The following is a 72,089-nucleotide window of genomic DNA, read 5'->3' on the forward strand; positions in this document are numbered from 1 at the left end:
CTGAAATGATGCTTTCGAAACTATGCTTTTGAAATGATGATTTATTAAATGTTTTACTATATTCTATTCTCCCTGTTTATTAAATAAAATGAATTGAAATGATGTTACGATGCTAGGGTAACTCGTTACTGAGGCTTCAGCTCACCGTTTTGTTTTGTTTTAGGTACTGCCGGGGACCACGGAAACGAGTAGTGGCGAGGATTTCACTATTACAACGTTCACCTAAGTTCATGTTAAGTTGTAAAGTTTAAGTAAAGATTCTTGATTAAGTTACGTACTTTTATTAAGGAATTAAAAAGGATTATTATATTAATTTTGGAGTTTAATAGCTTATGATCGATGGTTGCCTTGTAATTCCCAAGAGGGAGTTACGGCAGTAATGTCCCGACCGAATTAGGATGTTTCCGCTGCTAAGTATGCTCTAATACTTAAATTAGAGGTCGGGGCGTTACAACATTGTTGATGGATTTCTGAAGGTTCTTCACATTAAGTCATTCATGCATCTAGCTGACTTAATGACAAAATGCTTAAGTGAACAGCAGCACAATTTGCTCTCGTTCAAGTTAGGATTGTTCAACACAAGACCAACTTGAGGGGGGTGTATTGAAATATTGGTAGTACTCTGATTGTGCTGCAGCTGCTCCTCTCCTAAGGAGAGTCACATGTGATTCTTACCACCTACTTTCTGTTAGGTTATGATACATATGATATTACATAAATCATGCGGAAACAACCATTAACCCAGGATTACATATTATTTACACATAATCATATAGCATAATTTAGATGCATACTCTTTGTTGCGTGCCCTCCCTAGCTGCGCCCGAACCGAACCAGAACAAGTCTTTAGGACTCCAAGTGTCGTCCCTCCGTAGATAGTCCACAGCACGTCCGGATCCGCCTTAAGATTGACCAACTAGAATCGCCCTTAAGGTACTAGAATTTTCGGCACTTTTGAGCAAGATGTGTGGCTGAATTTTTTTCTCAAAAACTCACTTTGAATACTTTGAAACTCGTTATAAATTGTGAACCCAGGCCACATATTTATAGGGGTATGGAAAGGGAATTAGAATCCTATTCAGATACAAATTGATTAAACCTAGAATCCTACAAGAACTCTAATTTAATTAATTTATCAAATAGAATTAGGAATTTAATCATTAACCGAACTCTGCACGTTTTAGGAAACGTGCACGAACACAAACACTTACACACGCACACACGGCAGCCACGATGGGCCGCCCATGCGTGCGCACGAGCAGCAGCCCACGCAGCGAGGCCTGCGCGAGCTGCAAGCCCACGCAGCTCCCGCGCGCGCTGCGCGCGCTGCCACGGCCTGCTGGGCCTGGCCTTGCGCTGGGCCTGGCGTGGCTGTTTGTGCGGCGCGCTTGGCTTGCTGGGCGATGGCCTGGCTTCGTGTTGGGCCCTCGTCCGGCAGGCCTCGTCCGATGCTTATTCGTACGATACGCTTCCGATTAAATTTCCGATTCCGGAATTCATTTCCGATACGAACAATATTTAACATTTCCGATTCCGGAATTAATTTCCGTTTCGAACAAATATTTAATATTTCCATTTCCGGAATTATTTTCCGATTCCGGTAATATTTCCGATTCTGACAATATTTCCGTTTCCGGCAATATTTCCGATTCTGGTAATATTTCCATTTCCGATAATATTTTCCGATACGTACCATGTTTCCGTTTCCGGCAACATCTACGACTTGGATAATATTTATATTTCCGATACGATCCATATTTCCGTTTCCGGTAATATCATCGTTTCCGGAGTATTCATTTCTTGCCTGTGACGATCTCAGCTCCCACTGAAACCAAGATCCGTCGGTTCCGAATATCCATAGATAGAGTATTTAATGCCATTAAATACTTGATCCGTTTACGTACTATTTGTGTGACCCTACGGGCTCAGTCAAGAGTAAGCTGTGGATTAATATCATTAATTCCACTTGAACTGAAGCGGCCTCTAGCTAGGCATTCAGCTCACTTGATCTCACTGAATTATTAACTTGTTAATTAATACTGAACCGCATTTATTAGACTTAACATAGAATGCATACTTGGACCAAGGGCATTATTTCCTTCAGTCTCCCACTTGTCCTTAGGGACAAGTGTGCATTTCCTAATTCCTTTGTCGCTCGATGCTTGCTCTTGAACATAAGGTAAGAGTTGTCATCCTTATTATGTCCAGAGGTGTTCCTCGGTTTCAGAGTTCAACTGATCAAATAAACAGATAATCATAGCCTATGATTCATCCGAGCACGGCCATGCATTTCACAGTTTCTAGCTCTCCGAGTGGCCTTGTACAACTTTTAAGCATCTCATCCCGATTTATGGGAGGACAATCCCAATCTTGCGATCTTGAGATTAGACTTCGTTTGATAGGTGATTACCTGAGCGTTGCCTTTATAGCCTCCTTTTACGGTGCGACGGTTGGTCAACGTCAAAGCAACCAGTTCTCAAACAAGTAATCTCAAATCACTCAGGTATTGAGGATTTAGTGTCTAATAATTTAATGAAATTTACTTATGACAGACTTTCATCTCTTACAGTAAAGTTTCATAGGTCTTGTCCGATACTAGTCTTCCCAAAGTAAGTATCTATGCAAATGATTATGACATTGCCATGTCCACATAGTTCAAGAAACAGAACTACTAGTCATCTTGCATTCTAATCGTCTAACGTTTTCTATGCGTCCAATTTTATAGAAAACTCCGATTAGGGACCATTTTCAACCTTTGACATTCAAGTTCACTTGATAGACATTTCTTAGTCACAGGACTGGTCCTGACAGTCTATCTTGAATATATCGTCAAATTGAAGGGACTCATCATTTAATAAACCACAAATTAAATGGAAAAATGAATTCTTTTCATTTATTGTGAATGATTAACCAATAATGTTTTACAAAGATTTAAACTCTAAAACTTTAAAACATTAAACAGAGACATCAAAGCCATTCTCCAATATGCTTGATTCCCATAGCTGCAGTGTGCGAGTTGTGCTTCGCTTGCGGCAGAGGTTTAGTTAATGGATCTGATATGTTGTCATCAGTTCCAATTTTGCTTATCTCGACTTCTTTTCTTTCAACGAACTCTCGTAGAAGGTGAAATCTACGAAGTACATGCTTGACTCTCTGGTGGTGTCTAGGCTCTTTTGCCTGTGCAATAGCTCCGTTATTATCACAATACAGGGCTATTGGTCCTTTAATGGAGGGGACTACACCAAGTTCACCTATGAACTTCCTTAGCCATATAGCTTCCTTTGCTGCTTCATGTGCAGCAATGTACTCCGCTTCAGTTGTAGAATCCGCAATGGTGCTTTGCTTAGCACTTTTCCAGCTTACTGCTCCTCCGTTGAGGCAGAAGACAAACCCAGACTGTGATCTAAAATCATCTTTGTCGGTTTGGAAACTTGCGTCCGTATAGCCTTTAACAATTAATTCATCATCTCCACCATAGACCAGGAAGTCATCTTTGTGCCTTTTCAGGTACTTCAGAATGTTCTTGGCAGCAGTCCAATGCGCCTCTCCTGGGTCTGACTGGTATCTGCTCGTAGCACTGAGTGCGTACGCAACATCCGGGCGTGTACATATCATAGCATACATTATTGAACCAATCAATGATGCATATGGAATCCCATTTATTCGTCTACGCTCATCAAGTGTTTTTGGGCACTGAGTCTTTCTTAGAGTTATTCCATGAGACATGGGTAGGTAGCCTCGCTTGGAGTCCGCCATCTTGAACCTATCAAGCACCTTATTGATATAAGTGCTTTGACTAAGTTCAATCATCTTTTTAGATCTATCTCTGTAAATCTTGATGCCCAGTATGTACTGTGCTTCTCCTAGATCCTTCATCGAAAAACATTTCCCAAGCCAAATCTTGACAGAGTTCAACATAGGAATGTCATTTCCGATAAGCAATATGTCGTCGACATATAATACTAGGAAAGCAATTTTGCTCCCACTGACCTTCTTGTATACACAAGATTCGTCTGTGTTCTTGATGAAACCAAAGTCACTGACTGCTTCATCAAAACGTATAATCCAGCTCCTGGATGCCTGCTTCAATCCGTAGATTGACTTCTTTAGCTTGCATACCTTTTTAGCATTCTTTGGATCCTCAAAACCTTCAGGTTGTGTCATAAACACAGTTTCTGTTAAAACGCCGTTTAAGAAAGCAGTTTTGACATCCATCTGCCATATTTCGTAATCGTAATATGCAGCGATTGCTAACATTATCCGAATAGACTTTAACATTGCAACTGGCGAAAAGGTTTCATCGTAATCCACACCGTGGACTTGCCTGTAACCTTTTGCAACCAATCTAGCTTTGAAAACTTCAAGTTTCCCATCCTTGTCCTTTTTCAGTTTGAAAACCCATTTGCTTCCAATGGCTTGGTAGCCATCTGGCAAATCGACCAAATCCCATACTTGGTTTTCAGACATGGAGTCTAATTCAGATTGCATGGCTTCTTGCCATTGCTTGGAGCTAGGGCTCGTCATAGCTTGTTTGTAAGTCGCAGGTTCATCACTTTCAAGTAATAGAACGTCATAGCTCTCGTTCGTCAAAATACCTAAGTACCTTTCCGGTTGAGATCTATATCTTTGCGATCTACGCGGGGTAACATTTCTAGATTGACCATGATTCTCACCAGATTCTTCTAAAGATCTCTGAGTTTCATCCTGAATGTCATCTTGAGCATTCTCTAGAGTTTGTTGTTCGACTCGAATTTCTTCGAGGTCTACTTTTCTCCCACTTGTCATTTTGTAAATGTGATCCTTCTCCAAAAAGACACCATCTCGAGCAACAAACACTTTGTTCTCAGATGTATTGTAGAAGTAATACCCCTTTGTTTCCTTTGGATAGCCCACAAGGATACATTTGTCAGATTTTGGATGAAGTTTGTCTGAAATTAATCGTTTGACGTATACTTCACATCCCCAAATCTTAAGAAAAGACACATTTGGAGGCTTTCCAAACCATAATTCGTATGGAGTCTTTTCGACAGCTTTAGACGGAGCTCTATTTATAGTGAGTGCAGCTGTATTTAGTGCATGTCCCCAAAATTCTAATGGAAGTTCGGCCTGACCCATCATTGACCTGACCATGTCTAGCAAGGTTCTGTTCCTCCGTTCCGACACACCGTTCCATTCTGGTGTTCCAGGAGGAGTCAATTCTGATAGAATTCCACATTCTTTCAGATGGTCATCAAATTCATAGCTCAGATATTCACCGCCTCTATCAGACCGCAGTGCTTTAATCTTCTTGCCTAATTGATTCTCTACTTCACTCTGAAATTCCTTGAATTTGTCAAAGGATTCAGACTTATGCTTCATTAGGTAGACATAACCATACCTACTGAAGTCATCAGTGAAAGTGATAAAGTAGCTGAAACCACCTCTAGCATTTGTACTCATTGGTCCACATACATCTGTATGGATTAAACCCAATAGTTCATTTGCTCTTTCTCCAACTTTAGAGAAAGGTTGCTTTGTCATTTTGCCAAGTAAACATGATTCGCATTTACCATAATCCTCTAAGTCAAATGGTTCTAGAATTCCTTCCTTTTGAAGTCTTTCTAAGCGTTTCAAGTTTATATGGCCTAATCGACAATGCCACAGATAGGTGAGATCTGAATCATTCTTTTTGGCCTTTTTGGTATTTATGTTATATACTTGTTTGTCGTGATCTAATAAATAAAGTCCATTGACTAATCTAGCAGATCCATAAAACATCTCTTTAAAATAAAACGAACAACTATTGTCTTTTATTAAAAAAGAAAATCCCTTAGCATCTAAGCAAGAAACTGAAATGATGTTTTTAGTAAGACTTGGAACATGGAAACATTCTTCCAGTTCCAAAACTAGCCCGGAGGGCAACGACAAATAGTAAGTTCCTACAGCTAATGCAGCAATCCGTGCTCCATTTCCCACTCGTAGGTCGACTTCACCCTTGCTTAACTTTCTACTTCTTCTTAGTCCCTGTGGATTGGAACATAAGTGTGAGCCACAACCAGTATCTAATACCCAAGAAGTTGAATTAGCAAGTATACAGTCTATAACGAAAATACCTGAAGATGGAACGACTGTTCCGTTCTTCTGATCTTCCTTTAGCTTCAAGCAATCTCTTTTCCAATGCCCCTTCTTCTTGCAGTAGAAGCATTCGGATTCAGAAGTGGGTTGACTGACCTTCCTCTTTGCAGATTTGGCGCCAGTTTGCTTAGTTGGGCTGGCCTTGTTGCCACCTTTCTTAGCATTCCTCTTCTTTCCAGATTTCTTGAACTTGCCCCCACGCACCATAAGCACATCCTGCTTATCACTTTTGAGCGTCTTTTCAGCGGTCTTCAGCATACCGTGAAGCTCAGTGAGCGTTTTGTCCAGACTATTCATACTGTAGTTCAGTTTGAACTGATCATACCCGCTATGAAGAGAATGGAGGATGGTGTCTATAGCCATTTCCTGAGAAAATTGCTGATCCAGCCGACTCATATTCTCAATGAGTCCAATCATTTTGAGAACATGTGGACTTACGGGCTCGCCTTTCTTAAGTTTGGTCTCAAGAATTTGCCTATGAGTCTCGAATCTTTCGACTCGAGCCAGATCTTGGAACATGTTCTTCAACTCACTGATGATTGTGAAAGCATCTGAGTTGATGAACGTTTTCTGCAGATCCGCACTCATGGTGGCGAGCATTAGACATTTCACATCCTTGTTGGCATCAATCCAACGATTGAGGGCTGCTTGAGTGACCCCGTCGCCTGCAGCTTCGGGCATCGCCTCATCTAGGACATACTCCTTTTCTTCCTGCATAAGAACTATTTGCAAGTTCCTTTGCCAGTCAAGGAAGTTTTTCCCGTTCAACTTCTCCTTTTCGAGAATTGATCGAATGTTGAATGAATTGTTGTTTGCCATATTAAAAACTACAATTGAAAAGAATAAACAAATAAATAACCATTCACAGTTTCTCTTAATAAACTTAAATTCTAGCATACATGCATAATTCAATGTTTATTAAGCATTTTATTCAAATTATGTGTTCCGGCAGGTGTGAATAAAATGATTCCAAGATCCTAAAATCATTGAAGAACTAAGCACAGTTTGTCGACTTAATCCTAGAACATCTTAGGTAAGCAAAAGCCTTTTGCTAATAGTCTAGAAACTATTCTTGGTTGATAGGTACGTCTAGGAACTTATTAGGTAAACCTATCGATTTTGCCACGACATAAAAGGACTCCTTACTTATATCGTTGAGTTTCACCAAAACTAACATGTACTCACAATTATTTGTGTACCTTGCCCCTTTAGGACCAATAAGTAACACCTCGCTGAGCGAAAACTATTACTAGATTGATGTAAAGGATATCCAAGCAAGTGTATATTTTGGCATGGCACCTTTTAACTCAATTTTTAAGTTTGGAACTTAAAGCTCTTACTATGTTGGTTAGATTTTAAGTGAACTAAAATCCTTAATCATGCAACATAATCAAGCTTTTGATCTCATGCATTTTAAGACATATTTAAAAGCAATAAATAACTTAAAACATGCATAAGATATTTGTGATCTAGTATGGCCCGACTTCATCTTGAAGCTTTAACTTCAAAGTCCGTCTTGAAAATCTCCGTGGGAGGCACCATTTTCTTCAAATAGGATAAGCTATAACTAATTACAACTATTTGATGGTACGCAGACCATATTTGAATTGAAAAATAACTTTGGTACTTCAGACCAATTACATTCAAATTAATGGTACGCAGACCATATTTTCTATCCTATTTGGGCCATACTAGTCACTTCATAACCTGCAAAACAGTACATATACAATATATACCATTCACCCATTCATTATCATGAATGGCCCACATAGCTGGTTAGTAAAACACATTATGCATCACGTAAACATTTGCAGCAATTAATCAAGGGCACCAATAATCTACCAATTATTCAGTCCTTATTAATTCTAATCAAGTTGTTTTAACCTTAAGGATTTGTAGACCTAATCAAGAGTTTATGACTAAAAAGCGCTCCCACTTAAACCAATAAATTCATATGCTTTACTAATTTTAAACATAAAAATGTATTTCTAGTCTAACCGGAAACATACAAATTTAATTAAAATTTAAAGCTCATATAAATTTATAATTGAATCCAAAAAGTTTAATTTAATTTCAGTCGTATTTAAATTAATTCATGATTTTAATTTTAGTAAAATAATTAGAATAAATAACATTTATCATAATTACAATATTCAAAATTAAAATCCAAGAAAATAATTTAAATTATTAATTTTAAAATTAATTAAAATTACGTGAACTGAAATTTTCAAATTAAACATTCAAAACGATCTAATCGTAACGCAAACACCCTACGCATTGCACGCCCATGCCCATTCGTCCATAGCTCGTGGCCCACGACACAAGGCAGGGCTGCTGCCTTGTGCTCGTGCACCATGCCCTTGCTCATTGCATTCGTGCCGCACGGGCGACGAGCTCCCTTGCTCGTCGTCGCATGCCCGCACTATACAACACCCCTTAAGGGTAACACGAAGCGTCCATTGCTTTGTGTGTGCAAGTTATATGAACGAATCGCATAAAAAATTTAAAATTTATAAAATTAATGACAAATTAATAAATATTATTAATTTCATAATTTTAGGGCGAAAAATCGAAAATTTATTATTCAATTGATTTCCGATTTACATGGATTCAAGTCTAGGTCATAAAAATTTAAAATTTATCATAAATTTACAATTTTTATGGTGGTTTTTAATCATAGGTTTCTAATTAAATTATAATTAATTATGAAAATCAAATTAATTCTAAATTATTCTAATTTTCAACAAATTAATCATAATTACAAATTAGATTGCATAATTAACAAGGCTAGGCATTCAAACTTGTTAAACATATACAGTAGGTCAATCAAAAATTCAAGATTTATCAACAAGAATCGCAAATATTTAATTTAACATCTTAAATTTACGAAATTTTGCATTCGAAAAACTAAAACCTTCGAAAAGTCATAGTTATGCTTCGAATTTGAGAATTCTGGGTTCGGCAGAAAAATACTATTTTTGTCAAAATTTTAGAATGCCTTTTACATGCGAAATTGACACAAAAATCACTCGATTTAGATGAGTAACGAAGAAACTGCCGAAAAACTGCGTACGTATAATTAAATAAACGCAATTTGCAATTAATTAACAATTACGAAAATTAATCACCCCTTTTAATTCTTGCAAATTTGTAATATTTAACCATGTTCATGCAATTTAGATTATGAAAATAATAAGGGGCTCGTGATACCACTGTTAGGTTATGATACATATGATATTACATAAATCATGCGGAAACAACCATTAACCCAGGATTACATATTATTTACACATAATCATATAGCATAATTTAGATGCATACTCTTTGTTGCGTGCCCTCCCTAGCTGCGCCCGAACCGAACCAGAACAAGTCTTTAGGACTCCAAGTGTCGTCCCTCCGTAGATAGTCCACAGCACGTCCGGATCCGCCTTAAGATTGACCAACTAGAATCGCCCTTAAGGTACTAGAATTTTCGGCACTTTTGAGCAAGATGTGTGGCTGAATTTTTTTCTCAAAAACTCACTTTGAATACTTTGAAACTCGTTATAAATTGTGAACCCAGGCCACATATTTATAGGGGTATGGAAAGGGAATTGGAATCCTATTCAGATACAAATTGATTAAACCTAGAATCCTACAAGAACTCTAATTTAATTAATTTATCAAATAGAATTAGGAATTTAATCATTAACCGAACTCTGCATGTTTTAGGAAACGTGCACGAACACAAACACTTACACACGCACACACGGCAGCCACGATGGGCCGCCCATGCGTGCGCACGAGCAGCAGCCCACGCAGCGAGGCCTGCGCGAGCTGCAAGCCCACGCAGCTCCCGCGCGCGCTGCGCGCGCTGCCACGGCCTGCTGGGCCTGGCCTTGCGCTGGGCCTGGCGTGGCTGTTTGTGCGGCGCGCTTGGCTTGCTGGGCGATGACCTGGCTTCGTGCTGGGCCCTCGTCCGGCAGGCCTCGTCCGATGCTTATTCGTACGATACGCTTCCGATTAAATTTCCGATTCCGGAATTCATTTCCGATACGAACAATATTTAACATTTCCGATTCCGGAATTAATTTCCGTTTCGAACAAATATTTAATATTTCCGTTTCCGGAATTATTTTCCGATTCCGGTAATATTTCCGACTCTGACAATATTTCCGTTTCCGGCAATATTTCCGATTCTGGTAATATTTCCATTTCCGATAATATTTTCCGATACGTACCATGTTTCCGTTTCCGGCAACATCTACGACTTGGATAATATTTATATTTCCGATACGATCCATATTTCCGTTTCCGGTAATATCATCGTTTCCGGAGTATTCATTTCTTGCCTGTGACGATCTCAGCTCCCACTGAAACCAAGATCCGTCGGTTCCGAATATCCATAGATAGAGTATTTAATGCCATTAAATACTTGATCCGTTTACGTACTATTTGTGTGACCCTACGGGCTCAGTCAAGAGTAAGCTGTGGATTAATATCATTAATTCCACTTGAACTGAAGCGGCCTCTAGCTAGGCATTCAGCTCACTTGATCTCACTGAATTATTAACTTGTTAATTAATACTGAACCGCATTTATTAGACTTAACATAGAATGCATACTTGGACCAAGGGCATTATTTCCTTCACTTTCTGTCCTTTTGTTTTACTGATTTGGTGCATGATCCTAGGTGGATATAGTTTGTCTCTTTGTACAGCTTAGCACCTTGTAATGTAGGTTTAGAAGAAGGATGCTTGTATATATAGGGCATCCATGTGTTGGTAGCCGCAACACACAGAAATACACACACAGAATTCTATTTCATTGAAATAAGAACACAAAACTCTGGAATCGTTTTTCCAGAAGAAACCAAAGCTTGAGTCTTTGTTTCTCTTTAAAATCCCATTCTCCTATTTTATTTGTAAATAATCCTAAGAGACCATGTTTTGCGATTTTTTGTAAAAGATCAACATAATAATAAATAAAAAATTGTGAATTTTAAAACTATTTATGAAGTGTCAAACGAGTTGCTTTGAAATATCGTTCTCTATAACTCCTTACAGAAAAATTTGAAGAATGAGTTTTGTATTATTTCAAACGATAAAGAAACGAAAGTTATATCTTGATTTTAAAATGAGAAAAGTGTAAAGGCGGTGATTAAAAAACAAAAGCATGCTTGAAGGTAGTAAATTATTAAAAAAAAAGGTTTTATAAGTTACTCCCTCCGTATTTTAAAAAGATATACACTTTGATCGTCACGTAATTTTAGGAGAGTGAATTGAATTTATTAAAATAAGATGAAAGTGTAGTAGTGAATGAATTATTTATTACAGTAAAAAGATGATGTAAGTAAGTGTGAAGACCACAAGAAAGAGATAAATATTAATATAATTAGAAGTGGAGAACAAAACATGTCGAAAAAGGAAAGTATATCTCTTTTTAAAATACGATCGTTTAAGGAAAATGTATCGATTTTTAAAATACGGAATGAGTAGTTAATACTCCCTCCATCCTGGAATACTCGCTACGGTTTGAATGGACGCGTTTGCCAATGCACAATTTCGACCGCCAATATCTTCAATTATATATTATAAAAACTTATAAAATATTAATATTTTGAAAATATATATTAAGATGAAGCCAACTATATGTACTCCTTCCGTATTTTAAAAAGAGATACACTTTGACCGTGACATAGTTTTAGGAGAGTGAGTTGAATTTATTAAAATAAGATGAAAGTATGGTAGTGTGTGATTTATTTATTATAGTGAAAAGATGATGTGAGTAAGTGTGGGGACAACAAGAAAAAGAGAAATATTAATATAATGGAAGTGGAAACCAAAACATGTCACAAAAGGAGTGTATCTCTTTTAAAAATACAGCCGTTTAAAGAAAGTGTATCTCTTTTTAAAATACGGAGGGAGTATATGCTAACACTTATTTTCATATATTATAAATAAAATAGAGTCAAAATAAATTATGTAAATAGTGCAAAAAGTCAAACAATTACGAGCATTCCAAGACAAAAGGATTACAAAAGTAATATACTTTAAGGTAATAAACAACCAATTTTCCTTATTTTATTATACGTAGTAATAAATTAACTCTCGAGGAGTTTAATTTCCACTTAAAATACCCAACATACTTTTTAAGTAGTTGTGAATTTGTGATACATGTTTTTTGAACTTTATATTACCTACTCCCTTCGGCTCTTTTTGTTTTTTACGTTTGATATTTTTCACGCGTTTTAACGATTAATTAATTTGCATCGAGATTCCTCAATTTTTTTATTTAAACAAGATAATTACGTTTATTTATAATGTTTTCACTTTTATCAAAATTCTGATATTGGAAAATGAGAAAAATTTAATGTCCCAATGAAAAAGTGTGAAAGATTAAATGACCCAATAAATTTAATTGGTTAAAATAATAATTGGACATAAAATTTGATAAAATATTAAGTCATTTATGAGATAATATAAAAGGAAATGTAAAGAACATTTTGAAATACCCAAAAAGGAAAACGTAAAGAACAAAAAGAGACGGACGGAGTAGTAAGCTAGCATACATAATGTGCATTTAGATATAGTTAATATAGATAGAAATAGCGGACAATTTCATGGTCTATTTCGGACATAATTAACCTTTGCTTGATTCTAGCAAGGTGGAGTACAATTTATGTAAGATTTTTTGTCTCATGTACCTAAGGGTGGCAAATGGCAATGGATCGGGTGATACTTAACCCGCATTCATCTATGACATTTTATCCGTCATCTAATCCACCCATTACATGTGAAGTACTCCATCCACCATATACGGATGATTCGAGTGGACTGGGTGTGAACCAGGTGAAATATATTTAAACGCATATAAAAACAATTCAAAATGACACATTAGAGTATTGCAATTTGGAATCATAGTCCACATATAGTACACATGAATATATTTCTTTTTGTAAAAACAATTGCATGACTTTTACGAAGCTTGATAATTATACGGAGTATGTATTATGCTTATGTCTAGTATAATTTTATTTACAATAGCAAATATGTTAAGAAGGTAAATGATGATAATTAAATCTCACAACTAATATAATAGGTCGATGGATCGGTAGTGGCCTGGTAGGGTGCAATTTCATCCGTATCAGACCCACCCGTCATCTGATCCATCCATGCATAATCCGTCAAGCATGAACTTATTTATGGGATTTTATCCATATATCCAGATGCGATGGATGGATATCCATCGAGTTCGGTTGAAATTGCCCAACCTTCTAAGTTTTTTGCAACTTCAATCAATAATCACGTGATGATGATTTTGCCCTTAGACTGTTCCTTATTGAAAATGCGCACTCTTTGGGTAGCCCATGTATCTTCAACCTAGGTCACCTTGCCAAATAACGACTTGTAAAAAGACCCATTGACATCAAATGGGCAACAAGGTGAAGCCCATCCAAAACTGGATCCATGAATTGGTAACATGTTTTTTATTATAATCAAATTAATTCATTGCTAAAAGGTCATACCACATCTAAATAAAAATTTGAATCTAACAAATACATAACAATCGAATCAAATAAAAATTCCTTTTCACATTTGAATCTAACAAATACATAACAATCGAATCAAATAAAAATTCCTTTTCACTATAGCTACGATCGTAGTATATCAAACATTCTGTATACCCTCTTTTATATCGTTGTGATTTACAGCCTTTTTCGACGAGGGTGCTTATAGATCTGTTATAGCCGTGACAATATGATTTCCGTCTGATTTTTCTGATTGTAGTGGAAAGATTGTCTATCTCTTCGATCCCGCACAAATCTTTAACAAATAAACAACCTAGAACAAAACTAAACGCACAAAACTTAACTAGAATCAAACCCACCATATAGGTACTTACTACACTAAAAAAAAATTGTAGTTTTATTTAGATATAACGCAAAAAATAAAAAACATAATTGAATAGAAAGTGGCGGAAATAACCAAATTTCTAAAGAAATTTGGCTATTTTCACCCTAGAAAACCCTGATTTTTATAAACCCTAAAAAAAGAGAAGAAAAGAGGGAGAAACAGGGGAAGCGGCTAGGTTGGTAACATATCTTTACTACTAATGACTACTAGTTTTGAAGCCCGTGCGATGCACGAGCTTTGTTTTATCTTTTATGTCATTAATTATTATTTTACTTTTGTTATTGGTTGACACTTTTTTTGATATATCGTGTCGTAGAAATTAGACATTTATGCATTAAAAAAAATGATCGGAGTTGATGCACGGGTGTCATTTTGTTTTTTATGTAATTAAATATATTTCAACTTTTGCTTGTGGGTGACGCTTGTTTTGTTATATTGGGTTTTAAAAATTAAATATTTATACAATAAAAAAAAATTGGACTAATAATTTATCTATTTATGACTAATGATTATGTATGATTTATGAGTTTAGCGATACCTTCAATTATATGTCTTAAAGTATCTTACATTTGAATATCATTAGAACTTTAAGCTATGGACAAGTTATTTTTATAAACATGGTGTAACACATATAGCCAAGTACTCCGTATTAGCCAAGTAGGATACTATCTTATGATAATTTTACACCCCTACGGTTAGGAAGAATAGGATTATACCAAATCGGCGTATAGCACGGTACATTCACGAATTGGATGTGATTGGGCGCAAAAAGATCAACAATACGGGGTATAGAGCACGGCACACACACACACGGGTGCTTGTGTATGTGCGTTGGGCGACGCAAGAAGGTAGCAGGGGCAGCAAGGCACGCGGGCTATGCGAGCACAAGGCAGCCGCAGCGCTCGACAAGGGCACGAGGCTGTGCGAGTGATGTGCAAGTGTTGTGCGGGCACGAAGGAGAGGAGAGGAGCGATCAAGGCTCGCGAGTGGGCGCTGGAGTTCGCGAGGGACAAAGGCACAGGGGTGTGCGATGCTCGACAGCACAAGGCAGCAAGGGCGAGGGAGAGAGTGCACGAGTGTGCGGATGAAGCACGAGCAGAGTGCTTGGCTGGGGGCTGGGCGACGAGGCACGGCCGAAGGCAGCACCGAGCAAGGCTCGGCTGTGCTGTGCGTGGGCGAGGGCAAGGAGGGACGAGCAAGGGAGAGAGAGGGAGCCGGGTATGAGAGAGAGAGAGAGAGAGAGAGAGAGAGAGAGAGAGAGAGAGAGAGAGAGAGAGAGAGAGTTAATTAGATATTTGGCTTGCTTTGATGGTTGGGTTTGAATTAAGGATTTAAATTAGAAATCTTAGTTGGGCTCAACTATTAAAACAAGTTGGGCTTAGAATTAAGTCAAACCATTTAAAATCGAAACCCAATTAATTCCCAACTTCGAATAATAAATTCATTTTGTAATTAATTAAAATAATAAATATTCTAATTAATTAAAAATACATTTAAATAATAGGAAAATTTGGTAATATTAATCCAACCTTTGACCGATTTTCTTTTATTAAGCCCACCTACGACATATTTTTTAATAATCCCACCTTTATTACCCAACAACTTTTATTGGGCCCAACAGGTCATAAAACTGTTGTAAGCGGCATTATTTCTCTACATGGCAGTACTCTCTCTCGATATATTCAGTCATCATCATCAATTCATCACCATCTCGTTGACTTTTTCACCGATTACCGGCCACTTAAGCCCAATAAAAGTCGTCGGGTAGTAAAGGTGGGATTATTAAAAAATATGTCGTAGGTGGGATTAATAAAAGAAAATCGGCCAAAGGTTGGATTAATATTACCAAATTTTCCTAAATAATATTTAAATGCGATTTAAATTCTAAAAATCATAAAAATGCTTTATAAATATAATAAAATATATTTATAAATATGGAAAAATACGAGGTATTACATCTCCCCCCAGGGAAAGTGAAAAGTGTTGATGGTATCCCACCATCATTCCAGAATCAAGCGAAAGAACCGCCTAGAAGCGTTAGGGCGCACCACCTCCCAAAAAACGCACACAATTTGGAACAAGGGGGATTCCTCAACTACCTTAAGATGTCCGCTCGTCCAGTTTCGCCAAGCGCTCCATAGACACGGACCCCCCATAAGGCCGACAAGCGGTGTCTGGCCCAGCTTTGCCGGCCCGAAACCGGGACACCACGTGATGCCCCGGATAGTTGTGCAGATCAACCCCGTCGAACTCAATAGGGCCCAGCCAAGCCGCCTCCTCCTCAGAGTCAGGATCCCCTCCTCCTGTAGGCTCCAGCGGAGGAGTCAAAGAGCCACCCCTCGTCCTCCGAGAGGCCTGAGTAGTCCGACGAGTAGGCTCGCGCCTCATCGAACGAAAAGGGACTACCCGTGGTTGTACCACGTAGTCTGAAGTATCCCCCTCTTTCGACGAAAAATCACCTGACATGCTATAATTCGCAAAGAATACAAAAAACCATAAGGCATCATACCATAAGCCATCAATGTGAACAATTACATTCCAAAATAATTCTGAACCCAACAAGCATGGCCATCAAACAATTTTGTTCCCTAGGTATGAACATGTTACTAAGTTCGAAATTAGTAATAAAATTCATACATACAAAATTGACCATAAATCACACCGAATATCAAATTCTTGCATTTGCTATCATCAATGGACTATGTAAACCCCAAGCAATGCACCAAGAACACCTACATTGTGCCCCAATACCAATTCGTAGACACACTTGGGGGATACTTTTGAACAAGTTCAAAATTGCCCAAAAACAACATACTTGCAAAAACTAAAATGCTTAGGCACTTATACATACTGTAAGCATCACATGCAAGCAAACAATTGCAAGAAATTTAGGCAAAATCAAGAAACCCCAATTCAATTTGAGCATTAAATTTCACACCGATTTCTACTCGCAATTAAACCAAAACTCAAGTTAAACTCGAAATTACTTACATATGTGTGATCTAGAATGACTTGGGAATAATTTTGGTGAAGAAAACAAGCAAATCCGAGCAAAATTGATGAAGAACGTTGAGAAAAACTCGAAGAAAAACGAACAGCAACAACGAAAATGTCGTTGTTGCTCGTATTAAAAGAAGATATGCGCTGAAAAATTCCAGCGCTCGAAAGCAAGCGCTGGAAATTTTCCAGCGCAACCATGCACGCGCTGGAATTTTCCAGCGCACCAATATTTTTTTCAGACAAAATGACAGGCCACTTCGCCCCATTTCTCGCTAAATAACCGCTTAACTGTTTCCATTTTTCTTCCCGCAGGAAAATAAAGGTATTTCAAAAAAAAATTATTATTATTAATAGTAAACTATTCCGTTAGCCAGCCAACAGGCAGCGATATTCCTGGAAATCACCGTAACCCATTCAGGTAACGGTTTCGTTTCTTATAAGTGATTACTGAATTTTTTCCCAAAAAAAATAAATCTATAAGTTTCCAGTTTTGTGTTCATTCATTCTTCGTCAGTAAAAAGTTTCATCATTATGTTCCCCGTTGCGAGGTTTATTCATTTCTCGTTAATAAAATGTCATTATTCCGTATTCTGTTTCGGGGTTTATTCATTCCTCATTAATAAAAATGTCTTTATTTTGTATTCCGTTTCGAGGTTTATTCATTCCTCGTTAATAAAAATGTCATTATTCCGTATTCTGTATTCTGTATTCTGTATTCCGTTGATTGTTCTGTATTCCGTATTTTGTATTTCGTATTCAATATTCTGTATTCCATTGATTATTCCGTATTTTGTATTCTGTATTCCATATTCCATATTCTGCATTCTATATTCCGTATTTTGTATTCCGTATTCAGTTGTCATTCGGTATTCCGTTGTCATTCTGCATTCTGTATTCCGTATTTTGTATTCTGTATTCTGTATTTCGTTGTCATTTCATATCATGTATTCCGTCCTCAAAGAAAATCAAGTTAAGTACTTCCTCCGTCCCTTAATACTCGCACCGGTTTGACCGTTGCGGAGTTTAAGACACTTGAATTGACTTATTAATTTAATGGGTGTTAGTTGAAAGTGGGGTATTTTTTTAATATAGTTAGTGGAAAATGTGTAAGGGGTGGGGAGTGGTGAGTGGGGGGTGGGGGGTGTACATTTTTAAATGATTTTTTGTAGAGAGTAGGGGTGTAAGTGGGTTATTAGATAAGTGTGAGAAATAATATATTTTTGGTAAAAAATCCATTTACAGAAGCGGTGCAAGTATTAAGGGACGGCCAGAAAAGGAAAGCGGTGCGAGTATTAAGGGACGGAGGGAGTATCTATTTTCGAAAAAATTCATTTCACCCTTTGAACGTCTTCAATGACTTTGTGAGAAGTCAGTTCGAGTCAGTAGATTCCCAATGACTCGTGAGTGAACTATCGGCATTCCTAGCTAGTGATGACCCTTCAGTCAAATGTTATCACTCGGGGGCTCGCGAGACCCTCGTTTGAATTTAGTCTTAACCGGAATAAGTTCTAGACGCACTCCATCTACCAATACTTTGATTATCGGCTTGCCCAGACTCAATCAAAGTGGGGGCTAATGTAGATGCCTACATTTGTCCATAGGCCCGATGCGGTATGTTCGATGATGAAACCAAACACTGCTTAACTAAGCGTTCCTAAGTATGCTACGAACAATCCGTGACTGACTGACAATCAAGAAAATCATATTTCCATTTTTAGAAACTGCTATTTATAGTAACTGATATGCTTAACTGCTTCCCAGAATGGTAACCGTATAAGATAAATATTCAAGTGATTATGTTGCATTACAATTGATCCTTGGATAAAGAATGAGAGTTGCATCCCAACCAACTAAGAGCATCAATACTAGATAACTCTTTAGAGCATCAATTATAGATGACTCTTAACCCCCTCTTAAGGAGAGAGGAATTGTAAGAGTTACCTCTTAGCAAAAACAAGGTAACTCTTAGCTCCCTCTTATTTAGAGGTTGATGGAGACATTCTCTAAATAAGAGGTAGCTCTTAGAAAATAAGAGGGGGTTGAGGTGGCACATTGTGGGAGTATCATGCTTAATTTTTGGTATTTTTGTTATAAAATTAAATTTAAAATGTGAAAAAGTTAAATAAGAGGTAGTGTATAAGAGTTAGTGTATTTCTTGGAACTTTTAATAGCTAACTCTTAATAAGAGTGGTAATGAGGTGGATGAGGAGAGAGACTAAAAGTTGGAAAATAAGAGATAGCACCACTATTGATGCTCTTAGCCCCCTCTTAAGGAGAGAGAAAATCTAAGAGCTAACTCTTAGCAAATAAGATGTAACTCTTAGCTCCCTCTTATTTAGAGATTGATTATGACATTCTCTAAATAAGAGGTAGCTCTTAGAAAATAAGAGGGGGTGAGGTGGAATATTGTGGGGCATTGTGCTTATTTTTGATATTTTTGCATTAAAAATAAAATAAAAAAACAGGAAAAAGTTACATAAGAGATAGTGTATAAGAGTTAGTTATTTCTTGGGGTTTTTGATAGTTAACTCTTATTAAGAGTGGTGATGAGGTGGATGAAGAGAGAGACTAAGAGGGAGCAAATAAGAGATAACACTACAATTGATGCTTTGTTAACATTTTATGGATTGTAGGGAACTCAAGGAACACTTTTCAAGGATTCAACTTCTGTTCGAGGAAGAGAAACGAACAAGCTGGCAGATTCTCTGGACAAAAATCATTTGACAGCTTTTAATTAAATTTCCTTTCTCTTTTTTTTATCCTTTCTCTTCCCTTCTTTTCTCTTCCCTTCCTTCCTTTATTAATGTTGTACCAAAAAAAAAGCCTTAATTTCCAGCAAATTCCTTTATAAATTACAAAAACCTAGCTAGGTAACAAGAAAAAATTCTATGTATAGTCATTATAGTTATACTTTGAGGAAGATGGAACCAATTCTAAGGTGAAAATTTTCAAACAACACAGCGAGTCAATAATGCTATATTTACATCATTTTATTGAAATAATAAATCTATGTTCATTTTCATTCAGAAAATATTAACTAATATATATAGTGAATTAGTCATATGATTTCTGCTTCCCACCTGCCTTTCTTGACTCGTTTGTTATATTACAATGATGATTCTTGACTCGTTTACTATGATTCAAGAAATCATAGTAAATGTTGAACTGCCAAAATTTCGAATCGATCCACCAAGATATAGACGCTCGTATCCACATTTTCCAATTTTACTTTCTTTTACGGGTTAGGACTATAAATGATCGGGAATTTATGAATTATACTCCATTACTCCGTACCATACAGATTTCCATCAATTAATCAATTACACTTTGTACTCCGTAGTATTTTATTGACAGTAGGACTATATTGCCATAATACTCTGTATTTTTATTTTTATTTGACATAGCCTTTTTGTTATAAGTTGTAAACGTGTTTAGTTTATACTAGTACTGTATTTCTTAAAATATTATCTCCGGTTTTGTGTATAAAAAGTACTCTATATTTCGTAAAGTATAATAAGATATAATAATTAATCCGTAAAAGTTCAAGGATAGATTTTATGAGTAACAATAAAAGTCCACGGATAAGTTTTATGAGATTGAAAAGATCAGGATAGGACCTAAGACGGAGGAGGTTGAAACTATCCATCAATCTTATTCCTAAATTACCAAACTTGTGAAAATAGTTGTTTTTATCTTTATCGCACTTATGAATTCTTTTAATATTATCTCGCTCTTATCCTTATTTCTCGAAGCAAACGGCAATTCGATAAACGACCCCGTAGGAGATACTCCGTAATAACGTTACATACATAATATATTCCTTTAGTTTAATTTGTAGCGTGTGCATTGGACTAAATAAATGCGTGTATATAACTTTAATTTCATAAGCTTTCTGCTTCACACCTGCCTTTCTTGATTTCAATAGCAAAAATAATAAACTGATCGAACCTACGAAAATTTGTAGACCACCCTTTACACCAACTACCCATCTCCACATTTTCTCTCTCTCTTTCTCCGCACAATGGGTGCCCGAATGGTGTTGAGTTTGCTGCTGCTTGCACTAGCAATCTACTGCGGGTTAGACCCGTTTAACCACAGTGCAATCCACGGGTTCCCAAACTTTGTATCCCATGAGGTTGAATTACCTGATCCTTCTTCAATCCCAACTAACAAAGACCCACTTAATCTGCTGCAGAATTCGGAAATTAAGTTTTTGGGTCAAATTCAAGGACCCGAAAGCCTTGTTTTTGACCCACTTGGTCGTGGCCCGTATACTGGTGTTGCTGATGGCCGTATTCTCTTTTGGGATGGCACCAATTGGACCGATTTCGCTTTTACTTCTGCTAATCGGTGACCCTTTCTTCTTCTTGTTTTATAGTTTGTGTTTCTCGCTACTTTATTATATGGAATATGAATTATGTACTCTGTATTGTGTTTGTTATGGCCGGACTTTTTCATGTAAAAAATAAAAGTTATTCAAATACCATAAAAGTCACCCCTTTCGATTCAGAAAATCCTCTTTGTCATGGAATCTGTTATCAGAAAGTGGTTTAACTGTTTATGGTTAAACCACTTTCTGATGTTTAACTGTTTATGTAGGGGAGTATATATGGTATCTATCTGAAAAGCATGTGAGAAACGAGCTTGTGAATTCTCAATTCTGTTGAAGAATACACATGTTGAAGGTGTTACATTAACGAGTTTATAAATAAATATGTTGAGTGAGTGGTGGTGTTTGGGAAATTCAGGTCCGTATGTGATCCACAGCCAAATCCTTTTGGTTACCTTAAGAACGAGCATATATGTGGTAGACCACTGGGGCTTAGATTCAACAAGAAGAGTGGTGATCTATACATTGCAGATGCCTACTTTGGATTAATGAAGGTAGGAGCAGAAGGAGGTGTGGCGACATCCCTTGTAACAGAAGCAGAAGGAGTACCTTTAACATTTACAAATGACTTGGATATTGATGATGATGGGAATGTGTATTTCACAGATAGTAGCTCTCAGTATAAGAGAAGGTCAGTAGTTATGTCCTTAACTGCTGCTTAATTAATACTCCGTAATTATAGTAACATAATAATGGTGTTTGGTGTCAGGAACTTCATGCAGTTGGTTTTCTCTGGAGAGAATGGTGGGAGGATCTTCAAGTATGATCCAGTGACCAAAGAGACTAGTGTTCTTCTGAAAAACATCCAATTTCCTAATGGTATTACATTCAGCAAGGATGGCTCTTTCTTTCTCTTCTGCCAAGGTTCTGGAAAGATAATCAAATATTGGTTGAAAGGGGACAAGGTTGGAACCACCGAAGTATTTGCAATTCTGCCTGGATTTCCTGACAACATTAGGACCAACAAAGATGGTGACTTTTGGGTGGCATTGCACTGTCGACGCAGCTGGACAAACCACTTGATGGCAGCAAACCCTAGATTCAGGAATTTCGTGCTGAAGCTGCCAATTAAAGCAAAGTATCACTTCTTGTTCTTCATTGGAGGCTGGCCACATGGTATCATCATCAAGTATAGCCCTCAAGGTCAGGTCCTACAGGTCTTGGAGGATGCCCCGGGGAAGGTTGTCAAAGCTGTCAGCGAAGTCGAGGAAAGAGACGGCAAACTCTGGATTGGTAGTGTCTTAATGCCATTTGTTGCTGTTTATGACTTGGATTCAACCTCCGCCTGAGACCTTCTCAATTCTCATCTGTGCCAAACACCCACCATTTACAGATTTCAATGCTCTTTAACTGTAGACTAGTTCATACAAAGGAAACATCCTGCCTTCTTTTTTTCTATACAACTGTTTCGTGACCATAATAAGTACAATATACTCTTGTTTTTCTCAGAGTAGTCATAACTTGTTAACCTGGACCATAAATGTCTCAAATGATATCATTGCATGAAAACCATTCATTAGGATTAGCTCGCACAAATACTCTACACCTTTCAAAGACACCAAATCAGAAGCTGGAGAAATGTCACCAACTTTATTTCATGCCCAAATAAAATTACAACAATCCAGCTAATTTATCAAAATCAAACAACCAGTTTTAATTACTAATCCAAATAATATCACTTGTCCGCTGCTTCACTAGGTGTTCTAGTAATCATCTGGTCGACTGCATGCACAGTGTTCTGAAGCTCTTCCCATATAGCCTTGTACACCATTCTCTGCCTATTTACAGCTGTTTTTCCCTCAAATGCTGAAGACACAACATCGATGCTGCCATAAAATAAGGCATAAAACACTATAAGTAAACATGAGCGCATCCATTTCCTGATTACTTTTTTCATAGCTGGAGGAGGAAATGGAAGAAATCACATAAATTTCTTGCCTCGCAATCAACCTTTCAGTCATAGTCACGTCTTTTTTAAACTACAGTAACTAGTAACAATAATTGGAGTATGAGAATCTTATGTCCAAAGGTATACGGAACCTAAGAAGGCCTCCAAAGTTTGAGGGAGAGGAGGATTTTGCTTTAGATTAAGCTTGGTTGTACTTCCAAATAACTCCTTCAGTCTAAAATAAATAGTCAAAAATTTTTTTTGGATGTATAGGAAAATTCTCTTCTGTTAATTAGTAGCGGTATATGATTGATTTTCCACAACTTAAATAACAGGGAGCGTATAGAAACATAATTACTGTAACGGCTCGTTTGATAACAGGTAATAAATGGTGAGAATGAGAATAAATCTAAGTAATATTTGGCAAGAAAAATAACATCATAATGTATTAATGTCCATGGTAATGAAACCTATCTGAAACATGGTGTTTTTCTTCATAAATTTGCATTCTCACCCAATACCAGTATACCACTCCCCCAAAATGGTAATGGAAATTTATGAAGAAAAAGAGATAATTTTGAGTTAAGTACTCAAGTAAACATTACCATGGGAATAAATGTTGATTTTCCTTACAAAATTACACCCAAATTCATTCTCATTGGCACCATTTATGGCCGGCTACCAAACGAGTTGTAAAGGGTATTGCAAGACTATGCCGTACCGTTAATTATTATGTTTTGAGACAGTGTGAAAGCCAAGTCGGGACAGAAGAAGTTGAAACTGAGTAGAACCATGACTTAAAAGACAGTTATTCAAAAAATAAATAAACTAGGTCTTTCTAATTTTCTGCTATACATGTAAAAAAAGAGTTAAAAGACAAGGCATTTCAAATTTTCTACTAGCTACTTCTGCTGAAATATATATGGTGTAACAAAATGTCAAAACATTCTGAACCTGCCTAGTGGGGACGACTTCATATTTTTAAGAAGAAAATATCAGGTAACCTTTGATGAAATGGTACATAAATTCTCGAGAGGAACAAACACTGGAACACATGAACAACTTTGTTCAACGACGGCTGGGAATTGTGCCTCTCTAACAGGAAGGCCAAAAAATTGGTGTTGCTCTAACTTTGTTAAGCAGAAGACCAACGAGATCAGGCAACAGAGGACAGCATGTTTCTCGGATTGGTAACAGAATGAGGCAACAGAGGAAGGTTCTAACAACTAAGCTTGTTTACTGTTTACATAAGTGGGTCCCACGTCAACAAGCGTGGAGTTTCTATGTGTATGGCACAGCTTGTTTGCCTCCTTTGCAAATAAAGTTAGGGAGCTCTCCACAATCATGGAATTATTTCAATTGGAGGGTTTGAGTCTGTGACAAAATTATCCATATGCTGGTCGTTCCTCCTCCCCAAGGACCCCAAGAGAAGGAATAATTTCTAAAACCTATCTTGCAAATGGAAGGTCAGAAAAAACGTTCTATATGACGTAGTCGACAAATTGTCAGGCACTAGTCTGGCAGTCTAGAATATTGTACTTACAACATAGTTAAAAGGGATGATGATGTTTTGCTGTTGGAAATTATCTTTTTAACACAGGATAACTCACCAAAGTACAGACAGCTATGAACCTATTTCAGATCACTTGTATTTAGTTTATCTTTAGATTTCTTGAGCACAACATTCATTACTTGGAACCTTCACGTTGTCTGTTTATACAGATAAATGTAACTGTTTTCATCCAATCTTATCCACTATTCATTCAAGCACCTTATCGTCTATTTTCCTTCACATTCATCTCTAAATACTCAGAGAAGTACTATGACATAGTACCCTCAATATTCAATATGTCAGTTCCACCAGTGCACAAATATATACTTAGTACAACTAAGCATGGAGGACCAGAAACAAAAGACACAGTTCATCTTACGCCCTTTTCCAAGGAAACCAGCATGTCAATGATTTGAGAGTCATCAATGAAGGCGACAAACAGATTGATCACTTAATAAGAATCCCACAATAAAGCAATATTTGGGCAATTGCTAGAAGGTGTTGAGATATGTTTACGATTATGAGTGAGGTAAGAAAATTTGCAAGATAAATTTTGACACAAGTGAACAATCCAAACATGCCGAAACATTAGGTATCATACCCCACTCCCAAAAATTAAAAATCCAGGAAGGAAGAAATCGACCAAGTCCGCAACACTCTTGCCATGGCATGGTTCCTATTGTCTAAGGTCATAGCACAACTATACCCCTCCAATTGTAGTACCTTTTCCTGAAACTATCCATAGACTGATACCGAACAAGTCTAAGTTAAACAAAGCATAAGCAATTTACCTGACATGCCGACCATCACCGTAAGCATCTTTTACAGCAACAGATTCAGCATTCAGCTCATCTCTAATCTGTTCCAAACACAATTTCACATTAGATTGAAAACCAACAATGTCAGAAAACGGACTTCACATACCGTAGGATCAGCTGCTAATACAACATACAACAGAACCCAACACCGAGCTATACTACTCAAGTACAAATCAAAAACGATACACAAGTACAGAACAGAAAATTGACCGAGTGCAATGTTGTTAGCTTCCTTTGCTTAACCTACATAATCACAGAGATTAATGCTCCTTAATTCCACAGAAACCCTCCAAAGCCCTCAACCCAAACTCAATTCCTTGATGGCTCAAACTTCAGAATACATAACCCAAGAATTGAGTTTGCTTAAAGTAACTCTAATATCATTTCTTATAATTGAAACCGTTCTTCAATTGAGTTCTTCCTAGTACACACTAGCAGTACTCATAAACAACAATCAATAAGAAAAACAGAAAATTGCAGGAATCCATAAATCAACTAAAACTAAATGGGAAACAAAATAGGAGAAAAGCCCACCTCAAATCAGTCATCAATTTTAAATATATACAAGTAATTTATTAAAAAAACGACAAGAACTTAAGCAAGTAACAAAAAGGACCTTATTTTCCATAGATTGCATCAAAGGTGAGTCAATGGATCCTGAATCGTTGACTTGATGGGGAGTCGAAGCCCCAGTTGAAGTACTGAATCTACGACTGTTCCTGCTTTGAAGGGGAGTTGAAGAAGTTACGGGTGATAACTCAGAAAATCCCAACCAAAGAAGGGTTTTATGGGAAGTGGAGCAGTGGAAAAAGGCAAACTTGGGTTGAACCGAATGGATGAGACGCTGCGACCGACATCGGATTGTGGTTGCGAACGGCCGAAATAGTTGTTTCACGGCCATTGCCATTGAAGAAGACAGAGTGAGGGGGCAAAAAAATGAGAGAAAGAGGGGTTTAAGATTTCAAAGTTGGTAATGTAATTTGGTATTTTTGCGCTTTTATCTGAATATCTGATGATGTTTATTTCCCAAAATTTTCTCAACCGTTAATTTCCTGTTCTTAATTTTTTTTTTTTTGTAAGGATTTGGTTGGGAGGAATAGGAAGGAAAATAAAAAAATGAAAGAAAAAATAACGTTCTTTGTGTTTGGCTCCAAATATTATATGGGAAATGGAACGAAAGGAAGGGAATTAGCTCCCTTTATAAAAGTTTTACTTTTCTTTCCTCCGAAAATTAGAGAAATTTGGAAGAAAAGAGAAAATTAAAATCTGTCAAATAAAATATTAAAGGTGCGTTCGGCAATGTTGTGGTTTTCTACTTTGTTTTTTTAAACTAAAAATAAGTAAAACGGTGTTCGGCGAAATCGTTGTAGAAAACAACTTTTCACTACAATTTACAAAACTACAACGGATAGTATTGCCATTTTTCATCTCGAATACACGAGCTAGTTTTGTCCCAGGGAGGCAAATTACTTTTAATATTGGTATGTTTCAAGAAGTGTTACACACCATGAGAAAGAAGCAGGGAGTTAAAGGTTACATGGTACTGAAAAATATTTTGCAAAGGCCTACGATCGCCTACGATGCTCATTTATTCGCGATACAATGCTCCAAATGAATTTACTCCTCCGGTTGATAAATATCATTATGGAGTGTATAACTTCGGCTTCACTAAGAGTCTTATGGAATGGTGAACCGTCAGAGAGTTTTAAGCCTACTCAGGGGATACGGCAAGGAGACCCCCTCTCTCCATACCTGTTTATGATGTGCATGGAAAGATTATACCAAATCATAGAGAAAGCAATTGTTGGTAATCGCTGGAAACCAATTACATCAAGCCAAAATGGGCATGTATTTAATTGTATTATCCAACCTCTTCTTTATAGACGACGTGGTGTTGTTTGTAGAAGCCACTAAAGATCAAGCAACTGTAATTCGTGAGGTGCTTCTAGACAAAGAATCAGCCTAGCAAAATCAAGGGTATACTTTTCTAACAACACAGGCCCTACTGCACAACATGAAATTTGTCAATCCTTGGGGATGGAAGCTACTCTTGACCTTGGAATATACTTGGGAATGCCCTCACTTACAAGTCGGGTCACCAAGGAGACTTTTAGTCACCTTTGTGAGAAGATAGACAGGCAATTAACAGGTTGGAAATCCAAACATCTCTCACTTGTGGGTCGCATCACACTATAAAAAGCTACTATCTCAACCATGGCCACCTACTCTATGCAAACGGCTAACATCCTAAGATCGATTCGTGATGAAATAGACAAGAAAACCAGGCGTTTCATATGGGGTAGACATGAAGATAAGCGCACCACAATCTCCTTTCTTAGGAGAACCTTCAAAAGCCTGTAGGCAGTGGGGGTATTGCCACTAAATCTGCTAGACAAGCAAACGCAACATACTTAACAAAGTTAGGTTGGCATACTCTCACGGAACCAAACTCATTATGGTCGCGTGTGCTGCATTACAAGTATTCCAAGGGACGTTGTGATGTGGATATGTTCGTCCCGAAAGCTGGAAGCTCTAATGTGTGGGGAGGCATTGCTGAAAACACGAGAGTACTATGTGAAGGTATGCGTGTAACAGTTGGGAATGGAACTAACACCCTCCCCATTCTAATCACTCAAAATACAATACGGAATATATGTTTCGCTCTCCCTTTATGTGATCTCTAATATATGACCATGTTAGAGAATTATTATTGGTTGTAGTTGAAAAGCTACTAATTATACAAATACAATATCACTTTATTTTATAGTTACGATCTTACAATTATCAAACACTTAATTGGTGGATCTCAATCTATCATTTCATTTTAAAGTTTCAACCTATCCCTTTTATTGCTTAATATTTTCAAAATGTTTATTACCCCGTAATAACTAATCAAGCTCTTCATTTTTTTGTTACAATTTTTTTGTAGAAACTAAAGAGATAAGATGAAAATGATGTTCATATGTCATTTGCTACTCTAGTTTGTATAACATTTTTCACATTATAATAGACCTTTCTACTAAATTTTTTAAATCATATGTTATTGTTAAAGCACTAATGCAACCGAGATTCTATCATTCTCATCCATCATAATGCACGAAATTGTTAAAAAAAGGCATATCTAGTACTAAATTGTTTATGACTTAAAACTACAAGAAACAGTATTATAATGACCAATCTATCATCTATAAAACAAGAAAAAGTATATGACCAAAGAAATTACGCTTTTCATAAAATTATTTAATTAATTAACTATTTTTTAAGCCAAAATCATGATGAGTAACATACTAACATGTATAACTTTTATTTGACAACAAAAATCACGTACAAATTGGATTGTATAGATATTTTTAACATTTTTCTTAACTTTTGACCATGCATATATGCATTTGTGATGAAATCTTACAATAGGTATTAAACCATTGGTTAAAATTCTTTATGAAGAATAATGAAGATGTAGTCATTCTACGATAATAATAGTGATTCTAATTCACATATAAAAACAATAATTAGATGAATAATTAATGATTTTAATTGTCAAATAAAGAAAGTACTTCGTAATAAACAAATTCTTAAGTTCCCTATAAACTACGTCAAAAAAAACATAGAAGAATTTGTTACTTGGGTAAAGATATCAACATCTGACATTTATACACTAATAATATATTAGCTTAAAAGTTTAAAATTTATACATAAGCATACGACTTATGTATAAATATATAATTATCTAAATAAAAATATATATTTGCAACTAAATATTTTCTCCCTTCGGTCATCTATACCTAGTCTATACCTAGTATTTAAAAAGGAACACCATACATTATTAGAAGCCATGTGGCATCTCATTGTGGCATCTCTCTTTTCATCCATTATTTTGTTTTACTTGTTTTTTAATTTATCTTTATTGTTATTATGATTTACAACTTCTAATGCCTCTTCCACTCCATTTTCCTTATTCAACATCAAGTTATTAATAGTCTAATATACTCATTAGTCTCTTCCACTCCACCCCTTTAACATCCAATATTTATTCAACATATAATTTTTATATTTTTTCAACCTTCAAATTACGCCTCTATTTAATTCATATATTACCAAAAATCAGAAGTACTCACTAATTAAAACTTCAAAAGACATCTGAACAACCACTATACAACCGTCCGTTCTATGAACGGGCTCAAAAGCTAGTTGAAATCTATATATAAGTTTATAGTTACACAATATTTACCATACGCTTCCAATTCACATACTTCCTCCGTTCATTACATGTGGCACCATGGTTGACTTTTACTCCTCTAACACATTACTTCGACTCTTAATATCTCAAATTGTGTGTAAGTAAAAATTATAAATGAATAAATAAATTGATATTTAGAAAATACATATCGATACTAATCTAAGATGACCCCACATGACTAAATTTTCTTACGCATGAATCATAAAAAATGGCCAAAGTCGTAGTGTGAATAGTGTAAAAAATAAAATGGTGCGATATTTACGGAACGGATGAAGTATGAGAATATGAACTATATAAGTGATCCTTTTGTTTATCTAATAACAGAAGTAATTCGTAACAAATAATATTATTAAGTTTTCTATATAAAATGTCTTTAAAATTAATTTCACAAACAACATCAAAGATAAATGACATAGAAGAATTTGTTACTCGGGTAAAGATGAGACATCTAACATTTATACACTTAATGATATTATAGCATAAGCGTACGACTTATATATAATCATCTCAAAAAAAAAAAGTGCAACTAAGTTATTCTTTTTTCCTTTTCCTATACAGATATTTCAATCACCTATGTTTTTAATTGAACATTATCAATAAGATAAATATATTAGTTATTCAGCAATAGAGTCAGTCATTGAAATTTATACATAAGCAAATAGTTGCATAATATTTACCATAATCGATTCCAATTCACATATAAGAACATGAATTAGATGAATAATTGTTTTAACTATTAAATATTAGAATTACTTCGTAACAATCTAATTCTCAAGTTTTCTAAAAAAAATGTCTTTAAATTTAGTTTCATGAACAACATCAAAGATAGATGACATAGAAGAATTCGTTACTGGGGTAAAGATATCAACATATGAAATTTAAACACTAATAATATATTAACATAAGCATTTGAAATTCATACATAAGCATACGACTTATATATAAATATACAATCACCTGAATAAAAAAAAATTTGCAACTAAGTATTTTCTTTTCCATTTTCCAACCACCTTATCATGAACAATATCAATAAGATAAAAGTATTAGTTATTTAGCAACAAAAATCTGTCATTCAAATTTATATATAAGTATATAGTTACACTTTTGTTTACCCTGCGCGATTCCTATTCACATATAAGGACATGAATTAGATGAAATAATCCTTTTAACCATCAAATAACATAAATATTTGCATCTATTTAACTAAGATTCAACAACTGATACCCGTCATTGAAAAAAGTGTGAATTGTTCTTGAAGTATTTACATGTCACATTCACTACTTTGTTTGAAAGTTGCATTCTCATGTTTACCCAGGGGTTTTGCTAAATGCAAAAATTAATTTCTTAACACAGAATTAGAAATGACTAAAATACCCCAAAAAACTTATAAAAACATTTTAAAAATAAACTGCCAGCATCCGTGAACCGCAAAGCCAGTAGAAAAGTATCATGATTTGCGATGGTTTAGATTTATTGAGCAAATGCAACCATACTAACGAGAGATTTTTTAAGCAAATGCAATCAAAATTTATGAAAATATGGTAATCTGGTATAAACGGATGATATTCATAGTATTAGCGGGAGATTTATTGAATAGATTGGGATTAAATCAAGCACCATGACAGGAAAATACAATTCTCTATATACATCTACATTGTTTAGTGGCATTTCCTAAACCGTGCAGTTAACAAATTCATGTTAGGTTTTCTTTTTTTACAAAAAAAGTCATTTATGCATTGAAAAGGGTACTTATGACCTTTCTAATTTTTCACAAAAAAGAAGTAATATCTGCATTTAGAAACTATAGCGCTGGACGACAAACGGGAAAACTAATTATCAAAAAAGAAATATGGCCGAATATTTGACCTGCTTCACTCTACACTTCTCTAGTTCTCTCTTTCTCAAAATTTTCTGTATCTCAAGTCATTAGTCATCAGCCGCATCCATTGTCACCAGTCACCTCAATTCCTCAAGTAACACGAGGTCGCGAGAGCCCAACCAGTGAGCCAGAGAAGCCTCCCCGCCGGCGGCCACCCACCTCAACGCGTTCCCATCAGGAACTCCGGCAGCCGCCCACCTCACGAGTCACCATTCACCATTCGTATTTCGGTCCTGTCCATTCTTCAAGGACGCAAGTACGCAACTCACGCTCACCGGCTCACGCAAGGTTGGTCTCTAAATCTCTAATTGCTTCATGTTTTATTACAATTTATGAATTATGATTGATTTCTCATGTTAATTAGTCAAAAGTTCAGTTATTGCATTATTGGTGATTGACTGATTGGAATTGATATATTATTGAGAATCTCAGATTAGTATTCTTATGATTTATGAGATTGGTTATTGCAGGATTTTAATTCATTTATGATTGATTGGAATTGGTATTGCAAATGAAATGAAATGAAGTAAAAAAAATTGAATAACAGAAGAGTTATCCCCATTCTTTAGATTTTTGAGTTTGTTTTAAAATTTTCAACATTTAATTCATGAATTTGTTTTAATTGTTCAATTTAATTTTCAACATTTCAACATTTTTTACTTGAATTTGTTTTAAAATTTTCCGGAATGACGCAAGTGAAAGATAAATTGCGTAATAGCATGGGAGATCAAATGTTGAATGATTGTTTGGTTACTTATTTAGGGAGAGATTTGTTTTTAGATGTTCCCCTGGATGATGTTATAGATCGATATCAAAACATGAAAACTCGTAGAGAGCCATAGTAATAATTTTGTAGGTATTTTATATATATATATATATATATATATATATATATATATATATATATATATATATAAAAGTAGGTAAAAATAAAATTCCTGGATACGCCACTGCTCTCAAATCTCGCATTTTTTACGTCTATCGTTGACGACATTCCCTGTAAGTATTCTACTTCGATTTTTTTTTTTGTTTGTGTTTGTCTGTTTGATTTTCTGAGTTTGAATTTGAATTTGAATTTGAATCGATTTCATTGTGATTCGTTGTTTTAAATTGCTTGCATTTGGTTTGCGTCTCTTCTTGTAATCTTCTTCCGATTTGTTTCGAGCTTCAATTTTGGAAATTCGAACTCATCTGTTCCTCAATTTGAAATTCTAATGGCGGATATTTGTTATACTTTCTAAATTTGTAATAGTTTTAGCTTATGGTCAAGCATATTTATCCGGAAAATAATTTAAAGTTTGGGATAGAAGTTTCCGGAATCAGATACTCCGTATAACTCTAAGGGGATGTTTTGGTATAAAATTTGGAAACGGAGTGGAGTGGAGTGGAATATGGAAGGTAACAACAACTGTTACTATTATAGACTGTTCGGTTTCCAACTCAGGAATGAAATCACTTTAACAATAGAAGGGTGAGGACAAATTATAGGAAGACAAGAAAGTGAAAATTATGACATAAAATAAAGAATTTGAGAGCAGGAGGATTTGTAGATTGTAATCCTTTAGATTGAAAAACTGGTTCTGCAAATTTCCAAATTTTTTTGCTCAATTTCAAATTCAACAACCTTAACACCTAAATCCCAGAAGATAGTTTTACTATTGAGATTTTTCGCCTTCTTAAGTTCGTCACTACATCGCTATTATCATCCATGAAATGGAAGAACTTGAATCAGATAATAAAGAATAAAGATCAAGTAGAATGAAATTACATATCAATTTAACTGAGAGATTGGGAAAGATTGAAGAACTAAGGGATAGAGAGATGAAAGAACTAAGATGTTCAGAAATTGGAGATTGCGCAGGTAAAAATCTGTTACCTCTGGGGGTTAGGAGCGGTAAGTGTTATCTAAAACCATAAACCAAACATTGCCAAACGTTGTTTCTTGCTCTTTAAAAGCTCATATCAAACATGCTCTAAGTTTACAATAATCATATCCAAACCATTTTACAAGGCTGAATGAAGACAAATTTACTCGCAATGACACAAAATTTGTGTTGTATATGAGTTGAGAGTATTGACACAAACTTGACACTATAACAACAACAAAAAACATAAATTCCGCTATGTTCTACAGAGTAATAAGACAAGACTTGTGTTTATGCACGCGATGTGTTCGGGATATTTTATATGAATATTGTATCTACATTATACAAATGTCAATCGGAGTTTGTAGTTGATTAGATAAATAAATAGTTATATATTTTTGGTTTGAAGTGATATTTTCTCTAGAAAAGACAAATTAATATTTCAAAAAAAAAAAAGCTAATAAGATCGTGTTATTATTAGTATGCAAACCAAAAACATAATCAGAATGGAAACCTTCAATTATCTACATTTGGAGATTAGTCGATATTCTTTATTTAAAAAATTGATTGGAGGAGAAAGAATTGAATTTTCTGGGTTACATTGAAGAACACGAAGAACACTAATTCATAAAAGAGGGGAAAGCTTCAAGAGATGAGAGAGTATACAAGTTAGTGGGGTTTGGTTGGAATTCTAGATTTTTTTTATGATAAAACTTACTATATATGGTTATGTAGCAGTTAATGTGAAACTTCTATTTGAGGTAACGAATAAATTAATATAGAACGGAGGAACTACTCCTTATATGTTATTGTCAAATTATATACTCCGATACGAAGTAGTTGCTTTCTTGGAGAATCATTTCAATTCAGTGGAGCAGCAAATTCCGGGTTTTTTGTGTAATTGTGTTTGTTGAGTTTTTCACAATTTGATGGAAAATTCAGTCTTTCAATTACGTATATGATTGATCTTTCAACAAATAAAAAGTAAATCATGTATCTTGTTCCGGTTAGTTTTCCGCTATTGAAAATGCTATCTTATGTTTCAATTGAAAATCAGTAATGGTACAATTTAAAAAACCATGTATGGGCTTGTTTGCTTCAACAACTGTAGTTTCCTTGCTAAAAAAGACAGGTGATTCCATGAGTGTTTGATTTACATTAATAAATTAGTTTTATTGCAATGATTTGTCCCAACTACTATGATATGCAATAGAAAAAGACAACACCAACCCCATCAACCCCCCTAAAAAAGAGAGATAATCACAGGGAAATAATGTATCTTGCAAATTGCAATCATAGATGGTTGGCCAATTATATTTTAAATTAACAATGTGTTTGTTTAGAGGGTTTGAACAGAAGAGAAGAAAAGAGAAGGGAGACTGATGGATTCGTTTTCTTTGACTTGGTTGTGGATAGGGGAATGGGTGGTGGTATTGAAAGGATCCTTTTAATAAACTAAATTGGTCCGAAGTTTTTGGAGGATCCTTCCACCATTGCTATCAAGACACAACCGTAAATAGGTCATTTAGGACACCAAGAGCCCAAGATGATCGACATCTCCTTTGTTTCTTTTCAATCTACTTGACTTTTCTTGGTTGAGGGTCCGAGGAAATCATTTGTTGCATTTCCATAAATCATGTAACGTTTGGAGGTGATATAATTAACTCCCTCCTTTCTGTGATCAGGAAAAAAAGCATCACTAATAATTATTCAACTCCTCACTATCTTAACCTCCCCAATAAAATTAACATTTCCCCTTTTATATAAAAGTAATTGTTGTTCTAGTCTAAATACAGTAAAAATTGAATTAGAACCAAGCTTCAAATCATCCTTATTTTAATGCATGAAACATCAAACTCTCACTCGCCAACGAAACCAATATCTTAAACAGTTAAACCAAAATGGATGTTGATTTGTAGGTTTTAAGATGGACGATGCTCGACTCATGAAAGGAGACAAGCTAGTATTAAGGGGGTTGAAGTTTCATGGTTTTCATGGAGTGAAACCTGAAGAAAAAACATTGGGTCAGAAATTTGTAGTGGATGTGGATGCCTGGATGGATCTTCGCAAGGCTGGCATATCAGACTGCTTGTCTGACACTATCAGTTACTCTGAGATTTATCGGTAAGTAATTAATAATTCATAATTTTAGGGAGTTTTGTAGGTTTTACTAGGATACATTGTACATAGAAGTAAGCTTACAATTAAGCCTGCTTAGGGATGAATTGGTTGCGGGATTCCATAACATGAATTTTTTGCTTTAACACAACTATGTACTCATGTTTGTGTGTAAGTAGGTACTTGCTTAGCCTTCCATATTACCCGAAGTGTTTTCATTGTTTGAGAAAAATGATCCAAGTCTATTGAGGGGGCGTTTGGTTCACACAGGGTAAAGGGAATGAACCGAAGAAAGGGAAAGGGGAGGAATGACAAAAAAGGCCAAACAAAAAACAACAAAGGGAATTATACAAGTTCATTCCCTTTCCCTTTCCTGAAGACCCCAACCAAACGCCCCTGAGTATTACTTTCAATCGATACTTTGCCATGTGCTTGTAGTTGTATGTTTATAAATTTTAACATTTTGAGTTCCTCTTCCTCTCATTTTCATATTTTCCATCTAATACGAAGTATTATTTAACCCACGCACAAGAACGTGCACTGTGAATCAGCAGAATTTTTATGTCACAACATGAGAAATTTTATAGAAACTGCTTCCCGTATGTTTCAAGTAATCAGTTCGATTAAGAATACCCTTGTGGAAGTTTACAATTTTCTACTGGCTCCAAATTTATCACTAAACAAGAGTGTACACTCTACAGTCTGTTGGGAAAATCAGTAGGTCTTGTCGACGAAACTGTCTACCTGAAATTTTAAAGATCAGGCATTTCTTTATTACATAAGGGAGTCTGGACTATGTTTTTTGTTCAATTAGTATTCTCATGATTACATATTTCTCGTGTTGTTGGTACTACAGTGACAATTTTTTTTCCTTGTGTAAATTTACAGGATAGTGAAGGAGGTAGTTGAGGGAACTTCTCGGGATCTTTTGGAGTGTGTAGCTCACCAAATTGCATCTACTACCTTTATTAAGTTCCCTCAAATATCTGATGTACGTGTAGAGGTTAAAAAGCCTCATGTTGCAGTTCATGGCCAGATAGATTATTTGGGAATTGAAATTTTCCGCTCAAGATCCGCTGAATAATATGATCTTGCTCCCTTTTGTTTATTTTTATATTAATATTTCTGTTGCGTTTTCTCCTGTCCGTCCGATGCGTTTAAACATGTAATGCTGAATCTTAAGCTAATATTGGTCTGAGTTTCTGGGCAGTCAGCTGTTTGCAGTCCAATCTTTTTTCCAGTCTCTTCTTATGATCATACCAGTTTGTGTGCAAATTGCAGATCACAGTATAAATGTACAATCCTGAGTTTTAAGGTATAAATATTGGTTCGGTGTATGGTTCAATTTGTACGGAACACTTAATTCTGTTATGTTCAATTTGTATGAAATGTTTAATTATATTTTTGTTCAATCTGTACGAAATAGTTAACTATATTCTGTTCAATCTGTACAAAATAGAAGTAGTATTTTTTTTGTTTGTTTTTTTTGAAGGGAGAAGTAGTTGTTTAATACAAACTGCATGAAAAGGCTTGAAAAAACAGGAGGAAAAAAATTACCTCAATTTCAAGATCTCCCCAGTTAAAAAATCGTCCATTGCAATCAAAATATGTATTCTAATTTGATTAGATACATGTAGACCTGTCAAAAATCGACCCGACCCGAAAATAATGGGTCTTGAACAAGATTTTATGACCCGTAACTCGATTTTATCCGAACCCGAGCAACCCGAAAAGTAATGGGTCAAAACCCGACCGAACCCGTTTTGGACCCGACCGATTGAAAATCATTGTATTTATAATAATAAATGAGATTATGAGAAAATTTAAGCATAATAAACACGTTTTTACTATTGTTGTGTGTAATATGATTTTAATTTGAATTATACGCCATTTTATGGTTGAATTTTACTAAATATACACTTGTGTAGGAAAATTTGTTAATCTGTACCTATATTTTGTATATTTATCACCCAAATTAATGAAAATATAATGCGCGTTTTAAAATCTCTCAACCCGTTGGGTCGATCCGAACCCGAAAGTTCTGGGTCTTGAACAAGCATTTGTAAACCCGAACCCGAAAGTGACGGACCCGATTCAACCCGAAAATATTTTTTTACAACCCGACCCGACCGACCCGTTTGACAGGTCTAGATACATGTGACACTAAAAAAATTCAAAATTATTTAAACTAAAGTAATATAAAAAAAAGGTCGAGAGAAAATAGTAAAAGTGAGCGTTAGAGTTTCTTTTAGAATGGAAGTAAAAATGGTTGCGTCAAGTAAAATTAGGTTGCATTTAGCACCCCGCAATCATACATAACTAATGAAGTTTATAAATTACAACAAACTTCTACTAAAAGTTGCTTTACTAGCTCTTAATATATATATTAAACACAAAACATTAAAAGCCGAAAAAGGTAGTGGGTTGTTATACTCCCGATTCGGATCTTACAAATCTACGATTTTAAAACACGTCACCGATCTGGATCTTAGGTAGGATCTTAATGTGTGTAGAATCTTTCGATCCTACCTTGATAAAAATTTTGAGTGATAGGATCTTAACACGATCCTACGATCCGATTCAACGATTCGATCCAACATACAATATTTTAAGATAATAAATCATTTTTTTATTACTAAATAGTTCATAATCACATATCATTAGAAATATCATACTTTTAGTACAAAAAAAAAAATATATATCATACTTTTCTATAAATAAATTAGTTATAAAAAAAGAAGTATCATTTTTAGTAAAAAGTAAGGAAATTCATATAATTTTATCAATTAAGATTTAAAGTTGATCATAACTAAAATCTTAATTTCAACAAACTTGTGCAGATCTTATTAATTGCACTTGAATCTACACAAGTATTAATCTTATGTGAGCAAAAAAATGATCATTAAGCATCAAGATTACTTGAATACATGATTTTACATTTCATTTTAATAATATAAATATTATTTTTATGGTTTAGTATAATCTTACGATCCTACGATCTGATTCTACCGATCAGATCCTACCCCACTTCACCGATCCAAGGTAGGATCCCGATCCTGACAACCTTACTAGTAGTGAACACTTTGAATGTCGGCCCTTGATTGTTGAAGTCTCCTTGCTCACTACAATGCAAAATACTTTGCGCGCCAAAGCATCTCCACGTATATGTTCCACATTCCCATTTTCATTTGGCTCGAAGCAAGTGTGAAGTTAAAATGAAGCCCTTGAAAACCTGCGATACTTGAACGACAAAGAGAGGCACAGAAGGATAGAACATCCACTAATGGATTGAACATATGTTGTAAGCAGGGTGAAATGCTCACAATTTACCCCAGACACTGACTGAATACCTTATTGAAAAGGTGCATGGAGTCTTTCCTTAGAATAGGAGAAACTCAACCTATAGTTAACGTATTAAGAACCCTAAAAAATTGGGGAACAGTCTTGGTTAAGAAAATTTGAATGCAATGAGAACACCTCTCATCGTAAACCTAAACCGAACAACCCAACATCGTGGACACTAGAACCCCCTTCTATAATCAAACCACTTACACGATTGATTTACTCTTTTGTAACCAGAGTCACACCTAAACTCAATCGAACAACCCCTACTTGCCTCAAAGTTGAACATACCCACATAAGACATCCAACAACAAACCAAAATTGGGAAAAACACAAGGGACTCCAAGAACAAACAATCCCGAACAAGGAATCCTCCAACACCAAAACATGATAAAAAAAACTCCCAACAACAAGAAATTAAAGCTTGACATTAAAACTAAATAACTCAACCAAGCACAACAAGGGAAGCAAGGATACACGTCACTCACGTAAATGGAAAAATCCTTCAAATTTCGGCCGAAGTTTTAATACCAAACAAGATACCCTACCTTAATCTTACATTTATTGTGAAGATTGACGTATTCCGCCACTACGAGACATCGGTGACGAGGACCTCGGTATTAACGATTTTCGAAAATCCTAGTAGAAACAGAGCAAACAACCTATTTAACTAGGACCCCTAATCCGAAATAGAAACCCTTACTCCAAACTTCACCTTTATTGGAGAAATAATCCACGACGACGTTCGAGGAAGCTTCAGAGATGGACACCAAGGCTGCTCAACCAGATGTGACGGAGATCCCTTATCAAACATGCAAAATTGATATCACATGTTAGAAATAATTAATGGGATGAAGAATTTGGGCCGTGATAATCATTGTCCTTAAAGTAATATTAGCCCCCACTATTTCTTGCTATGGGTTACCCGCTAAGATACTTCCAAGATTTCCCTAAACTGAGATTGATTGTAGCAAAGCAATAATCTTCATATGAACGTGAAAGCAGTTTTTGAGATAGAGAGGGAGAGAAGAAGATAAAGATTAATGAGAACAATTAGTAACATAAATAGCCAGAGAAACTGACTTGAAACAACGTAACTGTTCAAAATAAAGAGATAAGATTAAGAGAAAGTTGATTAACCTCTAATTACGTGATTAACCAAAAAAACGTAATTAAATATTAATTAATACTCTTAATTAAATCTCACGGTGTGCTAAGTGCTAATCTTGACTATTAATATATAGTAATATTAATAGCCCACCACAAGCACTCCCAAGCCCAAAGCACACACTAGCCCAACTAGTAGGCCCATTTCTATTCAAACATAAAAGGTGGTCTACTAATATAAACAACTCCTTCCATCTCCATTATAAAGACCCTCCTAATTAGATCATAAGAGGTGAATGCTCGTCGGTAGTCGACGTGAGTGTTGCCAAGCCACCAACGAGCTTCTTGGAGGCAGTGATTAAGGGGGTTTCTTAGGGGAGAGGTTTCGTAGAGAGAGAAAGTGTTTTATCGCAAAGTGCTACCGGAAATGAAAATGTCTTCCTAGACCTTTTTTTTAGAAAGAGCCACAAAGGACAAGGCGACAAATGATGCAGACGAGATTCGATCACAGGTCTTGGGTACCACGTACCCCTCAATACTTTACCAACAAAACTAGTTGACATACACGCCTTCCTAGACTTTGTAGTTCCTCTTTCCTATCTCTTTCATTTTAATCCCTACTTTACATAAAAAAAAGAAAAAGAAATAGACACATTGTTTTAGAATATAGGGTTTGTTTGGTATCCTTTGTTGTTTTCAGTTTTCAGTTTTTACGTCCTCTGTTCTTCTTTAGATGACACAATTTGACTTTTGACACTATTCATATAATCTACTTTAACTATCAATTGTGATTTATAATTAAGCAAAGGGTAGTCGTGGGAGGTCTTTTTATGTACGTCTTATTGTATAGATTTATAGATAAATTTTTTATAATTTTTACCCACCGATAATTAAAGATATTAATGATTAAAATATTGAATTGACAAACGTGATAAAATAATCGTGTCAATTACGGAGTAGAAAATAAAGAGGAAGCAAAACCACAAAAATAGTTTTTAGTTTTTGTTGTCAGTTTTCAAAATCAACATGACTAATATATGTATGCCTATGTATGAGTTTATGATTTAATCTAAATCGTATGACTTTCAAAATTAAAAAAAAAGCACAAAACTGAAAACTGACAGTGATATCGAATGATCCCTAAACCATTTTTAGGCCATGTTTGAAAAAACTAGCGGTGGCGGGTAGCATTTAACGGCTGAGTAGCGGGTAGCTGGTGGAGTAGCGGGTAGCGATCAATAGTACTGGATAGTGGTTAACTGTCAAAGTAGCAGGTAATTTAAGTAGTATGAGTGTTTGGTAAAAGTAGTGGTTGAGATCATTAAATACAATAAAGCTATATATATTGTTTATTTATCAAACGCTACTATTTTAAACGTTTGACAAAAGCTACCCAACCGCTAACCTCTACCTCAACAAACACTTGTAAATTTTACAATTAGCGTTTGGAATACGTCAAAAGCTATCTGCTACCTCAAACGTTATCGTGAACACACCCTTAATCGTTAAGTTATTTTTTTATGGCGTTACCATCTGGTTCACCCTTAGGGCTAATTCGGATTCGAGACGAGTTCTGGATGGATAGGTTTCAGTCCCCTCTCAATTGTTGTTGCGCGGAATCGAACACGAGTTCTTCCCTACCAAGTTCAACCCCAATCGCTACAAAACCAGCAGGTAATTGGTTAATCGTAAAGTTATACGGAGTAGTGATTTAATTGATTAAATTGGTAAGTTTGCTAAAAATGACCTTTTATAACCCAAATTTTGCGAGAAATGGCCTTATATAATTATTTTTTTGTGAAATCACATTTTAATGTAATTTTTTTTTGCGAAACACAACCTAAGGGGAGTTTCCGGCATTGATTGAGCTTTTCCAGCAATTGACTTGCACCTGAGAAGCACGTGTGACTTCATTTTGCTACATTTTCAACAAAAAGCATTGTTAAAGTGATGTTTATTTTGGTAGTGCTCAATTTTGATACATTGTGTCGCATTTAAGGGAATTTGTTTCGTTTCCACTGAACATGCTCGTTTTCACAAGTTAAGATGTAAAATGAAGCCACACGTGCTGCTCACGTGTAAGTCAATGGCCGGAAAAAACTCAATCAATGTAGGAAACTTCATTTGGTTGTCTTTCGTAAAAAAAATTAAATTAAGGTGTGTTTTAACAAATAAAATGACATAAGGTCATTTTCGACAAAAAATAGGTTATAAAAGGTCATTTTTGGCAAATTTGCCTTAAAATTAATAGGAAGTAATATTATTGAGAGGGTAAAACTGTAAAACGCTAAAGAAGGGGTGTTTTCCTCGGTGTAGTCTAGGCGGCTTGAGCGGTTAATCGTAAGCAAGGACCAAGGGTGCGTTGAAGAAGAGAGAGAAAGAGTGGAAGATTTGTGAAGAAGAAGAAAAATGGCAGAAGTTCCCAAAGTTGGCGAGTCCTCGACTTCATCGTACTTTTCTGGTTTCAAAGACATTTTGTGCGACAGATTTGCGTTTCTCGACAACTACAACAGATTCGTCAAGCGCGATAAGCCTTTGCCCTCTTGGTCTGAATCCGATGTTCAGGCCTTCATCACCAGTGATCCTGTTCATGGCCCTGTTGTAATTCTCTTTTTTCTCCTCTTCAATTTTCTGGGCTTTGTTCAATTTGTTGTTTTTGGGTCAATTTGCAATGACTTTATTTTGTTAATTTGATGTGGGTATGTTTGATTTATGTCTGGTGTTAATTGGGGCTTTAGAAAATTCAGCAGTTATTTGATTGATTACTGAAATTCTTCGATTTGATTTTGTATTTTGGGTGTCATTTTTATGTTTCCTGTTGATCAAGTGTTTGTGAATTTTGCTTTGTGTTGAGTTGTTTGCAGGTGTTTAAAGGCTGTAGTAGTATGAGTATAACTGCCAACGGTTGTTATTCTTGTTGTTAATTTCAGCCAGTAAAGTTGTAAACAATTAACAAATTATGAAACGTAGACCAATTTGTTTAGATGAAATTATAAATCAGTATGACCATCATTGTCGTGGAGGTTTACATTTGACAGGTTTCTGGTGTTAATTGCCATTTAGAAATGGACCTAAATTAAATGTTGGATTCTAGGTTTTTCTCTGAATAGTTTCATTATGGGTTTTGGTGTAATTAAACTTGTACTGTTTTGTATCATATTGCTGTGATAATACTTGATTCATCTATTTGATCTTTTTTTTTGCCAGCTGAAAACTGCTAGGGAAGCAGTAAACTATGGCCTTGTTGGAAGTGCTGTTGGAGCAGTCACAACCGCAGGCGTTTGTTGGAAGTACTCAAAGAGTCCTCATGGTATTTATTTACTACTTTGCGTATTTCCCTTATGCTTGTTGCTTATATTTGTGTGATGGTTCATACCTGGTATGTAAGATTTCATAGAAGTTGATATTTTGGCTCCAGTCATGTAATTTACTCTTGTTATATGGGTGGCTTTGGCATAACAACGTTGCATTATCTGATTATCCTGAAATCCGGCACTTCAGTCAATGATACATCTCGAACATATAGTATTGAGAATTAGCAATTTAGCTTGTCAAATATTTCTGGCAGCTCTCAACCGAATGCTTGATGTCAAGGCCAAAGGTTTCTATGATTATCGTGCGATTCGATTGCGACATGCTTGAAAGATAGGTTGTGTCCAGTATCTCCGATGTAGCCTCCTTGATGTTGGTAGTGAGTGATATTTCATCAGTCAGATAAATCCTTTAGTTGACTGCAATTCTCTTTCTTGGATAGGTGGTGGATGGGATGATCTTTAACAAGAGGGCATTTTTTTACGTAAAGAGAAAGGAGCGTGTGTGTGGGAGACCTAACCCAACCCTAATACTAGTATACTACAGGTCAGGCCCGACCCTCTACATAAATGGGGTGGGCCCCTTAAAGGGTCAACATAATTTTAAGATTAATGGGTCGGGGCGGGCTCTGATGGGCTTTTCAAGGGTCAACCTTTTGTCTCTTCTTCCCGTTAAGAAACATGATATTTTTTTCTTGCCCACTTATATTTTCTCTCTCCTCAAATATGGAAGCCCCTCAAACTCAACAACTCTCTTCTCTCTCATCAATGGCGACCTTCAAGTCCACGGCACAACGAACCTCAATAGGAGAGGATAATAACTCCAACTCACTATTTCGCTGAAAAAATGGCAAGATTTTCTATGTGAATTTTACTAATTTCCCGATTTAAATCACAAAAACAATTGAATATGTCATCAAATTAAAACCGACTTTTCTCCATTACACAAAATCAAAGGGGAAAATTGACAAAACTAACTTGAATTTCAATAGAGAAATTTCTTTCAAGGATTAAAGTGGAAATTGGTGGGTGTAATGATAGCGGTGGGATAAGCAAGCATGGGTATTTTGATTACATTTAATTACTCACCAATTAATGTGATTTCGTTTCTATTTTGTTGACATATGTGTTTGTCTTTGTTTTGAAGATGAAAGATAATAAAAGGGAGTTGTGTTTGTATTTATTTTCAGAATTTAAATGGGCCTGGGTGGGGCGGGTCATGATAAGTGGGACTAGACCCGGTTTGGCCCATTTAAGATTTAACACGACCCAACCCGTTCCATTTTATTTTTGACCCAACCCAATCTGATCCATTTTATTTTTGACCCGACCCTGACCCGGTCCATTGCACAGGTAGATTGAGGGATAGAGAAATTTTGACACAATGATGGCTTGAACTTTTTCTTGTCATTGACTTCAGTGTATAACTTTTACGTATTACTGATAATGCTCTTAGTACTTTACCGGTTTACCCAATTAAGGTGAGAGGTCTAAGATTTATGGATTTGTTTTTAAGGGAGGTGAGGGAAACTTGCTAGACTATGCGTTGTGCAAGAATTTTCAGTCCTCTGACCCTCGATGAATGTGAGTGATGGTCTGCCTGGGATCTTTAAAGAAGTTCTGAAGAAAACGGCAATTATGCAGAGTGAAAAATAAACTAGTTTGAATTTCATTTTAGGTTGCAGAGGAGATAAAGAAACAATGTTGGTTGTTTTTGGAAATTCTCCTTTTCTTGCAAATTCTTCCTAGAATTCAGTTGTACTCATACTTTAATCAAGTTGAAGGAAAGTGAGATATCAACTAAGGCTATGTTCTCTTTACCTTATTTTCACTCATTTCAGATTTGATAAGATAAGATAAGGGCAAGTTCAGATAAGATAAGATAAGTTCAGGGACAATAAGAGAAGATAAGTTCAGGGTCAATAAGATAAGATAAGTTCAGGACCAATAAGATAAGATAAAATAAGGTAAGGTAAATATTACATAAGGTCGTTCTATAAGTTTCAATAAGACCAGATAAGATAAGGGTCAATAAGATAAGATAAGGGTCAATAAGATAGAATAAGATAAAATAAAATAAGTTCGGGCCTAATAAGATAAGATAAAATAAGTGAAATTCAAGTGAAGAGAACACTACATAAGGAGTTACTCAGTATTAGCTTGATTCTTTTAACTGTTCTTTGAGACTCCAGTTTCTAGTGCAGTAACTCCATGGAAATTTAATACTTCCTCCGTTCGTTTTTACTCGCAACGTTGGTCGCTTACATACATGTCAATGCACAACTTTGATCACTAATACCTTTACCTAGCAAAAAGTTTTAAGTTGATATTTTGAAAATACACATTGAGAGAAATCTAACAAGATCACACATGACTATATTTTATCTTACGTATATATCACCAACAATATTCAAAGTAGAATATGTGAATAGTGTAAAAAGTCCTAATGTTGCGACTATTAAAAAAACGGAGAAGTAACAGGTACTCATGAACCACTTGTTACTTCGCAAGCTTCTGCCAGCGAAACTGGTGCTGCGATTTCTCTTGGTGAACTGCTGGTATTAAGACTAACAGATGATTTGTTTGTGGCTTTGATCCCTTGGGTGCTGAGTGGGACTTATGTTCCCTGGGGTAGGGTGGGGTGGGGTATTGTGACTCCAACTTTTTGAGCTGTGGGTTCTGGCATTGCTCCATGAATCAAAACTATGGAGCAGGTATGTTGGATTTATTGGCTTATCTTTGCCATGCTTCCCTTAGGGAGATTATGAGGATGGAGAAATTGCAGATTTGGTGCAAACTTATTTGACAGAAATATAGTTAAATGAGTTCCTACATCTTATGCTGAGTTAAGAAGATGGTATGTAACTCTTATTTGACTGCAATATTCCAATGTCTAATGGGTTTTGCTGAATATAACGGGGTATTGGAATTGTCCTGACTGAGTTGAAATGTCTGTAAAATGGTTTCTGTTCTCCACCTTATTCCGACCCCTCTCTCCCCCTTCCCCAACAAAAAATAAGGCATTTTATCACTGTAAAAGAGGAAGGATAAGCTGCTAATTTTTTATGCTTTTATGTTAGGAAAAACTTCAGACAACTAATATGTTTGATACCTAACTCCCTAGTATATAGAAAAAATTGCCCTTTGACAGTAAAACTAAGTAAAGTTTGGCGCGGGGACGTGAAGCCCGACGAGAGGGGGGAAAACTCACCTTTTTAATAGCATTTTATGTGTTTGATGACTAACAAGCTATTAGCTGGATATCCTTGGGGGAGGTTCTGTTCGAACTGGAAAGAGAAATGAAATCAAGATTCAAGAAAGGGAAGGAGGGGAAAGGAAGCAAAAGCCCTTTGACATAATGTGTTGTTTGGTGGCAGTTAGGCTTTTCATATCATCTTCCTCTTACCTTTGCTCCACCATACATTTCTTCTCATATGTTCCACCGTCACCCCTCCACGTTGTTGCCTCCACCACATTCTCCAATGATGCTGCCACCAAGCTCTTTTCTCTCTCTTCTTTCTTTATGTCTCACCACCACCATTAAAGGTCAAATTCGACCATTGAAACCCCAGATCTGGTGTTTTTATGGTCGAATTTGACATCTAAAACCACAATTAACAATATATAAGAGAGGTATGTTCATTCTTACTCTTAAATTTTTTTCGAAATTTTTGGATTTTCCGGATGGTGGTTGGTGGATATACGAGGTGGTGTTGTTTTCGACTGTATGGGGTAGGTTTTTGAGGCGGTGGGGTGGGGTGATTTCAGGTGACTGGCAGGGTTTAAGGGCATTTGGGAAGTGGTTTTGGGTGGGTGTGAGGAGTGTTTTTGTGGTGGTTTGATTTTTATGGGGTGGTGGTAGGGTTGTGGTGATGGTGGTTCTGGTTAGGATGGCGTGGTAGACTGGTAGGGCAGGTGACTGCTATGGGCGAGGTTTGGTGGGCACTGCTAGTAGGGTATTGAGGGTGAGTGTGGTGGTGCATTGGTGGCTAAGGAAAGGGATTAGAAATACAATAGAGGGTATGGGGTGGGTGTGCTGGTGCATTAGTGGCTAAGGAAAGGGAATGTAAAACCATCGGGGGTGTGGGGTCAGTGGGTGTGGTGGTGCATTGGTAGCTAAGGAAAAGGAATGGAATGCCATGGGAGGTGTGGGGAATCAGAGTAGAAGAGTTAGGGGTAATGAAGAGGGTAAAGGATATATGATTAAAATGGTATTACAAACAACAACAAAGGGAATAAACCATGTTTATCTTTCCCGTTCCTGAATACCCCGTACCAAATGCCCCGTACTCTAACCAAGTCCATGTTATGAGCAATAATGTATTTTTAAATGAGCTTATACAAGGTTTATATCCTTTTGCTGTCTCCTTAACAAAAGGAATGATTCTTTACACCTCTTATCAATAATTATCTAATCAATACCCTAAACCCCTAATACATCCATTTTCCCCTTAAGAACTCATTTTTTTGTTAAAAGAGGTCATGAACTCAAGGCAGCTGATGAGTAGTGTTAAATTTATGTGAATCAAAGTCACAACTTACTGATTTTTACTTTATTCAGGTGCTGTACTTGCTCTTGGTGCTGGAGCTGTTTTTGGATGGACATTTGGAGCTGAAATTGGTAACCATTCACTGCAACTTTACAAATTGGACACCATGGCTGCACAGACTAAGTTTATGGAATGGTGGGAAAAGAAAACCGAGGGAAGGTCTTAGAATATAACTTAAATTGGGGTATGCAATTTTTAAAACCTTTTCCTGTCTACAATAAAATGGTTGCAAAATTTAGTCGATATTTTTTCCAACTTTAGATCACAATGTCTCCCCTGTTGATTTCCGCACATCATGAGCAATTGATTTTGTGCAATGTGTCAGGTTTTGGAAATTAATGAGTATGATTTGTTCCACACATTTACTATAAGTTTTCTGATAATTATTTGCTGTTGTTATGGTTGTCCAACTGTTCTGGTGGAAGGCTTTTAACACAGGTGAATGTTAGAACTTGTGGTAGTGTTAAATTTATGTGATTCAGAATCAACATGGGTAAAAGCTGAAAACATAAGCTTGATAGAGCATTCATCACCTCTTGCAAACATAAGATGAGTGATGCCTAATTTCTCACACTTAGGATGGAAATTGAAATTAGGATTTCGTTTCAGTTGCTGAAACTGTCTAGTTAGGTATTCCATACCAATAGCAAATAAGTAAGGAGACATCGGGTCCCCTTGCCTCAAACCTTTTTGAGCAGCAAAAGGTAACGAAGTCGCTTAAGCGAAGCTTTCGGAGATTCGCTAAAGCTAGAGAAATGATTGATTAATGTCCGAAATTTGAAAATGATGGATTCTGTTTTTTCACATAATTGGGTGTTTTTGCTGTTGTTTCAAAACTGTTTAGCATGAATGCGGATGGTTCATTGCAGTTGGGAATAGGTGGAACTCAAGTTTGATGACGAGATAATAATTGTTACTGTTTCACCGTGGGGTTAAAAGAGTAACAAATAGGTGGAAAAAGTTAAACATATGTAACACCGCCACAAGTATTGGTTAGAGTTAACACAAGTGTGATTAGACTGGTAATACGGCGTAACCTTTTTGTGAAATCAAATTAAGCTTCATTAAAGAACACAGAATCTATACCTAGTCTATAAAAAGCAAAACCATAAATCTATAGATGACATGTGGCATCTCCTTTTTTCATGCTATCATTTTTTGACATGTGGCATTCCTTTTTTAATTCATCATTTTGACTCTAGCACCTTTTCCACTTCATATTCTCCATTCAACATCTATTTACCATTTTAATTCGTGTATCATTATTCAATCTTTTCCAATTCATCTCTTTCTTTAACATTTAATATTAATTTCATCATTTAATTTAATTTTATGAAGTATATTCTTTTAACCTTCAAATTTCTCACCTCTTTTAAATCATATATTCCTACTCAAATTCAAGCTAACCCTCCAAAAAAAATTGAATTTTAAAAGACAGTTTAACAACTACTAATTGCCCGTTCTTAAAACGGGCTTAAATGCTAGTTAACTTATACTTCGTAAGAAATTTGACTGCCTGTTCTCCTTAGTAATTTTAAGATAATGTGGCGCGTAACGTAGTGTATAATGGATTTAACACTTAACACACATCGTTAATAGACAGATGGGGACCTTGCGCAAATAACGAGACATGACAAACTTATTTCATGAATATTATTAATTCTTCTCAGGTTATTTGGTCGGCAGAAAAAAAAAAAAAGAAAAAAAAAAAGAAGAGAGAGTAGAATCCAAGAAAAAGAGGAATAAGAACAACATTTACAATCTGTTTGAATATCTGATAGTTTTTCGAGTAATATATACACCCTCTGTATTTATTTAAGGGATACACTTGCCTTTTTCGTCCGTATTTATTTAAGAGATATACTTGCCATTTTTAGTAACTTATCAATCCCACCATCTAATTAAATAATGGCCTTGTTTGGCAAATGGCTTTTTGTTGGCTTTTTGGTTGGCTTTTGGCTTTTGGCTTTTTAATCAGGTCAAACAGCCAAAAAATATGTTTGGTAACTGGCTTTTTAGCTTGCTGAAAAGCCAGCTTTTCCGCCAAAAATGAAAAGCTAGTAACACTAGCTTTTTGGAGTTGGCTTTTGGCTTTTCACTATCTAAATTACTTTTTTGTCCTTGTTTTTTCTAAATAATTAATAATTAATAATTAATAATTAATAATTAATAATTAATAATTAATAATTAATAATTAATAATTAATAATTAATAATTAATAATTAATAATTAATAATTAATAATTAATAATTAATAATTAATAATTAATAATTAATAATTAATAATTAATAATTAATAATTAATAATTAATAATTAATAATTAATAATTAATAATTAATAATTAATAATTAATAATTAATAATTAATAATTAATAATTAATAATTAATAATTAATAATTAATAATTAATAATTAATAATTAATAATTAATAATTAATAATTAATAATTAATAATTAATAATTAATAATTACTAATTAAAATTTAATAATTACGGATTATTAATTAATGACTAATAACTAAAAGTGAATAATTAATTAATAATTAATCATTAATTATTAATGATCAATTAATAAAATTAATAATTATTATTAATTTAATTATTATTACTTTAATTATTATTAATTATTAATTATTGATTATTATTATTATTAATTATTAATTATTAATTATTGATTATTTATTATTAGTTATTAGTTATTAATTATTACTCTGTAATTATTAATTAAAATAATAATTTATTAATACTATTGCATAAAGTAATTTATTTTTAATTTATATTTTATTTATTTGTAATTACGTTTTACTCCGTACACAATACACAATATGTATTGAAAAATGAATAAAAGACATTAAATGTCATTTTACATAGCTACAGCCAACAGCTAACAACTGATTTTACCAAACATATTTATAACCAATCCATAGTCAAACAGCCAACAAAAGCAGCCAACTTGAACAGCCAGTCAAAACAGCCGACAGCCAACAGCCAACAGCCAATTGCCAAACAGGGCCAATATATCTACACCCTTTTCCCACCCCCCATTCCCTAAAATGACATGGTCCCCACTTGTTTTACCTATTAAAATATCTACCCAACCCTACTTGTTTTATTACTTTATTTCATTCAATTTCTTTATTTCATTCAATTTCTTTTCTTAATACCCGTGCCCGACCAAGTATATCTCTTAAATAAATACGGAGGAAGTACTCCGTATAAGAAAAAAGTTAAATTACAACACCGTTATTCCCACTAGGTCATTAAAGACCCTTATAAAACCTAAACTAACAAATGTTACAAACATGACATGTTCTATCATCATACATTAAAAACATCCCATAAGTAACTATTCTTCTTGCAACCACTTAAATGTTGGACCAATTTAGCAGGCAGCATCGCTTTGAGCCTTGCGAGGCAAACCCTGCAGTACATATATTTCCCTTCTTTTCCATTTTTTCGCCGGAGGAGCTTGAGTGAAAACCAATGGATGATCCCACGGTAACCTATGGAGCATGAAGGAAATAACTACACGAGAAAGGAAAGTAACGATACGGAGAAAAGGGACACGGAAACTCCCCTCAAAAGGGAAGCGATAAGACCTCGGTAGGATGCTATGAAACCCAAGAAACTGGGGAACAGCGCTCAAATTTGAAATTTTGAATGCAATAAGAGAAACCATCATTGCAAACCTAAACTGAGACCTAATGATTAAAGACCCCAAAGACCCCCGATTAACAAAATCGGAAAACCCATCCAATCTCCGCGAAAGCCAGACCTTCCCCCACACCCTCTTTCACTTAAGAGGATCAGTAACCGAAGACCTAAAGTTAGACCTCCATTAACAACATCCTTCCACACAATACCCCTAAATGGTCACCTAAGTCCACTATTATAACAACTAGGACAATACCTTCTCCAATACACTAACACCATAATTTGGAGAATGGCAGGGCACATCTTTCCTCCGACACTCTATCCCAAGAGTCTGGACCCAATAATACTACCTCAACCAGCTTCAATCCCGGACACACCCATACTAGACAACCAATCATAACACACGAAAACAACCTCCACAAGAAAATATATGAACCAACTGATTCAAGAGGGAATTGCAAGCTATCCACTACTAAGCTAGACAACAAACTCACAAAAACATGAAAAACAAAGAACTAAGCATCAAACCTAAACCCCACGCAAACATCAAAGAGAGAGCCATGAAACTAGGCCACAATACAACAAATACAGTAGCAAGATCTATCGGAAAACTACTAATTAATACCAAAACTGAAACTCTAACCAAACATTTACCTTTACAGCCAAGATCGGCGTGATCCGACACTACAAGACGGCGGCGATTTAGTTAGCTTTGTTATTAAAATTTTGGAAATTAACAACCCTTTAAATTAGCCTCCTAATCCAAATTAGAAACCCTTACCCGATCTTTACCTTTACCGATGAGATTATCAACAACGGCGATCGGGGAAGCTCTGGAATCATACGATGAGGGTGTTGCGACCAAATCGAAGAAGCTCCTTCCCATTTTGACCCAAGGAAAAATTCATGCTCAAACACAAGCTAGAACGAAAAACTAATGTACAATAGGAACTACCAACGCCGGCACCGCAAAGATCTGCAGAGGAGATCGATCTCCTTAACTCCGACCACCCAAAAATAAAAACTTATAAACGATTGAAACCCTTACTACTTTCGCTGACGAGAAAACTATCCAAACTAATAACACGCTCACCGGCGACCCAAGTTGAGTGGAAGCTTAAGCCTCCGGGAGCAGTGGAAAACTTAGGGTTTAAAAGTTTGGGTTTTGAATATATGATGGTTACCTGTGCATTAGATTTCAGTTTTTAATTTCTTACTGAGATTAAAATCAAATCATATCCGTGTATTTTTTTTTTGAGCTTTGGACTACTATGATACTGGGGTGTTTGGTTATGAGAAGTTTAAGGGGAAAATGTGAATTAGGATTGAACTTTTGAAAAAACTAATTGTATGTGTTTAGTTATGAGAGATTTGGAAGATATTTTTGAGGTGAAAAACTAATTCTAAAAAAACTCAACATAGGAGCATTTTGCGATTAGAGGTTTGAAAAGTTAATGTAAAATTACTACTTTGTCATAATATAGATTGCATAGAATTACGACATTTACCAATCTTGTTACCCTAAGTTTTTCCCTCCTAAAAACATTACTCACACCTATTTCTTCATTTCACCTTTTTACTATACTCGTTTCTTATTACGAAGTATAATAAATTTTATATTAGTACTTTAAAATTACCTGAAAACTATTTATGAACACCAGTAGTAATACTAATACTTTTTTTTGGCAAATAATTAAAATTTCATTTACCAAGTGAAAAAGTTTTACAACCAAGCTCCAAAACATAAACACGCCAAAATCTAAGCCTTGTTCTAGACAAGAGAAGCTACCTCAACAAACCCTACATAAGCTACTGATTTCTACATGCAATATTAAACAGAATCCTATTAACTACTCCCCTAACATGATCAACATGATCCGAAAACAACTTGGAGTTTCTTTGGAGCCAAATACAATATACTGTTTCTAAAAATGCAATGTTATAGCTACAATTTTCCTTCTTGGTACTCCTGCTCTTCTTCACAGCCCAGTGTACCTCCTCATGCCAAGGCATGATGCTTCTAATAACTCCTAAATGTTGCAGAACTGAGCTCCACACTTCACCAGAAAACATACATGAGAAGAATAAGTGTGGTAAGTTCTCATCATGCATTTGACACAGACCGCAGATGCCATCAATGCTCAGGTTCCAACTCAGTAACATGTCTTTAGTATCTAGTCTATTCTACACTGCTAGCCACCCAATAAAGGTGATTTTTGTGCTGGCTTTGCTATTACAAATCAGCCTTTTCCACTCAACATGTTCTCCATAGGAATGAAGATGCGTGTATATTTTCTAAATTCTAGACTTGCCTGCAACTACAAACTATCATTCCCATTAGTTTGCGGAAACACATCTCTATAATGCCAAATTTTCTCAAGTGACCAAGTTAAGCCTTTAGGAATATGCATAGTCCATAAGTCCATATGTTGTATGTAATATGTATGGACCCATTTAACCCACATTTTATCATGCTTCATTGACAAAGGCCAACAATGTTTAAGCACAACAGTTTTGTTCCAAACAGTAAGATCCTTCAAATTCCACCAACCACAACTCTTAGGTAGGCAGAGGTGATCCCATGAAATAGGAGCCTTTTTAGAGCCAGCGTCAGAGCCTATCCAAAGGAAACACCTACAAAATCTATTTCATGACTTTCTTAAGCATCACAAAGATCTGGCACCAGTACAATTGAATGTGAAACAGAACAGATTTAACAAGTTGCATTCTACCGGCATATGAAAGTAATTTAGCTTCCCAACTCTTGATTCTTGCCCACAGTTATTTCAATAAGAGGTTTGCCGTCATTAAAGCTTAGCTTCCTTGTAGTACGAGGAACTCCAAGATACCTAAAAGGAAAGGATCCTTTAGGTACCCCAAGAGTAGAAACAAGATGATCAGCCATAGTACAAGGAACACCAGCAAAATAGACTTCACTCTTGTGAAGCTTAGCCTCCAAACCCGAGGCTGCAGAAATTTTGTGAAAGCAGAAAATAAAGCCTTCTCAGCACCTTCGTCAGCTCATCAGCTCTGGAAAACATTAACAAATCATCAACAAACATCATGTGTCAGGTCCAGTACATCTTCTACATCTTGGGAGGTAAGAGAAATCAGGGTTCCCAACCAGAGTAGAGAGACACTTAGAAAGATATTCCATTCCCAATGCAAAAAGATAATGTACATAGGATCACCCTGCCTTAAACCTTTCTTAGAAGGAATACGTGATGTTGGAAAACAATTAATTAAAATGGAATAGGAAACTGTCTGCAGAAACTGCATCACCGATCCTACAAATCTTTCAAGAAAGGCCACTCCAAAAAATCATAAGCTTTCTTTAGATATACTTTAATCATGCACCTATGTGAAACATGCTTCCTTGAGTAACATTTAACCAGTTCACAGGCTAGTAAAATGTTATCAGAGATAACTCTTCCAGGGATAAACCTAGATTGAGCATAATTCACAACATCACCAATAGTTGTCTGCATTCTGGAAGTAAGAATCTTGGATATAAGACTACTGAACAACAAGTAATAGGCCTAAAGTCCTTGACACATGTAGCATTTTGGACTTTAGGGATGAGAGTAACTGAGGTATTGTTAATCTATTTTAACATAACCCCAGTCCTGAAAAAGTCCTTCACTGCCTCATAAATATCTTCTTTTACTATCTCCCAAGCTTTGATGAAGAAAAGGTTATTAAAACCATCAAGCCCAGGGGCTTTATTTATATCAATTCCTTTGAGTGCAATATATTTCAGAATCAAGAACAGGTTGCACCAAGGCCTCTACGACATCAGCAGACAGTTGTTTCCCCCTTCTCATAATATTCACATCTATGCTAGTTAGGGAAGAGGAAGGAGTGCCTATCAAATTCTTGTAAAAACAACTAACTTCCCCTTTAATCTCCTCTGTAGTTGTCAGTTTCTTCCCTGCATTATCATATAAGACATTAATACTATTCTTAGAATACCTTTCTTTCATTGCACTAAAGAAAAATTTGGTATTGGAATCCCCAGCTTGCAACAATTTTAGACTTTTGCCTAAAGGCACTCTCCTGAATGTGAAGAAATTTCTTGAGCTTGCCACTATGTTCCTTCACACTGAGTTGCAAGGTAAGACAAGAAGGAGTGGAAGCCAATTGTGTCTGCACCCTGACCAAATCCTCCCTAAGCAGCTTTATTCTTTCTTCCAGTTTGGAAAAATCTTGGTGATGAAGGCCTTTCAAACCTTGTTTTACTGCCTTTAGCTTATTCCACAATCTAAACATAAGACTACCATGATAGTTTGTATCCCAACCCTTCTGCACCACTGATAAGAAGTTAGGATGATCACCCATGTAGTTGAAAAACTTAAATGGCCTACTTCCACTTCCCAACTGGGTATTACAAGTCATCACCAAGGGAGAATGATAAGAAAGACCAGGATTCATATAGCCTACAATGGTATCAGTAAAGGCATTATGTCAGTCAGCATTACCAAATGCTCTATCAATTCTTGAACTTATCCTCAAGTCACCCTTCCCCTTGTTACTCCAAGAATAAAAGTGATCACATATTTTCAGTTATGCGAGATTAGAAGAATCGACACAAGAATCAAAAACTCTAGTTTCTACATCAGTTGTTGGATTTTCATTTTCTCTATCATTAGAGAGTGAGAGTAAGAGTTGAAATCACCCATGACTAGCCAATTCCTAGTTATCAAAGGGCTTAACAAAGTGAGCTCCCTCCAAATATGCCTCCTAGAATCCACAATATGCATCTCATACATTGAAGTGAAGAAGGAACTAAACCGGGCATTTTTTGAAGAAACCAAACCATGAATAAAATACTCAGTCTTCTGAACTACTTGAATAGTTACTAGATTGTGCTTCCATCGTAACCAAATCCCCCCCTTAGGAGAATACTCATAGTTCATGACCCACTGCCCTCTATTTTCTTCTGAATCTTCTTACTATTCTTCTCCTTTATTTTAGTCTCAACTAAAGCAACTACACTAATATTATTAGTAGATAAAAAATTATTTATTTCAACTACTTTAACAGGATCATTCATACCCCTAACATTCCAGGCATAGATATTCATGTTTGATCTTATACTTACTCCACCATATTACCACCACCATCATAGGCAACTCCAGAAACACTTAAGTGAACTTCGGTCAACCCAATAGTCTGCCTAGGTGTTCTAAAGTCCCTATTCCTCTTTGAAACCACTCTCCAATCTTCATCTTAGATTGGAACTAGGAGTGATAGGCCTATCCATTTGCACATCTAAGTCAGCATTAGTAACTTGATCAGTCACATTAGCCTCATTATCAAGGGGAGGTGCAACATTGGACACAACCTGCACATTCTTCTTAGGCTGCCACACTTTCATCACTCTTTTCTGGTGATATGAAGCAAGCTTAAATCTGGTAGTATTCCTCTTCTCTTGCCCACATACACGACCAACAATCTTACAAGTGTTGCAATAAGAGGGTAGCCACTCCTACTCAACATTTTGGTTGATAGTATTGCCCAAAGGGTCCTGCACAAGTATGGACTTTGGCAACTCCCTAGTAACATCTATTTCAACAATGATTCTAGCAAAAGATATTCTGAGTTGTTTATAAGTGCACTCATCAGCAAATAAAGGAGCCCCTATCAAACAGTCAATTCTACCGAGAGAACCAGATCCCCAACAAATGAGAGGCAAGTTGGGCAATCTGACCCAAATAGGCACTACTCTAAGAATTTCTTCCTGGAAGTTAAAGTTTGTAGACCAAGTTTAACAATCATTGGCCTCCAAAAGAAAGTGTGAGGTCCTGCCATTACAACTGAGTCCTTATCTTTCCTAGAGCCAAATCGAATCACAAAATACCCTTCATCATGAAGGAAAACCTGTGGCTTACTCACCTGAGGCCATTCCTTCGCAATATACCTAATAACAACACCAATAGACGGCAAATCCCACATCACATACATGATTATATCATTCCCCCACACATAAGACATCCTATCCATATCAATTTTATCAAGAACAGCCACATGAGTACCATCTGAAATAGTAGGCGCAATGAAGGAGAGAGAATTACCTTTAGCAGTGAGCTACTGCCTTTGAACAAGCTAACCTAGGGATTTTTAGGGCCTAGGTTCAGTCTATGTTGAGCTGGTGGTGGAGGATCATCTCCAGCACTTTGTTTTACCACTGTAAGGAGTTACTCTGTTATGAGAGACGAATCTGCAGCATCTTCCTCCCCCAAAACTGCACTATTTTTCATCAAACCAAGTGCCACATTCATATTCTCATCAACATGTTAACCTTCTCCGTCGCAGAACCACCGTGGTGCCTATTTTCCTGAAAATTGTCCAACGACTCAATTAGGGAAGGCGGTCGCATCGCGCTAACCTGGTCATCGCGGGGTGTTGGATTTGGGCGACGGACTGCATCATGATAAGCTTGAATAGTTTCTTGGAGTTCTCGTGACAGCGGTCCATTGCTTGGATGAGGCGGTGGCGCTGGAGTGAACACCGACGACTCACCACGAGATTTGACAACGTCAATGTGTGTCGTATTTCTCAACTGATTTTGGTTCTTAGGCCTTGAAACTTCCGAGTGAAGGAGGGAAGATGCTTCCTCATTTACCTGTACAATCTCGAGCTTCTACGATTTCTTCTTTCTCGCCATTTTCATTGTTGGTTCACGTTAGCAAGTAACATTAACGTGCGCCTTCACCATAGCCAGAGAGAAAAAAATTATACTATGATAGTTGCAAAGTTGTAATACTATTGGTGCTTTCTGTTCACCTTAAAAAAAATAAGTTTCAGTTTCAATAAGTTCAGATAAGTTTCAATAAGTTCCAATAAGTTCAGATAAGTCCCAATAAGTTCAGATAAGTCCCAATAATAATAATAATAATAATAATAATAATAATAATAATAATAATAATAATAATAATAAAAATAATAATAATTTTTATTAATATTTAATATTATTATTATTATTATTACTTATTATTTAAAAATAATAATAATAATAATAATAATAAGTAATAATAATAATAATAATAATTACTAATTAAGTAATTATTCTTATATTATTATTCTTCTTCTTTTTAATATTATTTTTATTATCATTCTTCTTATTATTATTATTATTATTAGTGAAATATTACTATTATGATTATAAATAACCCGACACGATATTAACCCGAACCGATAAGAACCCAAATTCGGCGAAAATTGACCCATTACATTCAAACCCAATTTACCCGATCTGACAAGAAGATGACCGATATGATTCTCAAATCCGTTTAAACCCAACCCCTTTTCAACTCGTTCCCGTTTAAACCCGTACCCGTTAATACCCGAAACCGTTTCAACCCGTTCCCGTTTAATCCAGGATCTGTTAAAACCCGAACCCGTTTCAACCCATACCCGTTAAATCCTAAACCCGTTAAAATCCGAACCCGTTTCAACCTGTACCCTTAAAAACCCGTTTCAACCCATACGGCCGTACCCGTAAAAATCTGAAAACGTTATTTATTATTATTAATTTTTTTTTAATATATACTACCTCAGTTCCTTAAAATTCTTTACGCTTTGGAATATGTGTCCAAAGTATGAAAACTTTGATCGTAAATTCTCACTATTATATACATCAAAACGTTATCATGTAAGACCTTGTTAGGTTGGTCTCGGTATGTATTTTCAGAATATTAAATTTTTATAATTTTTTCACATAAGAAATTGGATATATTAGCGGTTAAATATTGCATTGGAGTCCGTGCAAATAGTAAGCGTAAAGAACATTAAGGAACGGAGGTAGTATATTATTAATTATTAATTATTATTATTATTATTATTATTATTAATTATTAATTATTAATTATTTTAATATTACTATTTATTATTATTATTTATTTTTATTATGTATTTTTATTAAGTTCAGATAAATTCAGATAAGTTCAGATAAGTTCAGGTCAAATAAGTTGAACAGAACGCACCCTTATACTTGTAACACCATTAGTAATATTTATGTATTTGTGAATCAAGATTTTATATAGGTAAAATTTAAGTTATGAATAAAAAAAAATTAAAATAAAGGTTTCTTATTTATTCAAAAAATAAACAGGTAAATAATTAATACACCTCATAATGAATTAATACCTACTTTCCTGAAAGTTCTTTACGCTTTTCGTTTTAAGTCCGTTCTTGAAAGTTCTTTATATTTATGCTTTATTCTACTTTTGGACATTAAACTTTACTATCTTACCCCACAACATTTTATCACTTTCCACCCACTTTCTCTTATTTTATTCATTTTTTCCTTACATCACCCACATTTTTATACTCTCCCATAGTCCCACTTACTTTATCCATATTTTATTACACTCACCCACTTTTTTACACATTCTTCCATTTTTTTGTCTTAATATTTGTACAAATAGTAACCGTAAAGAACATTATGAAATGGAGGTAGTATGTGTCTAATACTTCCTCCGTTCATTTTTACTCACAACTTTGTCACTTTCACGCATGTCAATGCACAACTTTGATCATTAATATCTTTAATTATGTTTAAGCAAAAATTATAAAAAGTTAATATTTTGAAAATACACATTAAGACGAATCTAACAAGATCCCACATGACTATGTTTTATCTTACGTATAAATCACCAACAATGGTCAAAGTATAATATGTGAGTAATAAAAATCAGAGGAAGTATTAATTTCGTGAATGTTAGTCTTATTTTCGTATTCAGTTGTTTTTTATTAGTGTCTTTTGGAATCTTTCCTTATTTGTCTGACATTATTCCCATTATACCCTCATAAATATCCAAATAGCTCCCTTATTTACTCCCACGTAAACTTTTATCTCCATTAAACCCCTTAATGATTTATCTCTCTAGATTCATGTGACAAGTGTACTTATATTGAATTGTCTTAGATTCCAAAAGAAACTAACATTCAAGAACGAGAAGAGTAATAAGAAACAAAGTACGTCAATGTTCTTAATGGTCATTTTACATGTTAAACAACTGACAACTAATTTACTAAACACTTTTATACAAGAAACTAATTCTACCAACTAGTCACCAGCTAACATCTCCTAGACAAACAAGATCAATATCCACGCCCAATTGAGCTATGTGAGGTTCATTTAATTGATTTTATTACGTTGAACCTTTTCTGGCAAATGATAGCTTTTTACTGGGAAAAATACTCTTTCCGTCTCAATTTTAGTCGTTATATTTACCTTTGCACAAAGCTTTAGGTGGTAAGTGGTTGTTTGGTTATCAATTGTTATTTTATTGAAAGTAGATGCGATAGGAGTTAGTGGGGTGTTTTTTAAATTGAATGAGAGAGGGTGTGAGGACAAAAATTAGTAGGAAGAGAGAGACAATATAATAATTGTGGGGATAATTTCTAATATAGAAGTGTAACAACTAATCTGAGACGAACGAAAAAAGAAAGTGTAACAACTAATTTGGGACGGATGGAGAAGAAAGTAAAAACAAAATGGGTAGGGAATGGAGGAGTGTTTGTTTTTATAATAGACAATGCTTACATATAGTGGTAGATTGAGATTCCCATGATAATTGTAGTTAAAAAGAATAATGATTGATGATTAAGAGTTGATGTAACAACAAAAGAAGTTTAGGGAAGGGAAGCCATATTAGTAAGGAATATGGACAAACCCACCATCCACCATCAATTTGGTTTTGCACATGGAGGGAGAAGCGGAGGTTTATAGGAACCATTTTTCTTTTGTTTTTTGGGTGGCCGGTTCATAGGGACTTGGGTTTTTGCTTTTTTTTTTTAAAAAAAAAAAAAGGCATGGCAACCCAAACTCGGTCCATATGTTTCCCACTTGGCCTTTTGTTCTTGTCTTTCACTCCTCCCTTTTCACTCTCTTTGACTTTTTTTCGCCCTACTCTCGTTGACCTTTCTGTTAATATCTCTCTGATTTTTGTAAATGTATGTGGTTAATTAAGTGTAGTTAATTTTTATTTTTTTGGGTAGAGTTATGTGTCAAACTGTCCATTCCCGTGAACATCAATAAGAAAAGTAAACTTTATAGAGAGTATTATTTTAAAAAAATATAAAGGAATTTACCCTCACCATAATTATTCGTTAATTTGAATATAATATTAAACTAGTGTGTGGTCCGCTCCATGCCCCGATTGATACATTGAATAGTTAAAATTTTAGACTTTTCTTGATCTCAATATTTGATAAAATTCATGTATACCACAAAAGGAAAAGCATCCATCAAGTTCGTCAACTGCACAAACAAACTACATCATTTATCATGAGAAATAATTTTTCAATTGCATCTCTTATCATTTGTATAATTTGTGGAACTAAGTGATTCAAATTAATAAACACCAAATTAGATATATGCAGCTATGGAAGGCATTTCTGTAGTTGATGCTTATGAGGCTTATGACATCATGTTTATTCATGGTTTTCCTAATTATTTAATAATTATTTTTTTCCAAAATTAGTCAATAGAAAATAAAAAGTCACATAAAAAATTAGTTGTTTTAAACTTCAGGGTAACATTCATTTATAAATTAATGTGAAGAGATAAACCACAATTGGTTGTTGGTTAAGATGGTAATGACAGTTCAACGCCTTTTAATATATTAGTATAGATGTAAAGAATAAAAAGGAATGGAGGAACTAGTTGTTTGCAAGTAACAACCAAAATCACCTTGGAAATATAGATCTAACAAATACATAATAAATTGAATCAAATCAAGGTATTCTTCATCGAAACTACGATCCTTGAATAGATCTTGCACTGTAGAAAGAGAGGGTCTAATGATGTGTTGTAGCCGCAAGAATGATTTCACCTAATTCAATTGAATGTACTCGAAAGATTGATATTTGTTGCGATCCCGCATAAAACTTTACCAATGGACCAATTCTACATAAATCCATTACGAGTGAACGACAAACCAAATTTACTAAAACTAACTCCACCATAGGGAGACCAACGAACAAGGATGAACTCCGCCCATATGATGACAATTTATTGAATTCAAGAGACAATACCTGAATCAAATAAAGACAAAGGATCATAAATAGTCTAATTTCCGAAAAATTAGACTATTTCCGACCTACGACGGCCAAGAAAATAAACCCTAGAAAAGGAGAGGGGAGAGAAAATGACGAGAGGCTTTTTTTACAGTGTGTCTGGGTAGTTAATAGCAACAAATTAACGTTAATTGTTGCTTTTGTGGTGCATCGTCCATTAAAAACCCATCATTAGTCTATCAAAGGTTAATTTATTATTTTATATAAAAAGTTAAAGAGTAATTAAGTTATGTAATCAATGGAACAATGATGAGGTTGCCTTAAGTTTGGGGCTTCTATGAAGGTTCTGGTCTATCATAAGGCAGACCCAGATGAGAGATGAGAGATGAGAGATGAGAGATCCAATCAACCAACGGTTACCTAACTTATAAAATTAGACTTCCTTATTAGTAAGATATCATTAGTTTAGCTAGCTGTACATTACCGCATTATAGCGCGTAAACAACTTACTAATTAGGTCAAAAGTATCTAATCTTTATTTTTATATGTCACATTGTTTCTTCTTAGGACAACCCACATAATGCCCTTCCAGCTTCCGCTGTTAGTACCTCCAAATAAGTACGTACAACCTATCGTACACAGTTACCTCAGATGCTAGGTTAAGACTTCATTAGTTTTGACATTAAACCAAACGACAATATAATATACTTGAAAACCAATTGTATGTAGGTTCAGTGGTGATTGAGGTTGAACTTGGTAGGGAGAACCCGTGTTCGATCCCCCGCAACAACAATTGGGAGGGGACTGAAACCTATCCACCCAGAAGTCGAAATATACTTGGAATCGGAGAAAGTAGTCAGATACAAGGAAAATGTTTCAAATTTACAAAACATCTATCAAGTGTAAGATTTTATAGAGATAATGAACAGAAATGAAATATATAATGAGGAAATTAGAAAAAAGAAGACAAAAGAATGAATTTAAGTTTATTATTGAAATGCACAAGCTATCTGGGCGTTTCCAAATAAGTTTATTAAGAAGGGGGGTGGGACAATGGACAATGGACAAAAGTTGCTGAATGTGAAATGCCACCTTTGCCCCCCACCAACTCCCCCCATCACACAAAATTAATTCCCCCCACCACCACCACCGACACCTTTCACCATCACCAACAAATAACAAAAAATCAAAATTAAAAATATATAAAAATAAAAAAAATTACAGGTTTTTTCTTCTTCTTAACATTACTTAACTGTATATATTTATAACTACAGCAGCTTCTTCTTCTTCTCTCTCTCTCTCTCCTCTCCTGGGGGGAGCTATTCAGGAACTTTCATGGTAGTAGCAAGGGAAATATATTGCACACCTCCTGACTTGGCTCCCCAACATGGTCCTTTCTTTTTTTTACCCTTGAATATATTGTAAAAATTAAAAAAAAAAAAAAAAAAAAAAAAAAAAAAAAAGGAAAACTGTATTAACATCACTCTCTAAAGGCAGTGTGATCATCTGAAGCTGTTCAATTTCTTCACCAATTTTACATCTGCCAAAAAAATGAGAAAATTTTAGTAAATTAAAAAGAAAAAACACACAAGTATTGAGACAGACTTGCAATAATTTATTGTAAGACTAGAGTGGTCGTTTTAGTGTATCACGATGATCGAGTTAGTGTGGGACGGTCTAACCTAAAACTTGTTAGGGATGTACATAACTAAGAAAAAAGAATAATGGAAACATTGATTGTGAGTTGTTGGTGACAAGTTTGTAAAGGTGAGAACTAAATGCAAATCATGTGGTTGTAGTTTCTTTTTCTTGATACTATGCTTAATTTGTAAGTTTTATTCAGAACCAGAAACAACTTCAGAAATACTCTCAAATTAAGAAATACTCTCAAATTAAGAAATATCTCACTATCATCACCAATTCACCGCCCACTCTCATAAAGACTTAATGAAACTTTATTTATTTTTAGACGAAATAATAAACAAATACTGTAAATAAAAGTATGGGAAGAAAAGGAAGCTTATATAAGCATTGCCTTCATCTTAAAGCAAATTGCAAAACTCATCTTTAGAACCCCATTTACAATATAAAACTTTCTTAGAAAGTTGGAAGTGTTTTAAGGCAAAGTATCCCACGAAAAGACGGCCAATAATAATAATAATAATAATATGCAACAAAGGTTGTCAATAAAATTATTGGGTTGGAAAGGAACAAAACATGTAATGTGAGGGTGTATTGAAAAAGAAAGAGGCAAGATTGTGAAATGGAACCTTGTGGTTGCTTGTGATGCCTAACTGTCAGCCTCGAGACGGCGTGTTTGCTTATTGGCAAGCATTGAAGCGCTGTACCATGGAGCCAAGCATCCAACATGTTGTTTCCAGCAATTTCCCTGATTCCATTGCCCATGTAAAACTTGTTAGATACAACATAAATCATACCACAAACTCAATTAACACTAAAATCAATTAGGTAGACTAGACAGCATACGATTCTAAAATTCACCCCTTTATCCTAGAACGCGATACATGAAGATTTAATATATAAAACAAAGTCACATATATAGAATCTTATTCTGTAGATGACTATAACACGAGTGGAGGTAACTTAGTATGTCCAATCTGACTAAAATTCGCATACAGAAGAGTACATATTATAAATGGAGACAAAGAATTTGCTTGTCTTGAACATACAAAAATTGGTAATATGGTCAGAAAACACTTAAAAGAGAATTGTATTCTAAAAGACAAAGACATCATCATCAAGGGAAGGCAACAGCTGGATTTTTTTAGCTGGTTTCCTCAAGTAGTAGATAGCACTAAATTACTAATTGACTCTCCACCTGCTTCAGAAGCAGACTAATTGACTACCCATCAGGCCATCATCGTTGTGTTCTAGTCTAAACAATCCAACTCACGAAACTCATTTTTCCTAGGGATACGATGTTAATACGGTGCTCCAAAGGCTCGCATCACCGAATGCATGGCACACACCGCCAGGAGAATCACATTAACTACTCCCGGATTCATATAATAATAATTTGCGGGGATACATAACAAGTCCCTCACTATGAAAATTGGTGGGGACTTTGATAACTTTGCTAGTGTTATTCTATGATAATGGGGTGAAAGAGAATCACTTTAACACGAGGATAAATTTGACATCTTACCAACCATATTGTTTCACCTTGAATTTTTATGGATTAATATTTTATCAACATCTAAAAGTATAACTTGACCAATTCTCGATCTTTTTAACATCGGTAAGGAACCATCTCAACAATTATTACTCCCAATAAAACTAAGGCTTAATCTTTAAATCAAGTCTCTATCTCAAGTTCTCAACAACTTGTGTGCTTTCTCCCCACTAATGATCCATCGTTGTCCTATGAAGAGTTTGGGGCATTCCACAACTGTCAAGCAGAACTCTTCCTTCTTGCTCAACTGTATATAAAAGCCATCCAGACACCACATTCTTTTTCATGCATTTCCAATTAATATTATTCATGGTCATCGAAGCTCATAAAATAGATATCAAAGTTACTAAATAAATGAACTTACCTAACTTCGTCCTTCATTAAGAAAACACACAAAAAAATATATCTTTAAATAGAGTAGATCAAACATGAGTACCAAACAATTTTTTTAATGACTCGGTCAAGGATGAGTGATGTCCATGTGAAAAGAGTTAGCCTTAGTTATCTTTAATACCAACTCCTAGCATGGATGTACCTCAGGTTTCAAATAATTATCTCTTGATTAATGTTGATGTCTCGTGATATGAAACGAAGGGAGGATTACTTTCCCTTAACAACTCACTAGTTTAATTAAATAGTCGAAAGATGGTTTGCTTTAACAAAACTCTGTATCTTTGGCCGGAAATTATTAGAGGGAAAATTTCTACGAACACCTTAAACTTGCACTTGTTCTTGTCAAGCTAATTGTAAGTTTGTAACCAGTATTAGCCCCTTTTAAGCCCCAAAAAAACACTCTTCTTCAATCATAAAACTCCCATTAAACTTTGAGGTTTTATTTTTTTTAAAGAAGTCTCCATCAGAACTTATGTCCTTTCCCCCTCTTATGCACCATCACTCACCCAACAAGGCCACAATTGTCAAGGAGAAAACATCCCATTCTTAATAGCCTAATTCCAGCAATCCAAGTGCGCACTTTTCCTTAATCCAACGATCTTGACATTCTTAAACACCAAAACCATCGCAGTTGTTTTTAATACTCCGTAACACCTAGTGTAAGTTTTCATATAGAATATTTGTGCAAAAAAATTAACATGTACACATTACTATTCTTTTATTTTTTTTGACAAGAACATATCCCATTGACCAATTCTAGTTTGAATTGAATACATCAAAATAACATCAAAAGATTTCCTGTTGGCTTCTACGCCCACTTTTTCACCGATCTTTGTCCAACTCCAATGATACAGACAAAGATGAGTAACATCAGGGCATGTGCAAAAAGTTAAGCTTAGTAATCTCAATTCAACAGCTACTAGTATACGTGTGATTTAGGTTACGCGCAAATAGTTCTATACTGGAGTTATCTTTATCATGGAGAATACATGGTACACTTGTCAGTTCTCACTACTTAAAAGATCATCCATTAACCCAAAACAACAATCTTTGAACTACTTGTATCTTGTTTCTCATGTTCATTACCCCCTAAAAGAAGGGAACTTTACTTTCCCGTTCTCAAATACCCACCACTTTCCAGAACATCCCCCCTAAAGTCCATTCGAGTGATACTTAGCCCCAAATTTATCATATGAATTTCCTTAATGTCGCGGTTATCCTTGGTTTCACACTTCCTAAGTCATCAGTCATCACCTTTTTATGCTAAAATATAGCATTAACATAAACCTAAGACCTTGTACCAAATTAGATATTCACACGTCATTTCTATTCATTATACCATCAATAATGAGTTCATTATTTAACAAGACAAATTGGGAAATTATAAAACGATATATAACCATCCACATTATTAGCTAACGTCTGAATTTTCTTTCTAATGAGATGTCATGTAATATTCGTTTTCACTTGCAATTTTAGACAAATTAAACAGTAATCTTGACACCTAATTGGCTAATTATACATCACATTATTCCCCATCTACTTAAATTAATCACCCACCAAAGGTAATTGACATCATCAAACAACAAATAAGTGAAATTAACCAAATTAATTCATCCAATGAAATAAATAAAAGAAATTACCTCTTCTTGATTTGGTGACAACCTTAGTAACACGAGTAGACTTTTGAAGAGCAGTAATGTTATCATCTTTTTCCTCCAAAGGAAACAATACTCCATCAATCCCCTGAACCGAGATCCTACCATCTGTGTAAATATCCGGGTCAAACAAATACGCCGAACCCTCCCCTTGCCCGAACTTGACCGACCCGTCCGCCTCCTCAGCGGCCATCTTATGTGGTAACCTCAAAGTGTCATACTTTATCTTCCCAAATCTTCTCACTGCATTGTACATACTTTCTTCTGTTTGGTATTCCGGTATAATATGGTAGTACATGATCTGCTCCGGCGCCCCAGGTTCCGATAATTGGTCAGTCGTAAGCTTCGCCATCGCCTCGTCGTTGGGGGCTAATACCGTAATTGTATATCCTTCTGATACAAGTCTTCCCATTTCGGTGGCCAAGGAGGTGAGGTTCACAAGGATATCAGCAAGCTCATTGTACCCTCCGTACTGTACTAGCGTTGTAATAAAATCTTTAACCTGCGCCTCACCATTGAAATGGTGGTGCGACCCGCCTGGTCCCGGCGCCGGAGCCGGGGCAAGTCCAGGACCTGGCGCCATCGCTGCATAGATTGGGAGTGCCGGTGGGGCGCCAGGTGGTGGTGGTGGTGGTGGACCCGCGGCCTTCTTACTCTTCTTAATCAATTTATTAGTCCGTGGGTCCACCACAGGTGCTCCCTCCGGAATCACAGCTGAGATAGAGCGGAGGTTACGGCGGCGATTAAAATCCTCCAACACCGACTGTGGGACCAGTAGACGCTCAATCCCGTGGATCACACCGTCGGGTCGAACAATATCATTTGGGCGGATAACCTTAGCGAGATCCACAGTCTTATCCCCGGATTTCTTATGCCGATGCAAATGGACCTTCTCATTGGAGAGAGTAAGATGATGACGTCCCTCGGAACCATGAGCCGGCCATCCCTTGGAGTCAACTCGGGCAGGAATAACATGAAATAAGAGGAGAGTCTGTAGAGAACGAAGATTCCCGGGTTCGAGGAGGAATCGCTTGAACTCGGGGTCTAAGTCACGCTCTAAAGCCTCATTCTTAGGAGCAAAGATGGTGATATTTTGGTTCCCAACCACATCCTCAAGCTTTTGGAGAAGAAGAGCTTTCTCAACTAACTCGGCGAGCTCAGTATAATGTGAGTCGAGTAACGCAACGAGGACGGAATTAGAGTTGATTTGAACTGGAGAATTAGCGGCTGGGGATGTAGTTTTAGCGGGTCGAGCAGGCAATGCCGTGGATATTGATAAAAAGAGGAGAGAGAAAATGAAGAGGCAGCCATATTTGCGAAGGCCACCCATGGCAGCAGCTGCAACAACCAATTCAATACAAATGTGGATCGATCTGTTTTCTTTTTAGAAATAAAATTAAAAAAAAATATTGTAGAGAAAAAAAGAAATGAGAGAGAGAGTTCAGAAAAGATGCAGAGTGAAGAACAATAGAAGAAGAGAGGGGGAATGGGGGGAGAAAAGGGAGGAAGGGGGAGGAGGAGAGAGAAAGAGTGAGTAACTATGGTTTGGTGGAAGAGTGTCGGCTCAGTTTAGTTTTGTGGTTCTTTTAGGAAATGAGAGATGACGTGGAAATATGTTATTGGACTGTCATGGAGGGTAAGGTGAAAGGGTTGAGGGTAAAATGGGAAATTAGAGAAGAAGGTTCGGACAGCCTGGAAGTGGGGACAACACGGACCTAAGTTAGTACAGTAAGTGGCTAATTAAACTGAAGCCAAGCTAAGCTAAGCTCAGTTGAGTTGTTGTTGTCCCTCTATCGGCCATGTGGTTTGACCAGAGACTTCAAGAGCTGTCAAAAACTGACCCGACCTGAAAATCCGACCTGAACCGACCGAACCCGTAACCGACCATGACCCGAAATTACGGTAAAACAGGTAACCCGAAACCCGACCTGTACCCGACCCGAAAAACCGATAACCGATTTTAACCCGATGTTGTAACACCCGAACCCGAACCCGACACCCGACCCGAAAATGACCGATAACCGAACTGACCCGACCGAACAATGACCCGAACTCGATTCGATACCCGATCCGATGTCAACCCGAAACCGATTGTAACTCGATGAAACCTGCTATTGACCCGACCTGTGACAACCGCTACCCGATTTACCCGAGTTATCAATGACACGATCAAATATTAACTTCAACGATAAATCTATTTTAATTATTTATTGCTAGATACCGAAAAATTTAGCTCTAAAATAAGTTAAACAAAATTTTTTAGAATATAAAATAATTAAAATGTATAGGTTAATTATCAGACCCGAGTTTGACCCGTCCCTGAGAGTGACCCGACCTGAATTCTATTTGATTTGATTATTATCCGATCCAAACTAAGACCCGGACCCGAAAATAACTGTGTTGCAAACCGACTTAAACCCGACTCGATAAGACCCAAACCCGAAATTATCTGCTACAAATCGACTTAAACCCGACCCGATAAGACCCGAACCCGAAATCAAACCTGACCGAAATGTGACCTGACCCGAACCCGACCTGAACCCGGGATAAGAAAAAACTCGACATGATCCGACCTGAAATCGACCCGACCGAACCCGAACTCAACCCGGATGGAATATTGACCCGACACGACCCGACCTGATCATGACCGAGACCCGGGATGACCCGACCCAAACCCGACCCGATGACCTGTTTTGACAGCTCTAGACACTTGTGAGGCAATTACCGGCATTGCTTCCCATTTCTTCAAGTCAATTCTCCTTTTTTATTTTTTTATCTTTACTTTGTGGTAAAGAATTACTATACAAAAGTTAACTTCCTAACTTCTTTTATTTTAATGTTAATGTTAATGTTAATGATATTATTGGCTGGTATTGAATTATGGAGAAAACTTCAACTATGTGTTTATTTAGCTTTGTTATTAAGATTACAAGCTTTTTAAGTTTTCCTTCCTATAAGGCAAAGAGTAACAATGTGGTATCACCTATAATTGAACACTAAATGCTCGAAAGCTTAAATTTTGCTTTAATCCGCAGCAACTCTACTTGACTGCGAGTACTTCTTATAGTTTTTGTTTTTTCATAGTTGTTATATTTCATTATTAATCTAGACAAAAATATATGTATCAACAGCCTACATATGTTCCATTTATGTAATGAGTTTGTGTGCATTTTAGGGCTTTCTAAACTATATCAAATTGTTGTTTCTTATAAGTGCAACAATTACTGTGTGGGTCATAAACCCTATGAATGGTCCTAATATAAATATAATAAAGCTAATATCCTAATGAAATGTGGATTGAAGTTGTAATACAAATATAGAAGTTTTATCATAACTATCGTCTTCTTATACGAAACACTAGTTGAATCGATCGATATTGTTTAGTACTTTGAGCCAAAAACTCCACATTTAACGATGATATAGACGTAAGATGGATAAGCGCTATGCCGATATATTGTCTCATATATTGTAAAATAGACATATTGCCTTAATTATGGGCCATTATTCCTTAATGGCTGGTCCAATATGAGCCCATTACATTTCTCACTATCAAAAACAAAAATAAAAAATAAGCATTGGTGTTGTATTAATATAATGAGCGAGGTTCTTTGCTTCATAAACCTATTACCAAACCCTTGTTTTCTACTTGTACCCTTTTTTGTCCTTTAGCTTTGCTTTAAGAATTGGAGAGTAAACGGCCTCGATCGGCTGATGGCTAAGGCCTAAAGCCGAAGCCGAGCCGATAGTTGAACAAAATAAAAGCCGCACAAAGAATATCGAACGCGGGGCCCGCCAAAACGCTGTCGTCCCTGTGATGTCTTCCTGAACTTGAAGATGAGCTGTCTGTGTCTTCGATTAATAAGCCCACCGCAACTACAAAATTATAATTATATTAAAACTAAAAACAGAAATACCTATAAATTAAAATAATAAAAATAGTTATACTATTAGAAGAACTTGTACGTGACAAACGGCAAAGTTTTGACGACGACGTAATTTCTGCCGGAAGGGCATTAGTCTCCGTCAATTGTCTCACTCTAAATGTTACGTAGAAATAATAGGTGTTGTTTTAATTGTCAAAAATAAAAGAAAAAGAAAAAGG

At 35.7% G+C, this 72,089-nt stretch overlaps 5 protein-coding genes across 5 annotated transcripts; 3 read left to right on the forward strand and 2 right to left on the reverse strand.

Moving 5' to 3' along the window:
* The first annotated feature begins 20,868 nt into the window (after window positions 1–20,868).
* On the forward strand, window positions 20,869–22,847 carry LOC110800519 (protein STRICTOSIDINE SYNTHASE-LIKE 3). Its single transcript, XM_022005827.2, has 3 exons — window positions 20,869–21,359; window positions 21,758–22,030; window positions 22,109–22,847. Exons 1-3 carry the CDS (start codon window positions 21,031–21,033, stop codon window positions 22,686–22,688), a joined length of 1,182 nt encoding a protein of 393 aa, XP_021861519.2. The 5' UTR covers window positions 20,869–21,030; the 3' UTR covers window positions 22,689–22,847.
* A 33-nt stretch (window positions 22,848–22,880) lies between these two features.
* Window positions 22,881–26,642, reverse strand: LOC110800520 (protein BOLA4, chloroplastic/mitochondrial). Its single transcript, XM_022005829.2, has 3 exons — window positions 26,274–26,642; window positions 25,631–25,698; window positions 22,881–23,225 (listed from the first exon to the last, which is right to left on the reverse strand). The coding sequence occupies exons 1-3, from the start codon at window positions 26,562–26,564 to the stop codon at window positions 23,075–23,077; spliced, it is 510 nt and encodes a 169-aa protein (XP_021861521.1). The 5' UTR covers window positions 26,565–26,642; the 3' UTR covers window positions 22,881–23,074.
* A 5,080-nt stretch (window positions 26,643–31,722) lies between these two features.
* Window positions 31,723–37,168, forward strand: LOC110800517 (dihydroneopterin aldolase 2). Its single transcript, XM_022005825.2, has 3 exons — window positions 31,723–32,061; window positions 35,558–35,762; window positions 36,645–37,168. The coding sequence occupies exons 2-3, from the start codon at window positions 35,566–35,568 to the stop codon at window positions 36,838–36,840; spliced, it is 393 nt and encodes a 130-aa protein (XP_021861517.1). The 5' UTR covers window positions 31,723–32,061; window positions 35,558–35,565; the 3' UTR covers window positions 36,841–37,168.
* Window positions 37,169–42,522: 5,354 nt separating this feature from the next.
* On the forward strand, window positions 42,523–48,427 carry LOC110800518 (succinate dehydrogenase subunit 6, mitochondrial). Its single transcript, XM_022005826.2, has 3 exons — window positions 42,523–42,806; window positions 43,413–43,515; window positions 48,078–48,427. Exons 1-3 carry the CDS (start codon window positions 42,615–42,617, stop codon window positions 48,230–48,232), a joined length of 450 nt encoding a protein of 149 aa, XP_021861518.1. The 5' UTR covers window positions 42,523–42,614; the 3' UTR covers window positions 48,233–48,427.
* Window positions 48,428–63,919: 15,492 nt separating this feature from the next.
* On the reverse strand, window positions 63,920–69,542 carry LOC110800514 (fasciclin-like arabinogalactan protein 16). Its single transcript, XM_056828116.1, has 3 exons — window positions 67,973–69,542; window positions 65,014–65,132; window positions 63,920–64,283 (listed from the first exon to the last, which is right to left on the reverse strand). Exons 1-2 carry the CDS (start codon window positions 69,315–69,317, stop codon window positions 65,065–65,067), a joined length of 1,413 nt encoding a protein of 470 aa, XP_056684094.1. The 5' UTR covers window positions 69,318–69,542; the 3' UTR covers window positions 63,920–64,283; window positions 65,014–65,064.
* Between the last annotated feature and the right edge of the window lie 2,547 nt (window positions 69,543–72,089).

Source organism: Spinacia oleracea, chromosome 5 (genome assembly GCF_020520425.1).
Source record: "Spinacia oleracea cultivar Varoflay chromosome 5, BTI_SOV_V1, whole genome shotgun sequence".
Classification (NCBI taxonomy): Eukaryota; Viridiplantae; Streptophyta; class Magnoliopsida; order Caryophyllales; family Amaranthaceae; genus Spinacia; species Spinacia oleracea.

Excerpts from the sequence above, each read along its gene's own strand:
- LOC110800519 (XM_022005827.2), top strand. The coding sequence starts at position 21,031 with ATGGGTGCCCGAATGGTGTTGAGTTTGCTGCTGCTTGCACTAGCAATC. Across the intron at positions 21,360-21,757 it reads GCTTTTACTTCTGCTAATCG|GTCCGTATGTGATCCACAGC; the intron begins GTGACCCTTTCT and ends TGGGAAATTCAG. Across the intron at positions 22,031-22,108 it reads AGCTCTCAGTATAAGAGAAG|GAACTTCATGCAGTTGGTTT; the intron begins GTCAGTAGTTAT and ends GTTTGGTGTCAG.
- LOC110800520 (XM_022005829.2), bottom strand. The coding sequence starts at position 26,564 with ATGGCAATGGCCGTGAAACAACTATTTCGGCCGTTCGCAACCACAATC. Across the intron at positions 25,699-26,273 it reads TGCAATCTATGGAAAATAAG|ATTAGAGATGAGCTGAATGC; the intron begins GTCCTTTTTGTT and ends TGTTTGGAACAG. Across the intron at positions 23,226-25,630 it reads GGTGATGGTCGGCATGTCAG|CATCGATGTTGTGTCTTCAG; the intron begins GTAAATTGCTTA and ends ATTTTATGGCAG.
- LOC110800518 (XM_022005826.2), top strand. The coding sequence starts at position 42,615 with ATGGCAGAAGTTCCCAAAGTTGGCGAGTCCTCGACTTCATCGTACTTT. Across the intron at positions 42,807-43,412 it reads ATCCTGTTCATGGCCCTGTT|CTGAAAACTGCTAGGGAAGC; the intron begins GTAATTCTCTTT and ends TTTTTTTGCCAG. Across the intron at positions 43,516-48,077 it reads GTACTCAAAGAGTCCTCATG|GTGCTGTACTTGCTCTTGGT; the intron begins GTATTTATTTAC and ends TACTTTATTCAG.
- LOC110800514 (XM_056828116.1), bottom strand. The coding sequence starts at position 69,317 with ATGGGTGGCCTTCGCAAATATGGCTGCCTCTTCATTTTCTCTCTCCTC. Across the intron at positions 65,133-67,972 it reads TGTCACCAAATCAAGAAGAG|GGAAATTGCTGGAAACAACA; the intron begins GTAATTTCTTTT and ends CAATGGAATCAG.
- LOC110800517 (XM_022005825.2), top strand. The coding sequence starts at position 35,566 with ATGGACGATGCTCGACTCATGAAAGGAGACAAGCTAGTATTAAGGGGG. Across the intron at positions 35,763-36,644 it reads AGTTACTCTGAGATTTATCG|GATAGTGAAGGAGGTAGTTG; the intron begins GTAAGTAATTAA and ends GTAAATTTACAG.